Below are 72,089 nucleotides of genomic sequence, written 5' to 3' on the forward strand. Positions count from 1 at the left end.
CAAAGAGCCATCCGTGTTAAACTTGTGGCGAAAAATCCACTTCCCCGTAACAATGTTGACACCTGCAGGCTTAGGCACCAAAGACCAAGTAGAGTTATTGATTAAAGCATGATACTCCTCTTGCATAGCATGGTGCCAATTAGGGTCCTTAAGGGCTGATTTGTACGTGGGAGGGCCAACCGGAGCGCGGGGAGGGGATCGCCATCCCGTAGGGCGCGAAGTAGCCGGTGAAGGGCGACGCCAGGAGAGGAGCGGCGTGGCCGCGTCCAGTGTTGTCGCCACGCCCACGACCGCGGCCACGGCCACCGCGGTCACCACCATCGCGGTCACCATGGCCACGGCCAGGGTGCGGGTGCGGATGTGGAGGAGCGACCGGGGCGCCAGTAGGGGCGCGATCCGCACGGTCCGGCGGGGCGCGGCCACCCGTGCTGGAGCCGGAACCAGAGGCGCCGCCACTCGGCAGGGCGAACGCGGAGGCGCTCTCTTCAGCCGCGCGATGCTCCTGGGATTCCTCGGCCAGGACGACCCAGAGAGGACGGTGTCGAAGGGCAGGTCCTGATCACAAAGGACGACCCGGATCGTGTCGAGCCGCTTGTCAAGGCCATGGAGGAACTGGGTGGTGAGGTCCACCTCGGTGACGGCGCGGTCGATGTCGGCGAGAGCGTCGGTGAGGAGTTTCATCCGGCGAGCGTACTCGGAGACAGACAGATCGCCCTGCTTGAGGTTGCGGTACTTGCGGTTGAGGATCATGAAGCGAGCGGCGCGATTGGCAAGGAAGTAGTCGCGGATCATGTTCCAGAGGGCGAAAGTGGTCGTGGCGCCGCCGACGTGATCACACATGGTGTCCGAGAGGGTGGCGTAGATCCACAGAACGACGTGGGCATCGAGCTCGAGGTAAGTGGCGGAAGCATTGGGTGGCGGCGGGTGTTCGACGAGGTAGGGGACGCCGTAGCGGACGAGAACCATGAGGAAGAAGGTTTTCCATTTGTGATAATTGTGATCGACGGGGTTGATGAGGAACTTGATGTGGTTTGTGATGTGATCCAGGAAGATGGGATTGCGGGGAGCGGGAGGGACGGCGGTGGTGAACAGGGGGCAAACCGGGTGCCCGCGGCGGGGGAGGAGCCGTTGATGAGAGAGGGGGAAGTGCCGAAGACGAACGGCGGGGAGGAAGCAGTGGAGGAGGCCGCAACAGGCGCCGTCGAGGAGGATGAGAGATTGCCGGGGGAGGTGGCAGAGCTCGTAGCGGCGGCGGTGGAGGGAGAGGAGGCCATGGTGCGCCTGGTTGGTAACTGATACCAAGTTGGAGAGATGATTTCTATTCACTGAACCATCGAGTTACAAATGTACAGATACATATATCCCCTCAGGGAGAGAGCAAGCGCTCCTGAAAATGTGGCACGCCGGCCACGAGCCTTGCTAGATCCTATTATCTAGGGGTGGACTCGGTTTACAGTACTCAACGTTACAATTACACAAGTACATGTTCAACATAAAGGTTGGCCAAAACATATGCAAAAAGCACACGTCAAGCATTTGAGATGGCAAAATTAAATGGCGTTACAACTCTAGACGGCACCAAAGTTTAACATGTAAAAGTTAACTGTGTAGTGTGCGTAGCATAATTTACTCCTGATTTTACTCGACTTTAAAATATGTCATTCAATGTTAAGGCAATAATCCAAGTGACTGCAAGTTTATGGGCTCAACAGACTGAAAAATTCAACTTTTAAGGACTACTATGTGATATAAAATATAAAGGTTTTCGACAAAGTTAATCACTGTATGCATGTAACCATTCAGCTACGATAAGGTACTATGCCTACTGATGGCTAACCAACTAATTAGTTGCAAGTACCTGAAAAGCGTTCCATAGATTTGAGAATGACATTTTAGTTGTCAATTGCCAACAGAATTTTAAGGGCAAATCTGTCTGGTGGTAGTGGCACCCACTTCTTATGCACACCAGCCAGATTACTTGCTTTTCTCATTTGTTATTGCCTGTTTACCAGCGACACTTCGATGCCTACCGTGCGACAGCGACACGGCAAGACCTTATTAGGCCTAGGCTCAACAACAGACGACTTTTGCCTCATTGGCTAACCTAAAGTTGGACTTTGATGCTCGCTGCGTTGCTAGCTAACAAAATTACTCTTGTTGGCAGTACATACTGACTGTGAAGTGGCAATATGTAAGGAGTTTACACTGGCTGCCGACCCTTTCTGACTGTTCACAAGCAGGAAACGATGTGTCGGCATTGCCGTCGACCCTGCATATTGTTGCTTCAGTCTTCTTTGTTGAGCCAGCATGCATCTTTTCTTTCGCTGGGTATATAAGAGACTACTTGTTTGGGTCTTGAGATTTTGCTTGGATCTTAGATTGCATTTCTTCCATGTGAGAGAGGAATCAGGGCGCTTTGCTACTTGTTTATTTACATCACACAGTCGTTGGCACGTGAAGCTAAAAATCTCACATCAGTTTTTCATTGTCTGAACCTCAGCTTGTTGTCCGAAAGAAAACAAAGTTACTCTCCGAATTGGGAATCTCTGCTTTTTTTAAGAATATATTTGGGAATCTCTGCTAGTCCTTTTGTTTTTAGCAAGTGAGCATTCTGCTTTTATAGAAGAAAATCTCGGCAAGTCTAAGGCACTATTTGTTTTTTTGAGCGACGTCTAAGGCACTAATTAGTTTTTCATTTTCGTGGGATTGGTGGGTGCACTAACAGCCCAGTTCATCCTAGCAAACAGGGGATCGATATCTCTGGGCCGTGACCTTGTTGATGGGCTTCTAGGCAGGCCCCAAACAGTAGGAAGCACAGGCACAGAGCCAGGTTGCCGCGCATCTGTCCGGCTCGGCGAAGGACGAACGCAGCTTTGAGCTTTGACGCGTTGGTGGAATAATCCCATATCGCTGCCCACCTGAGCGGAGGCGGTTCAGGGACCAATAAAACGGGACAGTGGGTCATGGTTTAAATCATACCTTTCTTGGCCTCTTGGCTAAGATCAAGTGTAGTATTTGTTCTTATCAGTTTAATATTTGATACATGGATATACGGATTCATGAGATATCAAGTTAATTTTTTATGAGGAGGGCTCGTTATAGTGGCTTGCTACTGAGCCCTAAGCGTCACCTGGGTGTTGCACTATAGCCTTTGATTGACGCACCCCAACCAAACCAAGTCAAATAAATTGTTTCCTTAACAAAATCAAAACCAATTTTCCTTTTTAAGGCTAAAACCAAATTATTTTTACATAACTTTGTAGTTGTCTTCCCACATAGAAAAATCATATGCTCATTACTGTATTCATCATGAGGGGCTCAGATTGGCTGACGTTATGTCACCTGACCAATGAGCTAGCAAACCCAAGTCAGCCGAGACAAGGTCAATGAAATCTCAAGCCCATCATGTGGTAGTTTGCCAGCTAATATTAGTCTACCGCCATTAAAGAAGATTCAACGCATTCAAAAATTTGAAATAACTAGACAAACACTGAGAGCCGACATTTTGGTAAATGTATCAATTATATCCCAAGAAATAGTGGGGTTGTTATTTGATACGAGTAGTTTCTAGCATATACCTTGTAGGACCAAAACAGATGTTGATTGAAAGGAGAAAAAGTATAGGGAACTGGTATTAACTACTCCCTCCGTCCTGTAATGTAAGACGTTTTTTTGTCACTATACTAGTGTTGAAAAACGACTTACATTATGAGACGGAGGGAGTATTTGATTGAAGGATTCAATTGATGCGCACAAATATTTAATAAATCACGTGAGAAAAGGCTTCATCAATCCACAAACAACCAAAGCCGCAAAAAGATAAATAAAAAAAATCCACAAACAACCAGATACCTTACAACAACATCATTCTGTACATAACATCTTCTGGGTTGAACATGCCTGATTCATCAACAACCCGAAAATTCATAAAGGTTGGCCAGCAATCAGAAAAAAAGTTAACGTCAAGCATTTGAGATCACATAATCAAACGATCTTAATTTTGCGATCATGTAGTATGTCCGACTTTGAGATGCATGCAACATTCATCATCGTAACAACGATAGAACTTTAGACAATGTCGAAGTTTAACATGTAAAAGATACTTGTGTAGTGCGTGTAGCATAATTTACTCCTGATTTACTTTTACTTTAAAACTTTCTTTCAACGTTAAGACATTAATCCAAGTGACTACAAGTTTATGGGTTCAACAGACTAAAAAGTACGGCTTGTCGTGTATAGGTTTTTAAAAAGGTTAATTACTTTTCATCTTTAACCATCCAGCTAGTTTTTTTTTGCATCCAAGTGGCGCTGTCACTTTTCAGGCCAAGTCCCACTCCCCCAGGTTTGCTACAGCTGCTTTAGAATTTCAGAGTCAAGCAGGTCACTATGCTCTCTTGAAAGGGCTTCATCGGACTGGACCCATCACTCAGCTGGTCTTACAATTGCTGTGTTTTTGACATCCTTCTTGTAATCTAGGGAAGCAAAAGTACCCCTATTTTCGACCATGGCAAGATTAGGCAGAAACTGATGGCAGTTGAGGGAGGGGAAGGATTTGGGGATGTCATATTTATCTCGATTTGCATGTTCGGCTTATTTGATCCGTTCAAACTTCCGTGATTTCATGGCACTTTTGCCATGGTGGCTGAAGGTTCTACAGGAACATATAGGGGGGGGGGGACCAGATCCAAGTGGAGGTGAAACGAAGGGGGGATTCCTGGTCGGCAAAAAGGTAATGAAGAGTGAGGGAAAGTGTGGGTTTTGGGGGGGTTGGCTGACAGTGTGGGGCTGAGGAGACCTAACGGGTCTCTTCCTGCTTTCCGCGCACACGAGAGGGGTCTGGTTGCTAACTCGACTCGTTCGCCATCGGCGTTGAGAGCAACTTTAGCAGACCCCGTAAAACGCTGACCCGCATAAGGCTTTTGCAGTTCGCGGAAAAGGGTATATGCGGGCTGGCGCGGGCGAGGTCAGACTCAGACCCCGCAAAATGGACCCTAAAAAAGGATATTCGGTGAATATGCTCTTTTACGGGTCGGTTACGCGGGGTCTGCTCGGGCGCCGCCGCATTGACCCGCAAACCAAAGACGCCCAATTATCGAATTTGACATCGATTCCAACAAATAAGTTCAAATTCAAACAATAGAACACAGTTCACACGCAAATAAAAGCTTAGTTTTGTAGGACAAACACAGAAGGGGGTCTTGCAAAAGTGACGACCACGTCCGGCATCATCTTGGTCGATCTTCACTCCGCGCCACCGAGTCCATCGAGGTCATAGCAACCACCGAGTCGACCTCCGGCACTTGTTCCAACTCCGGCACCGAAATCATTGGCTGGTGCACTGAACACATCGGTGATGTTGGTTCCAAACCCCGTTGAGAAAACATCTCCGGCACTGTAACACACACTGGCCGACGCAAGCATTCTCCTCTTCAAGATATCTCTTTGCCATATCATGCCATTCTTTGGTGAGGTCGTACATGTCATTGCGGTTCAATGTCATAATCTTGTTCTCTTCGGCAAGCAACTTGGACATGGCTTTGTTTTCAGCGGCACGTGCTCTTCTCTCCTCAATGGCTGCTTTGTGCAGCCCCTCGTCCTTGAGCAATTGCCATTTTTCTTGCTTCTCCCATGCCTTCTTCTCAGCCAACTCTTTCTTTATCTCCAACGTCTTCGCTAACATCAACTCATTTGATTGCACCATGGCATCAATCTTGTCCCGCAAGCTCGATGCTTCGTGCTCTCTCTTCATCTTCTCCTTAGTCTTCTTTTCACCATCGGGCTTGTTCAAGTTTCTTGGGCCATCATCATCCTCATCTTCATCCATGTTCGTAAGTGAACCTCTCTTCAGTGGGGATTTTTTGTCAATCAACTTTCACTTCTCGCACTCTTTGAACAAGTCCCAACAACGCTCTAGTTTTAAGAATTTGCCTTCCGAAGCTTCCATGTCTTTGTATCTTTGTTGGGCAATTTTGTCCTACACAATCAAAACAATGTCAAATTATGCAATCACTTTAAATGCTACAAATGATTTGCATCACTTGGAACGTGAACTCACATAGTCGGATTCCACTGTTCCACTCGGGGGGGGAGGGGGGGCGCATTGCGAACTTGTTCCAAGCAAGTAGCCCAACGGCTAGAAATCGGCTTGATCACGTCCCAACGACCTTGGAGTGACCGAAAGGTAAGTGGAGTCCTATTGGGATATTTGGCCATGATGCGGAAGTATTGATTTTCGATCCTTTGCTAATACCTCTTGGCGGTTTGAGACATACTCGTGCAAGCATCAAGAGACACCGCACTCCAAGCCTTGATCAAGATTTGATCTTCCAAGATCGTGTAGTTCTTCAATCTCTGGCTTTTTTGCTTGCGCTTGCTCATACGCCCCTCATCTATCTGCTCCAATTCTTCTTCACCACCATGATCATCCACGCCACCCTCCGTTTCATTGTAATCGAATGCAGCGAACGGGGCTTGATCGATGTCAATGGCATTGGTGTCCAACAAGTTCACGAACTCGTCAGTGGCATTATTCGAACCACCTCTATAGTGAGCGACAACAAGTCATGAGCTACCGCAATGGCGAAAAGCAAAGAAAATTGAAGGGACCGAAGAGGCATACCTTCCGGCCATTTCGTCAAACACCTCGCTAGCGGTGGAAGCAGCGCCGTTGAACGTCATCGCCGGGGAACCACTTGCCGGGGCGGACGGAGTGGATGAAGGAGCCGACCTCTTTGTAGCCGGAATCATCTTCCGCTTTACGCCCGAGACCTTGCCGACCTTCTCCGCTGTCGGCCGGGTTTGCGCAGCGGCGTTGGCGCCCGGAGCGCGGGCCTTCCCGGCGGGGCCAGCTGGATTCCCACCCTGCACGACCACGTTGCCCTGCCGCTTGCGGGCAGGCGCAGTGGTGCCTTGGGAGACCGCGGGGCCAGCATGGCCGGCGACGAGATCCGCCGGAGGGGATTGAGCGTGCACGACCTTGACGGTGACGGGGGACGGAGGGAGTCATCCATGGCAGCGAAGAACCGTTGGGGAAGATGCACCGGAGCGGGCGGTGGCGGGGGGAATGGTGGCGGAGGGGTGGGGGAGCGGGAACAGCCGCGCGGAAATTTCCCTCGCGCCAAATCTCGCTGCAGATAGGGGCCGAGCTCGGGTCGGCCTCCCATCCCGTGAATCTAAAGGTTGAGGGAGATCTTTGCCGCACCAGCAAAAAAATTTACAGGTCGAACGCGTTTGCGGTGTCTGATCGGGCAGGATTTTTTCCGCGCCGACCCGTATTTTGACGGTTATTTTGCGAGTCGCGGCTATATACAGGGTCTGCTAGAGATGCTCTGAGCGAAAGCGAATGAAATCGTTCACTGGGAATGACCACCCAGCGCGAATGGTCACTCGCTAAAAAATCCGGCCACAGTTGACGGTCACTGAATATTCACGTCTTAAATTTGAATATACGTGGTGAACGTCTGGCCCAAGTTTTTTTTTTTGAACATGTCTGGCCCAAGTTTGTCGACATGCGTTTCGTGTTGGCGCTCCAAAACCCAGTTGGCCAAATACGTATGTACTCCCCGCTGGGTTGTCGAGCACTTCACACACCTCCCTCTCCTATAAAGAAACCAGTATGTTTTTTTATTCAAACAAAAAAGGGTCATATATTTTAAGCGAAATATGTGATTTCGGAACCATTTTGACTGCCTTCTTTGCTTGGACGATCCATTTGAATCAAGGTCAATATTAGGTATATTAAAAAAAACATTTGATGTTTTTTGGAACTTAACTCGAAACTTGAGTGTAACATTTACATGCTTTTTAGTTTGTCGGTGAGAAATATCCGCCTTTCGCTCAGATGTGCGTCCCGCATGCACATGCTTCCAGTACATAGAGTTCCGGAGTGCTGAATGTTGGGTAACAGTTGTATCAGTTGTACAAATGTCTCTAAATTGCAAAGTTAGCCATGCGCAAAGCAACAACACTACTGCACTTGACTCTTTCTCATTCAAGTTAGAGAACGGGTCTTGAAAATCAGCTAGATATGCAACTCTAGATCTTCACCGTCGAGCAAGATAAGGCGGAGCTGGCCATCCGGCCCAATCATCTCATTCACATGGTTGATCCCACAACCACTCACATACGATACGGCAACAGTTTTTGGGTCAACATCAACTGCATCCCTTGCCCTAACCCTTCTTCCATTATCTAGTGCACACTTCAACAACTTCTTCCAAGATCTCATGAACATCCAAAGTATGACAGCAATACCAGTAGCTGTGCAACGAAAATCCATCAACCTACCAAATGTGCTATGCAGCAGCACAAGTATTCTTGTGACCACGCACATGATAATCACCTCACAGACTTTCCTTTTTGTGCTTGATGCTAGGTCAGCTAGCACGTGAATATGTTCAGCCGAACGGTGTACTCTCCACCAGGCATCTTGAAACTCGTTACGAGACACCTTGATAGTCATTTCTTCGCAAGCATCTGCCAGAACAAAAGAAGGCATGTATCTTGTTTGGCCTTTGAAGTGAGACCACCTGCTCCATGGGCTTTCGGGAACGAAGCAACGAGAGGCGAAGAGCATGTACATGTTCTGATCACAGAACAACAGGTCGACGAGAGTCCCATGCATGTCGGGGTTGACGAGCCTCACTATGTGATAGCTCCATCCGCCTGTCAGATGCATCGACGGTGTCATGGGACAGCCTTATTTGTACGCGCGCAGCTGGGCATATGAGAAACTCCCATAACTACTTTCGGTGTAGAAGCACCTTGAGCCCTTCCAGCCACATTCCACCGATAATGTCCACACATATGCGCGTGCATGGCTGTGGAAACCCGGAATGAGCTTGGGCAGCTAGCGGTGCAAATCGGGTACAACTTGCAGCGCGGCGGGGAGGCAACAAATATGCCATACCTGTTTGGCTGGGAGGAGCTCAAGCGCCCTGAAGCTGTGCGGATGTATCTCTGATGACCGAAAGCCTCCCAGAGTCCCAATGATGAATGATCATCCGCATGCACCGGGGGGTGGGGGAGTGTTCAGAACACCCGCACGCAGTGATCATCTTTCGTTTGTTGAAACCCAATTGGATAAACCGAGTTGGTCCATAGGCCACGCAAATTGAATAATGACTCCGGGCCCCAAATATTATATGGTAGTAATAACAACTATACATGTATTTATTAAGTCCAAACGAGCATTGTGTAGGTGAAAATTTAGAATACTAAATTTGGAGGAGCAAATCTCCGCCACAGACCAGTACTGTGTACGTAGCATATAGAAACAAACCAATTTTGTAGTTGAAAGTGATTCAATCAGCCTGTTAGTCTCTCTTCGATAGACATCCTGCAAATTATACCGAAATATATACTAGCTAGATTTCTATATTTAAATTAATGCAAAACCTTTTGTTTAATAAACTTACAAGAGCTCTAGTATCCACTGAATGAAACCAACCAGCGAGAATGACAAATAAACAAATTATATGTATGCCAAATTGAATCGACGACATCTTATAGTCGTTGCTAATCCATGTTATCACAATAACAAGTATATAGAGCATTCAAGTCTTGTCATGTTATTACCGAACCTAGCTTGCAACATACATGTAAATGGTTCAATTTATACTCTAGAATATTCTTTAAATTTGATAACTAATATAAAATAGAAATTATTATTAAGATATTAGTTAGTCATTACGTTTTAGAGATATCTACAGTGATATTTAATGATACTAAAATATACATGAACACATACACATAGACACAAATATATTTATACACTCTATAATTTAAGCAATCATCAATAATTTTTTTAAAAATATTGGAGAGATAATTTTTTCGGTGATTTTTGTTACTGATGATAACAGAAGAACACTATAATTAATGTTTAACAAGAATGCTATGTCATTAAGTGTGATAATAAAATTAAAATCATACTCATTAGTACCGTAATGTGATAGAAATAAGTTTAAAAAGGTATAAAAAGTTTTGTATAAAAACAATAATGATAATGTAAAACCACAGGAGATTGGTTATGAGACATATTGATATTTTTTTACTTAAGGATCAAAAACTCAAATTTCATTCATTATGAACAAAACTGATAATGTAACAATATTGCTGTGGTTGACATGAAACTTACTCCCGCAGCTTCTTTCGATGTAAAGGCACTTTCAGTCCTTGGAGCCCCGCCGTCACATCCCATTCAATTATCGGGATACACATAAATGTCACGTTAGGGCATCTCTAAAAACGAGCCACAAGCTAGCCGCATATGTCCAGTTGCATTTTGGTCAAAATTTAATGAAATTAAACATATTTGATGCATATTTAAACAACCCGGACGATATTCGTTCACACTTGGATCATTTTTACATAAAACCGAATGATTTTCAACATATTTAACTAGACCGGACTCTAAACCTATCCTAATTCACCGCCGGCGCGCATTCCCCATGCAGTAAGGGTGCAAGCGGGGCGGGTTGCGGTCGTCCCGCAGTCCCGCGATCTGACCCGCACGCGACATGTGGGCTACACAGCTGACCATGATGCAGGATGTGCGGGTTAAGCGGGCAGCCGCCAGCCCACATAATATTTGTTTTGTCTTGCTAATACACATGCTTAGTCGTCGTTCTCATCGGCCGGCCAGGCGGCCTGCGCCACCCACACCTCGCTGCCCTCTTCGTCCTCGCACAACCGAGAAATGAGCCTCGAGCGGTGGCTGACTAGTACGACCCATGCCATGAACTCGCACAGTGCGTCGGCCAGCGCGTCATCGGTCTGCATGTCCAGGCAGTTCATGGGCTCGTACAACTCCAGCAGCAGCATCGTGCAGTTCCTCAGTACCATGGAGACGAGCACCACGCGCATCTTCTGTTGACGCTCAAAAGTGGCACAATCGTAAAAGTTGATTTAAGCTATGTCAAGATTAATTCAAACTTATGATTGGAAGTCACCATGGGATTTCTTTCTTCGAGAAGATCAAGATGGATATGAAGGTGGTCTAAAACGGAGCTCGGATGCAAAAGTTATGACAAGTTCGGAGATGCTCATGTTGACATCAGATTAAAGAATGGCTTAAAACCCAATTAAGATGGCCTCAAATGGAAAAAGTTTCAACATAAAAGTTGTGCGTCTCGTCGAAACGGTTGATTTTGATATAAAAATTGTCCCAATCTGAATTCTTATGCAAAAGTTAGAGCCATCGGAATGCAGCCCTGTTAGGAGGCAAAATATGGTGCGCCCCACCAGACACCTTGTCTGATGGGCTTGTCTTCGTCTGTGTCGGCTCCAGCGAACGGACGTACGGCTAGTGCGGGGGGTAGCGGAGACGGCGGCGTGCCCACTGTAGCGCGACGACGGGAGCTTCATGATCCCCTTTCGGGCTCGGCCGGGCCGTGGGGCCTAGTGTGCTCCTTTTGTTGCGTCCGGTCGTTGACCGCCGACGGCGGTGGAGGTTGTCCCCTCCCGCGTGCTTGCTGATTCTGCTGCTCCTCGTTCCCAGTTGTTCCCTCTCGGATCCGTCGGTCCCGCTTCGCTTCCCATAGTGAGACGGCAGTGATGATTCCAAGACCGTGGGGCGCATGGTGGTGGGCGGCAAGTTTGGTAGAGTGCAACGGATCGGACGGGGTTGAGGTTGGTTAGCGGACGGGAGAAATCCCTGTCGGCTTGGCCGGCACCGACGCGGTGACGCCCGCGGGCGCCACTGTTCCTTCCTGAAGGGCGCCGGGTATTCCCTTCCCCACGCCCCTCCGCGTACCGGGGGAAACCCTAGGACCATTCCGGGCAGCAGCGTCGGAATCGTCGCATTCCTTCTTGAAGGTGTTGCTTGGTATGTGTCGGTCCGAAGTGCTAGGAGCGTGGTGGAAATCCTCCGGTAGGCGCCGCGGTTGCGGGTCATCAACGTTTTCATCGATCCGACTCTGTTGTCATTTGTTTCTTTTTTTTCTCTTTTATTTCTTTTGGGTGTGCTTGTGATGTCTACCCCAGTAGTGGATTCGCAGTTGTATTGGGTGGTTGCTATATCTATATACCGGGGCGAAAGCTTATTTCGGCAATCCAAAGCACTTAGGGAAGGTGCTTAACGAAATAAACCAGCGCTTCTTTAAGGATCGATACTTATTTGTAGAGAGTAGACGCTTAATTAGGCGTCTCTCATGTAGAAATAAGCACTACCGATGCTTTAAAAAATCTGGTTTATTTTTTTAAACATGACCAAGCACCTAGCATTGTACAAGGCCTGAAAAAGTTAATCACTGTATGTACTATGATGAATCCAATCTTTTTGATATTCGTATGTGCCTTGCTGCACCTTTTTGCATCCAAGTGGCACTGTCACTTTTGAGTGCCAAGTCTACTCTACTACTGCTGCTATGCTCTCTTGAAAGGGTTCACCTGGTCTTGCCAATGTGCTCCATTTTGACACACCGAACTGACATGTTAGTTGTCCTGAACTTGATGTTGGTAATCTTAGAGCAGAATCTGTGCGCTGTTTGGTGCGAGTGGTAGGAAGACTGTGAATCGAGGTTTGTTGCAATTCAATAACCTGTACTTTTTTGCTTAAGAAAATGGCCGGCTACATAAAGTACTGTGCCTACTGATGGCTAACACCTGATTAGTTGCAAGTACCTGGAAGGCTTTCCATAGATTTGAGAATGACCTTTTAGTTCTCAACTGCCAACACAATTTTAAGGGCAAATCTGTCCACATCAGCTCAGATTTGAGAATGACCTTCAACACCAGAAGGTAGTGGTACCCATTCTTGTCCACATCAGCTCAGATTGCTTGCTTTTCTCATTTGTTATCACTCGTTTACCAGGGACACTTCGATGTCTACCGTGCGTGTGCGTGGTGACAGCGACACGGCAACACCCTGTGAGACGTAGGCTCAACAACGGACGACTTTTGCCTCATTGGCTAACCAAAAGTTGGACTTTGGTGCTCGCTGCGTTGCTAGCTAACAAACTTACTCTTGGTGGCAGTGCATACTCATTGTGAAGTGGGCAGTATGTAAAGGGTGTGGACATTGGTTGCCGACCCTTTCTTAGTGTTCACAAGCAGGAAACGATATGTCGGCATTGCCATCGACGCTGCATATTGTTGCTTCAGTCCCCTTTGTCTAGTCAGCGTGCATCTTTTCTTTCACTGCTTGGATCTTCAGGTCAGGGTGCCTTTGTACTTGTTTACAGCACACAGAGTCGTTGGCACGTGAAGCTACGAATCTCACATCAGTTTTTATATCGTCTGAACCTCAGCTTGTTGTCTGAAAGAAAACAAAGTTACTCTGTTTTTGGGATCTCTGCTAATCCTTTTCTTTTTAGGACTTCTATAACTACCAAACGTTCGGATTTTAGCAATAGGCAAGAACGATCCTTCACTCTAATTATATACATGCATGCATTAGAATGACTAATTTTCCTTTCACGTGCACTCCTCTCTCTAATTACATGCATATATGCACTAAAGGACGAAAACCTGATGTCATTCTAGATTCTTTTTTTTTCAAACTTCAAAATGTTTTATAGCTCAAACCGTCGCTCCGATTGAAAATCCGTTTTCACATAAGAAAATCGTCACGACGAGATCTTCGAAACAAGATCCCATGTTGGTATGTTTTGGCAATATTTTTTTCAGGTCCAAAGTTACCACGCCTGGACTACGTAAACTATCACCACTGCGGTATGTAACTTATCATAGTGTTTGCACTGAAGTTATCACAGGGATGTTTCGACTACTTTATCCATGCGCCGAAGTTATCATCGGGTCTACGGTTCATACTGAGTCATACATACCTTATTTACACATAAGTACCGGCTATATTTTTCAACAATTGTCCCCTCCTCACCTTCGGTCAAAGTTCTTATTTTAAACACAATACAAACGCGGGCGCTCATACATACACACATATACTAACCCCTATAAACGCACACACGGACACACTACCCCTATGAGCATCCGAGAGACTAGGCCAACACTTCATCTTGAGATTGACAAAATTCATCACAGATGCCTTTGTAGTTAACGCGTTGTTTTGTACATAACAGGTCTGCGGTGTGTATATTGTCTTGTTATTTACACCCAAGTTATCAGGGGTATGTTTTTCAATAATTTTTTCCCTCGGGTCAAAGTTACCATGGTGATTGTACCTAGGTTAGAAGGTCCATGGTACGGAAGTTACCACACTACTTACATAGAAATTATCGGAGTATGCTTCAACAATTTTCTCTTTGGGTCAAAGTTAAACACAATGTTTGTACATAAGCTACCAGGTCCGCAGTGCGTATATTACCATCATATACATAGAAATTACCGTTGATATGTTTTCAAATAAAAAAATCCTGGGTCAAAAGTTACCGCGGCGTTTCTAGGTAAGTTATGAGGGATGTTGTGCATAAATTACCATGCTCTTTAAAAAGAAATTATTGGGTTATGTTTCATACTTTTCCCCTTGGGTCAAAGTTACCATGCTAAGGGTATGTAAGTTATCATGTCAGCGTGTGAAAATTACCATGATAATTGCACAGAAGTTATCGTTGTATGTTTCAACAAACTCCCCCCCCCCCCCCCTCCCCCGTCAAAGTTACCAGACCCGAGGTACATAAGTTATCAGATTTGCGGTGTGTAAATTACCATGCTATTCACACAAAAGTTACCGAGGCATATTTCATCAACTTTTCCTAATGAATAAAAGATTATCGCGGTGTTGGCACGTAAGTTATCAGGTATGCGATTCCTAAACTACCATGCTATTAGGTAAAAATTGTTGCGCACCTCTCGGATCTTATATTTTAACAACAAAAAACCTGGGTCAAAAAAATTGTTGCGGTGTTTGTATGTAAATTACCAGGTTTGTGGTGTGTAAATTATCATATACTATCCAACGTATATTTCAAAACAATTTTTTCCTCAGGTTTACACACAAAGCAATGACTAGAGTTCGAATTCTACAAGAAGAGAAACATTCATTTCTCTATAATTACTCATCGAGAGGTACAAACACAATGCATCCATCCTTGAAATAACTTGGTCCATGGGTCTGCCCCCTCGTCAAAAACATTGTTGTTTTTCCTCGCTATCAAACAGAGTACAAAAGTCAGCTAACCTGAATTAGAAACACAATAGCAGGCTTAGCCTGGGTGGTAGTGCACCTGCTCCTCAACCTGCAGGTCTGGGGTTCAACTCCAAGTGGGCGCATTATTTTTTTCTCCGCGAAATCTCCCAGCGTGTCAGAAGCAGATCGTGCAGTAGTGCGCGCGCGAGAAGTGGTCGTTCGGATCTAAACACAAAATCCGAACGTTCGGAAATTACATATGTCGTTCTTTTTAACAAGCGAGCCTCTGTTTTTTGAGGAGAAAATCTCGGCAAGTATAAGGCACGAACAATTTTTGTTTTTCGTCGGATTGGTTTTTTTTTTTTGAGACACTCGTCGGATTGGTGGGTGGCTGGGTGCACTAACAGCCCAGTTCATCCTAGCCGAAACAAAACTGTGGATCGATGTCTCTGGGCTCTGACCTTGTTGATGAGCTTCTAGGCAGGCCCCAATCAGTAGGAAGCACAGGCACAGAGGCACCTAAAATAGGCACAGATTCTCAAAAAAACAAAACTAAAAAAGGCACAGGCAGGTTATCCCGCGCATCTGTCCGGCTCGGCGAAGGAACGAACGCAGCTTTGAGTTTTGACGCGTTGGTGGAATAATCCCATATCGCTGCCCACCTGAGTGGAGGCGGTTTAGGGACCAATAAAACAGGACATCTGGTCACGGTTCACACCATACCTTTCTCGGCCTCTTGGCTAAGATCAAGTGTAGTATCTGTTCTTATCAGTTTAATATCTGATACATGAATCTACGGATTCATGAGATATTAAGTTATTTTTTTGTGGGGAGGGCTCGTTACAGTGGCTTGCTATTGAGCCCTGAGCGTCGTCTGGGTGTTGCACTATAGCCCTGGACTGATGCACCCCAACCAAACCAAAATCAAACAAATTATTTTCTTAACAGAACCAAAACTAAAATTTCTTTTTTTAGGCTAAAACCAAATTATTTTTACATAACTTTGTAATTGTCTTCCCACCTAGAAAAGTCATGTTCATTACTCACCGAAAAAGAAAACAAGGTAGCACGTATTCATCACGAGGGGCTCAGGCCACACACGGCAACCTCTCTTCCACGCGCTCCTCCCTCCCAACCCTAGCCGCCCCACCTCCTCACCCCCCCCCTCCCCTCTTCCCTTCCTTGCCGCCGCCCGGGCGCCAAGGATGGTGGCGGCGGGGCCTCGGTTGCCCTGCCTCTGCATGGGGAACCCCGGATCTGGAGCGGCGGCTCCATTGGCAAGGCACGGCCGGCTAGCAGCCGTGCGGGCGATGGATCTGGCGTCCCGGCCGCGCGGGTGGCGGGATCCGGTGGTCGTTGGCGGCCGGCGGCGGCTTCTGCGGTGGCCGGTGCGCGTGATCTGGCGCCTCCCTTCCTCCCATGTTCGGCTTGCGGGCCAGCCTGGTCGGGCCGCGCTTCCTTGGGTCGCCTGCTCTATACAGGAGGCGCTGCTGGTGGGGGTGATCTAGTTCGGGCGAAATCCCTGGTCGGCCATGGCCGGCTGCGTCGACGGCGACGCTTGAGGGCGTCGTTCCCCTTCTTGGAGGCGTCGGTATGGACTGATCCCCTCACTTCCCCTTCCCCTAGGTCTCCCGGGCGAAAACCCTAACTTTGTTTGGCGGCGACGGCGCTCACGGCGCCGTTCCCTTCTTGAAGGCGCCACTTTGGAAACTTTGGGGCTGGGTGGCGCTTGTGGGTGGTGGACGACGGCGGTGGTGCGGCCCTATCCTAACATGGATCTGCGTCTGTTGCTTGGAGATGGACTCGCGTAGGTGGAGGTCGTCGTTTGGCGTCATGGTGGCGTCGATGGCGGAGGCACCTGCCAAGGTTGGCACCTCAATCTGCTCTGAAGATGGACCGGTGGAAGATGGCGGCGACGACACATGTGAGTGCGTCGGACCGGTTTGTGCCCCGGACCCGGTATGTGGCTCGGTCAGGGCCTCCGGCTTTAGATGTTAGGCTTAGATGAGATGTCTGGGTATTTGGCCCAGCTTGCACCCCTTCAACATATGAATTGGAGTAGCGGCAGATGTTGTCAAGATGGCGGATTCAGGCATATTGTTGTACTACTTTGTAAGGTCCTCGAGAATTATCAATAAAATGACCGCATGCATCTCCCAGATGCAGAGGCCGGGGGTCATCCTCCTTTTCTAAAAAAAAAATCACGAGAGGCTGAGATTGGCTGACGGGCTGAGACAGTCAGCGAAATCTCAAGAGTTTGCCAGCTAATATTAGTCTACCCCAGTAAAAATGGTTCAAGGCATTCAAACAGAATAAGTTGTACTAAATCAGCGCCACTTATTTTGGGACGGAGGGAGTGTTTCTAGCATATATCATGTAGGACCAAAACATTTGTTGATTGAAAGGAGAAAAAACATAGAGAACTGGTCTTAACTATTTGATTGAAGGATTCAATAGATGTCCATAAATATTTTATAAATCACCTGGGAAAAGTCGTCATCAATCCACAAACAACCAGATACCTCACAACAACATCATTTTGTACATAACATCTTCTGGGTTGGACATGCCTGATTCACCTACAACCTGAAAATTCATAAAGGTTGGCCAAAAAATTCAGAAAAAAGCAAACGCCGAGCATTTGAGATCACATAATCAAACGACGTGAATTTTGTGATCATGTAGTATGCCTGGCTTTGAGGTGCACGCAACATTCATCACCGTAACAATGATATAACTTTAGACAATGCTGAAGCTTAACATATAAAAGATAATTTACCCCTGATTTACTTTTACTTTTAAATTTTCTTTCAATGTTAAGGCATTAATCCAAGTGACCCCAAATTTATGGGTTCAACAGACTAAAAAGTACAGCTTGTCCTGTATAGGTTTTGAAAAAGGTTAATTACTTTTCGTCTTTAACCATTCAGCTAGTTTTCTTTTGCTCCTTATTGCATCCAAGTGGCGCTGTCACTTTTCAGGCCAAGTCCCACTCTCCCGGGTTTGTTACAGCTGCTTTAGAATTTCAGAGTCAAGCAGGTCACTATGCTCTCTTGAAAGGGCTTCATCGGACTGGACCCATCACTCAGCTGGTCTTGCAATTTTTGACATCCTTCTTCTAATCTAGGGGAGCAAAAGTACCCCTGTTTTCGACCATGACAAGATTAGGCAGAAACTGATGGCAGTTGAGGGAGGGAAAGTATTTGGGGGTGTCATATTTATCTCGATTTGCATGCTCTGCTGATTTGATCCGTTCAAACTTCGTGATTTCGTGGCACTTTTGTCATGGTGGTTGAAGGTTCTACAGGAACATATAGGGGGGACCAGATCTAGGTGGAGGTGAAACGAAAAGGGGGGATTCGGATTCCTGGTAGGCAAAAAGGTAACGAAGAGTGAGGGAAAGTGTGGGTTTTGGGGGTTGGCTGACAGTGTGGGGCCAAGCAGACCTAACGGGTATCTTCCTGCTTTCCGAACACGAGAGGGGTCTGCAAAAATGCTACATGTACGGGCCTTCACAGGCTCTTACAGACTCCTTTCAAACACAATAACCATCCCCCTCCCCCCCCCCCCCCCACATTTTCATGGGGTGGGCCCACATCCTCTCCTTACATCCAATCAAAAACTGCCACATCAAATCAATCCTGTAAACTCCTGTAAAAACTTGTATGTGTAGCATTGCTGGAGGGGTCCGGTTGCTAACTCGACTCATTCGCCATCGGGGCTGAGCGGAAGCGAATGAAATCGTTCACTGGGAATGACCACCCAGCGCGAACGGTCATTCGCTGGAAAATCCGGCCACAGTTGACGATCACTGAATATTCGCGTCCTAAATTTGAATATACGTGGTGAACGTCTGGCCCAAGGTTGTCGACATGCGTTTCGTGTTGGCGCTCCAAAACCCAGTGGGCCAAATACTTATGTACGCCCCGCTGGGCTGTCGAGTACTTCACACCATCCCTCTCCTATAAAGAAATCTGTATTTTTTTATTCAAACAAAAAGGGGGCCATATATTTTAAATGAATTGTGTGATTTCGGAACCATTTTGACTGCCTTCTTTGCTTGGATGATCTATTTGAATCAAGGTCAATATTAGGTATATTAAAAAAACACTTTATGCTTTTTGGAACTCGAAACTTGAGTGTAACATTTACATGTTTGTAGTTTGTCGGTGAGAAATATCCGCCTTTCACTCAGATGTGCGCCCCGCGTGCACATGCTCCCAGTAACATCAAGTTCCGAGTCAAGTTTTAAAAAGATAAAAAGTAATATGTTTTTACATACACAGTGAACATTGATCTTATTTTGAAGATCTCATCAAGACAAAAATGACAGCCAAAACGGATCTTAAATCAAACTTTTGGGTAAAAAATATGGAAAACGCTTACTATCAACCGGCGGATTGCAGCGGCCGCGTCCGCCACCATCCCTGGATGACACGCGTCAAATGAGGGTCTACATACCATGCTTCATGCAACATGGGTTATGCTTCTGAAACATATGTGGTGTTGCAATGGTCTACGACGGGTTTATGTTTTACAACAAAACTCGTGAAAATTTTCTGCAACAAGACCTAAGTTGAAATTTTTTTTGCAACAAAACCTCAGTTGCAAAAATATTTTTGCAACAAAATAGTTGTTGCAAAAAAATTCTACAACAAGAGTTGTGTTGCAGAAATAATTCTGCAACAAGACCTATGTTGCAATGGTGGAGGCGCGCTCGGCCGGTCGATGCGGCAGATCTGACGGCTCGTGGCCCGGCTAATCTTTTAAACCGCAATTCCAATTTTAACATGTTATATATGAATGAAAGTCGATTAGAAAAATGTGTAAAATATGAATATGATGCTATTTGTACCCGTTAACCATTTTTAAATGTTGTTTGGGGACAGATTCAAATGCTTTCAAAAATATTCATATATTTTAAATACTAACTTCAATTTTAACATGTTATATTTGAAAACTGATTGAAAAATATGTAGAATATGAATATGATGTCGTTTCACATGTTATTAATTTTTAAAATGTTTTTTAGAATGCACCATTAATCGGTAGTGCACGATCCGTCTTTCTTTTGTATTGGTGCAGATTCAAATTGAAAATGAACACCTCAACAAAAACAAATTGGAGACGAAAGAAACCATCTATAACCATGCATGTCCGTCGGCGAGAGCGGGAAGAAGGATAAACAGCAAGACTGATAGGATGCCATGTTAAAATAAAGAACGTGGACCTATTGGAGTCTTGAGTCATGGTTATTGTGTTAGGGACATGTGGGTTTTTTTCCTCCCATTGCAATGCACGGGCTCTTTTGCAAGTAGAAACAATCCAATTAGATAGGTAAAAGTGATTCAGTCAGCCTCCTAGTCCCTCTCTGATAGACGTCCTGCAAGCTATACTAAAATCTGTACTAAATAGATTTCTATATTTAAATTAATACAAAACCTTTTGTTTAAGAAACTCATAGGAGCTCTAGCATCCACTAAATGAAACCAACCAGCGGGAATGACAAATAAAAAAATTGTATGTATGCAAAGTTGAATCAATGACATTTTATAGTCGTTGGTAATCCATGTTATTACAATACGAGAGAGCATTCAAGTCTTATCAAATTATTGTGAACCTAGCTTGACACTTGTAAGAGCATCTCCAACAGACGCGCTTAATAAGCCACGCGCTGGAAGAAAAGCCTATTTGGCGCGCGAGAGACAAAAATAGTGCTCCAGCAGAAGCTGTAAAATAGAGCGCGCACAAAAACGAAGTTGTAACTTTAGCGCACGCGGGCTGCGGGGCTCCAAATTTGGGGCTCCGGTTTGTGCGCACGGGCTGCTGCATGTGGGGCCGCCGGGTTAGGCGCCGTGTTTTTGTGCGTTTTGATAAACCTCCTGCATGCAAAAACACTATTTCGGCGCTGGAAAACTTTTTAGCGTGCCGCGCTACCGCGCGTCTGTTGGAGATGCTCTAAATGGTTCAATTTGTACTCTAGAAGATTCTATAAATATGCTAACTAATATTAGACTAGCAATCATTATTGAGATATTACTTAGGTATTACACTTTAGAGCTCTCTACCATGATATTTAATGACACTAACAAATACATGAACACATGCACATAGACACAAATATATACAGATACACCATAATTTTCGTGGACGCACCCAAGAAAAACCCGTGCCTGTCCCTGCACACCACTGCTACCGCACCAACCGGCCTGGTCCTCATAATTGCAGCATCAACGTTAATCTTGCATGTTCCGTCTTGTGGTGGTATCCACCTGTCTGGGCGTGGCCGCACCACCCCGGGTTGCCCCTGTGGTTTCGGTAGAGCCTGGAGGTCGCTAATAAAAGCTGTAACAAAGGCGTTTGTTGCGTATGGCGTTTGGTGCACCCCTTCGTGGATCAATTTCCTCCGAGAACTCCAGATTGCCCACAACGTGACTCCAAGTCTAGTAAAATCTGCATGTGATAATGTGCTTTTCAGAGAAAACAGCCATGTGATACGTCTCCAACGTATCTATAATTTATGAAGTATTCATGCTATTATATTATCCATCTTGGATGTTTTATGGGCTTTACTATGCATTTTTATATTATTTTTGGGACTAACCATTAACCCAGAGCCCAGTGCTAGTTCCTGTTTTTTCCCTTGTTTCAGTGTTTCAAAGAAAAGGAATATCAAACGGAGTCGAAACGGAATGAAACCTTCTGGAGAAGTTATTTTTGGAAAGAAAGCAACCCGGGAGACTTGGAGTCCACGTCAAGAAAGCAACGAGGAAGGCACGAGGCAGGGGGCGCGCCCACCCCCCCTGGGCGCGCCCTCCACCCTCGTGGGCCCCTCGTGGCCCCCCTGACGTATTTCTTCCGCCTATATATATCCATATACCCTAAAACCTTCGGGGAACAGAATAAATCGGGAGTTCCGCCGCCGCAAGCCTCTGTAGCCACCAAAAACCAATCGGGACCCTGTTCCGGCACCCTGCCGGAGGGGGAAACCCTCACCGGTGGCCATCTTCATCATCCCGGCGCTCTCCATGACGAGGAGGGAGTAGTTCACCCTCGGGGTTGAGGGTATGTACTAGTAGCTATGTGTTTGATCTCTCTCTCTCTCTCTCTCTCTCTCTCGTATTCTTGTGGTGATACGATCTTGATGTATCGCGAGCTTTGCTATTATAGTTGGATCTTATGATGTTTCTCCCCCTCTACTCTCTTGTAATGGATTGAGTTTTCCCTTTGAAGTTATCTTATCGGATTGAGTCTTTAATGATTTGAGAACACTTGATGTATGTCTTGCCGTGCGTATCTGTGGTGACAATGGGATATCACGTGATTCACTTGATGTATGTTTTGGTGATCAACTTGCGGGTTCCGCCCATGAACCTATGCATAGGGGTTGGCACACGTTTTTATCTTGACTCTCCGGTAGAAACTTTGGGGCACTTTTTGAGGTTCTATGTGTTGGTTGAATAGATGAATCTGAGATTGTGTGATGCATATCGTATAATCATACCCACGGATACTTGAGGTGACATTGGAGTATCTAGGTGACATTAGGGTTTTAGTTGATGTGTGTCTTAAGGTGTTATTTTACGACGAACTCTAGGGCTGTTTGTGACACTTATAGGAATAGCCCAATGGATTGATCGGAAAGAATAACTTTGAGGTGGTTTCGTACCCTACCATAATCTCTTCGTTTGTTCTCCGCTATTAGTGACTTTGGAGTGACTCTTTGTTGCATGTTGAGGGCTAGTTATATGATCCCATTATGTTATTATTGTTGAGAGAACTTGCACTAGTGAAAGTATGAACCCTAGGCCTTGTTTCCTAGCATTGCAATACCGTTTACGCTCACTTTTATCATTAGTTACTTTACTGTTTTTATAATTTTAGATTACAAAAACCTATATCTACCATCCATATTGCACTTGTATCACCATCTCTTCACCGAACTAGTGCACCTATACAATTTACCATTGTATTGGGTGTGTTGGGGACACAAGAGACTCTTTGTTATTTGGTTGCAGAGTTGTTTGAGAGAGACCATCTTCATCCTACGCCTCCCACGGATTGATAAACCTTAGGTCATCCACTTGAGGAAAATTTGCTACTGTCCTACAAACCTCTACACGCGGAGGCCCAACAACGTCTACACACTAGTAGAAAACAGGGCATTGGTTCGGCCCTCGTAATACCATTAATCCTGGTTCGCTCATGAACCGGGACCAAAGGAGGCAACTGTCCCGGTTCATGAGCCCAGGGGACCGGCCGGGCCACGTGGGCCATTGGTCCCGGTTCGTCTGGACCTTTTGGTCCCGGTTCCACGCACGAACCGAGACCAATGCGCCTCGCCCCTGGCCCATGACCATTAGTCCCGGTTTGTGCCACAAACCGGGACTAAAGGGTTGGTCCTCGTTGCGGTCAGAGTTCAGTCCCACCTCGCCAACCGAAGGGCGCTCACACCGTTTATAAGCCCGTCCCTCTCTGCCTTGTTGAGCTCCTCTCAAAGTGAAAATAGATGCCCTTATACAGGGAATTTGACCTAAATTCAGAGTAAATTTCTTTGAAATTCATAGAAATTTATTATGAATTTAGGTTGAATTCTCTCTATAGGCGCATCTATGCTCATTTTTTTATGTTGGGGTTGGCGATCTTTACAGACTTTTTGTGTGTTGAATATGCACCATTCAAAATCAGTCTCTGCTTTGAATGGTTCATTTTGAACACACAAAAAGTCTGGAGTTCAAATAAGTTCAAGAAAATGAAATCCCTTTGTAACAGATGAGTTTTCGTCCGAAACCCTGATACTTCGAAAGAGATTGTCCATTTTGTTCACGAAGTGCATCCAGCTTTTGCCGTAACCCTCTCAACTTTTTTAGCACATGCTATGTGGGTGAAATGATGATACCATGGCAACTTTCAACCTTTTCAGAGCTCATTTGTAGGGCTTTTCAATTTCAGGGTCATTTAGCTCAAAACAATCCGTCACTGCATGAAAAATAACAAATGAAGTCAGAAAGGGTTGAAAATTGATGATGTGGCTTTGAATGGTGCATTTTGAACACACAAAAAGTCTGGAGTTCAAATAAGTTCAAGAAAATGAAATCCCTTTGTAACAGATGAGTTTTCCTCCGAAACCCTGATACTTCGAAAGAGATTGTCCATTTTGTTCACGAAGTGCATCCAGCTTTTGCCGGGACCCTCTCAACTTTTTAGCACATGCTATGTGGGTGAAATGATGATACCATGCCAACTTTCAACCTTTTCAGAGTTCATTTGTAGGGTTTTTCAATTTCAGGTTTATTTGAAATGCTTTTCAATTTTAGGGTCTTATAGCTCAAAATAATTAGTAAATGCATGAAAAATAACAAATGAAGTCAGAAAGGAATGAAAAATGATGATGTGGCTTTGAATGGTGCATTTTGAACACACAAAAAGTCAGGAGTTCAAATAAGTTTTAAAAAATGAAATCCCTTTGTAACAGACGAGTTTCCGTATGAAATCCTGATACTTTAAAAGAGATTGTCCGTTTTGTACACGAAGTGCATCCAGTTTTTGCCGGGACCCTCTCAACTTTCTTGCACATGCTATGTGGATGAAATGATGATACCATGCCAACTTTCAACCTTTTCAGAGTTCATTTGAAATGCTTTTCAATTTTAGGGTCTTATAGCTCAAAATAATCAGTAAATGCATAAAAAATGGTGCATGAAAAATAACAAATAAAATAAATAAGTAATTAGAAACAAAATAATACAAAATTTATTAAAATATATAAGTAGAAACAAAATAAAATAAACTTTAATAAAATTTATGAAACTAAAATTAACAAAGTATTTTCTGTTCAAAACATTATAAGAAACCTTTAGTATTATTGAAACTAAAATTATATAAAATTGATGCAACTAAAATTATCGAAGTATTTTCTGTTCAAAATCATTAAAAGCAAAAAGAATTTTCATAAAGAACTTTTTTTGTTAGAAACTTTAATAGCAAAAAGAATTATCATAAAGTAAAATAAATAAGTAATTAGAAACAAAATAAAATAAAATAAATAAGTTTTTTGTGGTAAGTAGAAACAAAACAAAATAAATAAAGCAAAAAAGAAAACAAAAAACAGGCAAAAAATAAAAAAATATGCCACCTACTGGGCCACCACGGCGTGAATACGACTAGAAACCCATCGATGGCCCAGGATTCAGGCCCGCAGAAGGCCCAGTAAGCCCATCAGGCATAGCAGTGACAATTAGGCCCGTAAGCCTGCAATGGAGAGGAGGTCGAGAGGGGTGCGGGAGTGGGGCTTATAAACCACTGCGCGCCCCTCTCAACTAGCGAGGTGGGACTAAACTTTCGACGCGGGCGCAACAGCACAAGGCCTTTGGTCCCGGTTGGTGGCACCAACCGAGACTAAAGGTGTGCATTGGTACCGGTTCGTGGCACTAACCGGTACCAATGCCCCCCCTTTAGTCCCGGTGGGTGACACCAACCGGGACCAAGGCCTTTGGTCCCGGTTGGTGGCACCAACCGGGACTAAAGGTCGCATTCGTCCCGGTTGCTGTCACGAACCGGGACCAATGCTTCGTCTATATAACTAGCACTTATGAAAATTTTCATTCAGTTCGTCTTCCCCGCCCCGACGACGCCGCCAGGCTGCCCTCTGCGCCTCGCCGTCGCCGTCGTCGCCCCTGCCTCCGACGCCGTCCCGCGCCGCCCAGACGCCGTCGCCGCCCCGCGCCCCCTGCCTCCTCGCCGCCCGTCGTCGCGCCCCTCACCTCCGCCCCCTGCCTCCTCGTCGCCCGTGGCCGCGCCCCTCACCGTCGCCCCCGTGCCCTGTCTCCTTGTCGATCGCCGCCCCCTTAGTGAGCTCATATGAATTTTCCTAATTTAGATGTGTAGTTAATTTAGATGTGTAGTTTAGATGTGTAGTTAATTAAGTTGTTGTAATTTGTTCATAAATGAATATGCAAAAGTTAGAATTTTTTTTCTGTTCATAGATTTTTTGTGATATTATTGTTGAATATGCAAATGTTTGTGTGTTCATATATATGCAAAGAATATGTCAATTTTTTCATAGAATTTTTATAATTTTTTTCTGTTGTAATTTTGTTCATAGAATTTTTATCTTGTTCATAGAATTTTTATGATTTTTTTCTGTTGTAATTTTGTTCATAGAATAAGAAGAGAAAGTGTTTAATAGAATTAGTTAGAAAAATAATAGAACTAGTTAAACTAGTTTATTTTTAGTAAGTACTACTTTATTCTATTTATAGTAAGTGCTTAGTAGTTGAACTAGTTGATTTAATAAAACTAGTTTATTTTACTATAGAAGTAGTTTATTATTAGCAAGAAAATTAATAGAACTAGTTTATTTTTTTAGTTAAAGCAATTATTCCCGCATCGACGTCGACGATGCCAATCCCGCATCCTCGTCATCGACTCGGCGAAGGAGGCCGGCTTGATCAGAGGGGCCATGTCCGGGACTGGGCTCCGCCGGGCTGGTTTTGGGAGGTGCTACCTTCCGGGGGGCATAGGTTGGTGAGGAGCCAGCCCGTCACTGACCCGATCCTTGTTTGGTGGCGGTCGCGTGGGCCAGTGATGGTGCCGAGGCTTCCGGACACCGCAGAGGTGGTACGTCACCATGTCAGCGAGGAGGACGAGCACGTCCGTTGCTACATGGTTGCGTTGGAGTGCAGGTTCGACAATACCTGGCAGGTTCTTCAGGGATCTCACTGGAGCTATGATCCTGTGATGGTTCCTTCTCTTTGGGTATCCACCGCCCGTGCCGATACCCGTCGGGCGCTACGGTTCTAGCTGTACTAGGGATGCTATATGTCTGATAGTATTCGAGGTGTATTAGTGATAATATTCGACGATGTACGGACGCATGAAGATGATGTAGTTTTGCTTATAATTGAATGCATCCTAATTTGAATACTACTTTATTTTGTGATTTGATTTTGCTTATTGAATGCTCAAATTGGAGAACTACTCCTACTTTGAATGCTAAAATTGAAGAGCACTATGCAAGGCGTATGCATATGATTAGTTGATAGCTTATAGGGTTTTTGTTTTCGCAGAAATCTAGGAGCCCCCCTCCATCATCCCCGCCGTCGTCCTCATCACCGACCCCCTCCGACCTCGAGGTGAGACCAGCCACGAACCGGTTTTAGAAAGATAATTAAACGATATTTCGGGTTGACTTTAAGTCTATTGAGTCTCCACCATATATGAGAGGACAAAGAATCCCGACTGTTGTTGTGGGGGTAGCTTCTCCTTCGTTCCCGTGTGCTAGACAATTTGGTGTAATGCACTCGGGAACGAAAGGAAGGAGCTACCATCACCGACGGTCGCAAATGTTGTAGAGAAATCAGTGAGGGAGAGTTCCACCATATATATATATGAGAGGACGAAGAATCCCGACTGTTGTCGTGGGGGTCGCTTCTCCTTAATTCCCGTGTGCTAGACATTTTGGTGTAATGCACTCGGGGATGAAAGGAGGAGCGACCATCACCAACGGTCGAATGTATACACCACGTGAGCTGAGAGTTTTCAAGAAAAGACTCGACAAACCGATAGTCAACCTGTGATGAATAATAATGATCTAACTGAGGTATTTTAGTACATATATTTAATTGTAGACGTTTAATATTTGAATTATGAACATAGGAAATGTCGTACTCAGACGACGAAAGTCTCCCGGGGGAGTGCGACTGGTGCCACGACGACCGAGGTCTGTGCGATAGGCCTCACCTGGACGAAGATCGGCGCTTCAGTATTAAGCTGGAGGAGACCTTCGATGTTGAAACGGTACGCAACAACGACAAGTGTTATTTTTTCGTAATTAAGCATGACTTCAACTATTTCAACGTGTACTTTTCATCTTTTACAATTCGACTAGCTTATCCCATGCCATGCAAGACGCTACGTCTTGGAGAGGATGGGTTTTGAAGACCATGAAAGTATGGAAACAAAGAAAATTCATCTAAAGACCCATCATGATATAGCTTTTGAAGTAAATCTGTATAATTCTGAGAGCGTAACCCATTTTGGTTGCAAAAATTGAGAAGCATTTTGCAAGATGTATGGTTTTGACGAGGGTATGCTTGTCACCATGGATCTTGGTGATCCTGACATCGAGCAAGACAATATGGACATTTGGATCCTTGTTGATACGCCTCCAATTCTATCGCTATGTGAGTTTCTCAAACATAGTTATTAGCTCATTTATATTGTTCATTTCAAAATAGTTGACAGCTTATTTTCATTGATAGCTTATTTTGATTGTTCAAACAATGTGCGGAACATGGTAGACAGAACCTACTACACCGATGGCTCTGAGTTAACTTATAAGGAGAAAACTCATCTGGTCGGATTTTGTACTGATCTTGAGAATTACAATATCTATTGTAAAACTCCTCCACATTATGGTCAATACGTGCCACTAGTGCACGTGTTGAACTATGGTAACTACTATGGAGATACGCTGGTAAGATTTCTTACTATTACGACATCCGTGCATCTTTTGCATACTTCTAAAACTAGTACATCATTGCTAACTATGAAGTTATTACTATGTTTTTCAACAGATAATCCCAGAGGATTGTGTGCCTCATTTGATGTATCAGAATGGTAGCCTTGATGTTTTGAACATACAACCAGGTCATCCTACGAATCTCAACTATCCATACCGGATTTCTAAAAGAAGTGGAGACATGAAAATCAAAGAATGGAAAAAATGTATGGACAGTCGCAAGGAGGTTCTTGGAAGCAAAAGGAAGCGAAGCGCAAAAATTGGAGACAGGATGATCTCCATTCTCCATAATGGAGAGTTGGGGTCTATATTGTTTTATGCTATTTTACCTTAAAGAGGGTATTTAGGTCCTACCTAATACTGATGATCATGTGCTAAGAACAATTAAGCAGGGTTGGTTCGATGACTATGAGGATGATGACCGTATGACTTGTTATTAATAACGAGTAGAAGTTGTATGATGATGATTAGTAGGACTTGTTATTATCATGATGCATGATGCGGGCATGAAGAGTTATTATATATTAGTGGGTGAAATGAACATGGATTGGAATGAAGTGAAGGCAACAAGCATGTGGTGCATGTCGAAAGTAGTACTAATCCAAACTTGATCAAGTTAGGATTAATATTACTTTTGACATGCACCACATGTTGCCTTCACTTTAATCTAAGCCATGTTTAGGCATAGCAGTAGCGTTGGTAAATCAAGCACGGAAATAAGAGAGGACAGTTCTCTCTGTTAGCTAGCTTACACACTCTAAATTACCCCCTAAACCCTCCCCCCTTTCAAAAAAACAAAAACCCAGCCACTGAAATGCTGACGCGTGGATGCCTTTTGGTCCCGGTTGGTGTCACCAACCGGGACCAAAGGCCCTCCTGCCTGGGCTGGCCGTAGCGGCCACGTGGAGGCCCATCTGTCCCGGTTCGTGTAAGAACCGGGACTAAAGGGCTAGGGCATTAGTAACGACCCTTTAGTTCCGGTTCAACAACCGGGACAAAAGGCCCTTACCAACCAGGACAGATGACCCTTTTTCTACTAGTGACAAGAAGAAGGTTGTGTAGTAGACATCACCATGCTTTCGCGCTTGCATTGTCACATGTGCTCATCTGCTCAACAAGAAGATCATGTGCCAAAGACCAGACGGTCCTCGACATGGCGCATTCAAGCAACGCATGCTTCCAGGAGTCCGTCGCCCCGCACATCTGGCAAGCTGGAGAGGTTGCCATGTTGCGGTGGTGTAGGATATCATATGTGGGTATAGACTCCCTCGCCAATCGCCACAAAAACACTCGAATCTTGTTCGGAACTTGTGTCTGCCAGAGAGATGACCAACTGCTAGCTTCCTCGGTGCAAGAGGTACCCTCGGTGCCGAATAACCAGTTCTCGCGGTTAAGCTTGGTGTTCTGTATCATACGGTATGCTGATCTGACAGTAAAATTACCTCTCTTTTCTCTGCTCCAAGCCCAGAAATCTTCCACTCTCCTCGTGCACAGAGGAATCTTTAATATGGCCTCGGCATCTATAGGAATGAATACAGAACGGACCAACTCCGCTTTCCAAGTGGACGTTGTCGAGTCTATGAGTTCATGCACTCGGGTGGGGGGGGGGGGGTGGGAACAATAGATGTAATTGGCCTTGGGAATCTTGCCTCGGGATCCAGTTGTGTTCCCAGATCAGTGTGTTCTCTCCTGTCCCAATTCTTCTAATGATTCCTTGCTTCATTATGTCCCTCCCATCAATGATAGCCCGCCAAATCTGTGAGTGCGCTCCCAACTCAGCCTCCAACAAGCCTGTTTCAGGGAAATATGCAGCTTTCTCCATGCTTGCCTAGCCAATAATGCTAGGTTAAAGATCTCAAGGTCGCGGAAACCCAAACCTCCCAAATACTTTGGCCTCGTCATGATATCCCATGACACCCACGCTGGTTTCCGCTTGCCCTGCTTGCTGCCCCACCAGAACTGTCTTATGATGGATGTGATGTTGTCACACAAACCTCTCGGCAGCCTAAAGCACGCCATAGAGTAAACCGGGATTGCCTGAGGATAGTAATTTTTCCATCCATCCCTTGACCTTCTCCCACACCCGGTCTCGAAGGTACTTGAATGTACCGTTCTTCGAGTGACCCACGTCAGTAGGCATTCCCAGATATTTTTCGCTTAAAGATTCCCTATGAACTTGAACAGCAGCTTTCACACTATCACGGGTGGTCTGAGGGCAACCTTTACTGAAGAAAACAGTGGACTTGTCATTATTAACTCTTTGGCCAGAAGCAGCACAATAAGCATCCAATAGGTTTGACACCGCATTCGCCCCCCTCTACAGTTGCTTTGAAAAATAGCAGGCTATCATCTGCAAACAGAAGGTGGTTTACAGTCGGGGCTGTTGGCGCCACCTTAATTCGTTCTAGCACCGATGACTGAGAACTGGATTTTAAAAGGCACGAAAGGCCCTTCGTTGCAATCAGAAACAAGTAAGGGGAAATAGGGTCTCCCTGTCGAATACCTCTCGACGGCTTGAACTGTTCTAATTTCTCTCCATTGAAAAGAACGGAGAAAAACACTGAAGATACCATGTTCATCACTGTGTCAACCCATGGTTGTGCAAAACCCAACTTGGACATTATAGCCCTCATATATGGCCACTCCAGACGGTCATATGCTTTCATCATATCGAGCTTTAGAGCACATGTACTGTTAGCTTTTGCTCTGGACCTCTTCATAAAATGCAAGCACTCATAAGCACAAATGATGTTATCTGTTATTAACCTGCCCGGGACAAAAGCGGACTGTTCCTCAGAGATAATTTCAGGAAGTATTTGCTTAAGCCTGTTCGCCACAACCTTTGAAGCAATCTTGTATAGAACGTTGCATAAACTTATGGAGAGCTCCTCTTCGACGCTCGTTAGCGTCAAACAGAGGAGGTTTCGCTGAAGGTTTCTCGCAAGCGGACCGGCCCATTCCTAGGAGTCGAGCTCTCGACCTCACTCTGGATTACAGCGTAGCCAACCACTGCATCAAGGGACTGGGCATGTCTTTAATAACGGCGCTAAGTGCTATGTGCACCGGTAGATTGATTTTTAATCTTCCTTAAAAAATGAATAATGTTTTTTTGAAAACAAATTCAAAACTAGAACAAAATTTTAAAACGTATTTTTAAAAAAGTGAAAATTGTGAAAACATCAATACAATTATGAATCCAAACATTTATCAATTCTTTTATGTAGGATAAACAAATTTTAGTTATATACTGAACTTTTTGTAATATACGCTGAACAACTTTTAACTACACATTGAACATTTTTGTGATAAACACCGAACAATATTTAAAACACATTGAACTTTTTTGTGATATACGCTGAACAACTTTTAAATATACATTGAACATTTTGTGTAATATACGCTGAACAATTTGAACTACACATTGAACATTTTTGTGATATACGCTAAACAAAATGTAAATACATGCTGAATAATTTTGTGATATACGATGAACAATTTTTTGAATTGTGAACAAATTTTTAAAAAGTGAACCAAATTTGAAACTGTGAACAATTTTTGAAATCATGAACAAAATGAAAACATTTTCGAAAACAAAGGATAAAATAAAAACGAAAAAGGATAAAGGAAAGGAAAGGAAAAAAAGGAAAAAAAAAATAGAAGCAGAAACAGAAAAAAAAACACAACAAAAAAGAAAAAGGAAAACAGAGAAAACCAGAAAGCCGGCGAATAGGAAAAAAAGAAAAAAATCGGTTGAGGGATCCTTCTAGAAGGTTCCCAAAACCAGTTTGCCTGCTTTGACGCTGGAATTGGGCCGGCCCGTTTTGCGGTGCTCTGTCGAGCGCTTCAGCGGAAGCGCAGCATCTGGACGCTCGCGAGCGTCAAATAGGAAACGCCAAACTTATGGTACGTATTAGTTTACTTCAGATTGATTGCTGGAATAAAAGGCCCATCCACGCCTGTGGACCGGTACCTCCACGTTACTAGGCTTCTCGGCCCAGGCTCGCGCGTCCCTCTGGTTTGGTCGAACGGACGCAGCCTTCGACTCGTGGGTGGAATAGTCCCGCATCGCTCTCGCACACGGGCAGAGGCGGTTCACAGATCAATAAGACCAGGGGCAGGGGCAACATCCAAAGCATACCTTTCTCGGCCTCTTGGCTAAGATCAAGTGTAGTATCTGTTCTTGTTAATTTAATATCTGATACGTGGATCTTTGGATTCACCCTATGATATTAATTTAATTTTTTATATGGGGGAGGGCCCACCACAGCAGCTAGCTGCTGGGCCCCCCAAGCGTCGCCATGGTCTTGCACTATAGCCTTGGACTGACGCACCCCAACCAAACCAGAAATCAAAAAGATTTATGTACTTGTGACTGAGAATTGTAGTCGTCATTGGATTAATTTGGACACACTTCGATCATGTTTGGCTGAGTTGATTACAAGGTTGCATGTTTTGTCAACAATATATGCACGCAACTGGTAGATCATACATTTGTTCCCCATAAATAAAGAATATGTTTATTCCCACATAAAAAAGATCAAATCTTGTTGCTCATCCAAAAGAAAAAGAGACCATTATTGTTCATCATGCGGTGGTCTGGCAGCTACTACTACTAGTCTACCACAAACAAGTCTGAGCTAGTTGTTTCAGTGCACCAGTTCTTTCCCGAAGAGCCCCGCGATGGCACGCCCAGGGTCTGCTTGCTTCACCAAGGATTCGCCTACCAAAACCTACATCATCAACAGGAACGTTTATGTAAATCAATCACAATTTAAGCCGTTCAAACAATCAAAGCAACTAGACAGGCAAAGAAAGACGTCCTTTCGGTAAATGTATCATTTATATCCCAAGAAATATTACAGCTATTTGAGTGATCTAAACGCTCTTATATTTCTTCACGGAGGGAGTAGTTTCCATTTTATAGGCCAAAGAAAAAACTGGTGCTCATTGAAGGGGAAAAGCATAGGCTTGGAAAAAGTGGCAGACATATATGCAAACAGCAGAGTCAGATAGGGAACAAAAGCTAACTGATATTTGACTATTGATGAGTGATTCGATCTATGTGCACAAATTTTTTTTATCACGCAGGAAAATTTTCATCTATCCAAAAGCAAACGGATAACTTACAGCAGAAACTCCAGCATTCTGTACATAAGCAACATCATCTGGGTTGAACAGCCCTGATTCGCCAACAACCTGAAAACATAAAAGTAGGGAAAAAAGATCAGCAAAAAAGCTAAGGACAAGCATTTGAGATAATGAAATTAAATGGCCCTTGCCAGTTCATGGAATTTGCGATCAAAGTCAAAAAATGAAGTGGATATATGTCTGACTTTGACGTGCATGCAACATTCAGCATCTCGCAACAATGATAGAACTTCAGATAATACCAAACTTCAACATGTAAAAAAAAATTGTGTAGAGTTCCATGTGTGTAAAATAGTTTGTTCCTGGTTTACTTTTACTCTAAATTTTGTTTTTCAAATATGTTAAGATATTAATCCAAGTGACTTCAAGTTTATGGGTTCAACAGACTGAAAAGTACGTCTTTTAAGAACTTTCATGCCGTATGCCAGTTAATTACTGTATGTCTGTAACAATTCAGCCATGCCTTCCAATTAGAGCACAAATATTAAGGCACTAACTAATGTTTTTCTTCAGTCAAAACACATGCATGCATATAGACTAGAAAAGAAGCCACGCATTAGCATGGGACAGTACCAATATTCCTTTCTCCCTGATGGCATCGCCATGTTTCTCCAGCAATGTCTTCGTGTTCGAAGTATCCACTATAAATGTCTCTGCATCATAAATATTTTTTTTATATAATAAGAAAAACGATCCATTCACCAGATAAGGGAAAATTCTTGGCTCGGAGAAATGCAAATGTGATGTGTCAAAGTTTCTAGCATATGTTACTCAATTACTAGACAAAGTGAGCACCAGAAGAAGCTTATACCAAGACTACGGTTGTTGATGCCAATAAGCTGAACACCATTTATCGCGAGGACACGCTCCATCTCTCTTTCATCATGAACCTGAAATAAAAACAAAAGCTTAGTTTTATGAAACTATAAAGATCAAATCACATGCAAGGTGTACCTTCAAGTACAATTTCATAATAATTACTCTTATTTGAGAAACTGGAAGATATGTCAAACCTCAATAAGAGCTGTCAATCCCAACTCCTTGCATATCCGAAGAAAGTATTTTATGTCGAGATCAGTTAGCACGGCGGCAATTAACAGAACTGCATCAGCACCCATCGCACGGGCATAATAGATCTGCCATTTATCAACGACGAACTCTTTGCACAGAAGGGGGCACTGCATTTACAACAAATGTAACTGTATGTTGAGAACAAATGCTGACCCAGAAAAATCCTCTTCACATTTAACGAACATATATATCTATTTGTCATTACCTTCACTCCTGCTTTGCGCACCTTCTGAAGATTCTCAAAACTTCCCTGTAGAATTAAATACATTTAGCTTGCCCAGTAAATACAACATCTACCATCCTCAGAAACAGATACAATTCTAAACAACGAACCTGGAAGTACTTCTCATCAGTCAAGATGCTCAAGCACGCAGCTCCATGCTTTTCATAAGCTTGAGCAATTTGAACCTACAACATTTTTTAGCATTAGTTATTTCACTAATAATCTTTGAAATCACTAGAGCTGATGGCAACTATGAATGAAACCAGAACTCACAGGATCAAAGTTCTCCCTGAGTACACCCTTACTTGGTGATGCCTTCTTGACCTCCGCGATCAACGCTGGCACCCCATTACGCTTGTGGGCTGCTGCCAACGCACCATAGAAGTCTCTTGTAGGAGGAGCCTTCCCTGCAGACTCAATCACCTCCTCCAGAGGATTCCTGGCAAGCCCCTGTAAAGATCAATAGCATCCATCATATATATGACACCATACCCCCTAACATTAGTAGAAACATACACAGGCATATGTTACACAGATTGCAGAACACCCTGTTGCCATTATAAGTAATAGCACTATCATGTAACTTAATTGGTTTTCCTAGTATTAAAGTGGATGATCGAAAGGAGCCTCCAATCAGTAACCCACAGGATGTATAAAATCCAGATTGCACATACATGTGCATGTTATAAGCGGAACACTGTCAGTGGTTTCAGTTATGGGTTCATCACAAAATAAGCGAAATTCATGTTGTGTTCGAGACAAAATACATGTCTATGGATTTCGACCAAGTGTTGCTCTGAAATCTGACAGTGGATATACATATTTTAAATTATGAAATGATCATCATTGTAGTTAAGCAAGACCAAATCGAAATATAAGTACTATGACAGGCAAGCAATAAGAACTTTCCTAAACCGCAGAGCAACCTTAAGTGGTGACACAAATGTATGCACTGTACCATACCTGGGCCACTTCGATCTCCTTGTCCCAGATGATCTTCTCGAGGATGTTGCGGGGGGCGCCCATCTCGGCCTCGACCTCCGCCATGGAGGCGGCGGGGCGGCAGTGGCGGCGGATGCGGATCCCCTGGCAGGCCGCGATGTCGTTGACGGACTTGCCGCTCTCCCACTGCCCCAGCTCCACCGCGTTGAGCATCTCGTCCCGCTCCAGCGCCTCCACGGTGTCCTGAGAAGAGAAGATCGAATCCTGTTAGTACTACTTCGAGAGACAGCAGATCGAGCCGACAGATTAAAAAAAAAGAAGAACAGAGAAGCAGGAGAGCAGAGCAGGCCGCGGTACCCTGGGGCCGCAGCGGAGGGGGCGGGCGCGGGCGGCGGCGGCGGCGAGCGCGACGAGGCCCCGCGACGGCGGAGGGGAGCGGGCGGCGGGGGAGCGGGAGGGGGAGGCCCTGAGCGCAGGCGGGGCGAGGAGGGCCTGCATCGCGCGCGAACAGCAGAGGCGGCGGGGGTAGGTGGGGGCTGGCGGGAGTTGGTGGGGGTTGGTCGCCTCGCCGATGCTGGGTTGCTTCGTCGCAGGGGACGGACTCCGGCTTTATAGCGCGGCGGTGGGTGGCGGCGGGGCGTGGGGCAGCAACGGTCCGGGGCGGGCGTCTCCGACGGCGACGGGCTCAAACCGCTATAGTACCTCACCTGCAACTGAAGTACTCCCTCCGTTTCTAAATGTAAATTTTTTTAAAGATTCCACTATGAGCAATATACAGATGTATATAGACATATTTTAGAGCGTAGATTTACTCATTTTACTTTGTATGTAGTATGCATTAAAATATCTAAGAAGACTTATATTTAAAAACGGAGGTAGTGGTAGTACAGCACTATTTCCACGTGCCTAGTCGAGCCCACGCGGGACGCGAGCCCGCCGTCCTCTTCACGAGCTCGTGTCGCGACCTTGTTTCTTTTCGTTCTCCTTTTCGGCAAAAAAAGATTCGATTTAAACCACCGTTTTGTTCCATCTATTCCCATGCTCTCTCCACGATTCGCTCCCATGCAACCATTGTCATCTTTTTTGGGCTTTTGTGTTCTCCCGGTTGCTCCAGCATCCCCTTTTTTTTCACATCAAGGTGTAATTTTCATATCCCTAGGCCCGATTGGTTCGGCGTTTTCGAGACCAAAACCTCTGTATTAGTCAGAGATGTAAAACTATCTGGCCGGATCCTGAAATCGCGCTTGTTTTGATGGCGTTAGTGCGTTACATCCGAAAGTTTTTACAAACCAAGCGACGCGTGCATTCTCATCCACCGGTTTTATACTTGTACGGTACTAACGAATCTGTAAACTATTACACCTGTAAAACACAAAACGAGTTTCCAAGTAGGCCCTACAAAGAAAAGGTATACTCCCTCTGTAAAGAAATATAAGAGCGGTTAGATCACTATACCACTTCTTTACAGGGGGAGTAATTTACATGATCCTATCACTATCGTGGTAGCCTTTATCCACACCATACCACTGTCTTTACTTCAGCATGTGACATTTCCCATTGTCTTTTCTTTTTTTGAGAGGGGACATTTCCCATTTTCAGTGATGATCAACAAAAAAAGTCATAAAATGATAAATTCCTCCATGAAATCAATATTTGAGAGGAGTTGCTACTTTTGATTGTAAATGGTTCATTCATCATCCCAAAATTAGGAGAAAATAATCCGCAATATTTGAGAGGAAGGATCTAAAAAACCAAGACCATTTGTGTCAAAGTTGATTCGGACTTGTCAGTTGAGCAAGCACAACATAAAAAATGTTTGTGCGTGTGTGTTAGGACTTGCGTATTGCCTGACCAACTTTGTGGAAAGTGCTTGATGCTTCATTGGTGCATCAGAAGACCAATTTATCTACTACCCTTAAAGCAGGAAGGGTGTAGAATCAAAACCATCTCGTCCATCGAGCCATGCTGATCGGATGGTCTAAACCGTTCCAATGTTTAGAACAAAACGTATTTTAACGCTCTAATTACCCATCACAACCACATGTTATAAACATGTTTTAACTAAATGTCATCTCGTGAAATTTGTCACGCAATTAATATACTGCCAATTATCATCACGGAATTAATATTTTACCTTATATCAACATGCAATTCATATCGTACCAAATACCAACTTGTAATTAATATCGTACCTGATATCAGTGTGCATTGCATATACACGATTGCTAGTAGCAGAAAGTTGTAAAAAAGATTTCTTTTTTCTTTTTTAGGGAATGTAAAAAAGGACTTATATGCTAGGCTAGGTTTAATTGGACTTGGATGGTGGGATGCCCATGAGACCATGACACAAGAGACAACAGAGTCTGAACTAGACAAGCATCATCTACAGTCCATTCACTTGTTTCCTATTTATGTGCCCGGAATAGATAGTATGTCTATATATCGCTTGTCGCGAGTTGCACACCCCGTTCGCCTACATTATTCCTGCTATGGGACAGGCTGGGCATGGCTATGAGATTCAAACTTGTCCCTGTGAGCAGCATAGACACGCAATGTGCAATTTTTTCCTTTTATTGTTTTTCATTTTCTTCTTTGTCACGTCCCGTATTAAGAAAGTGTTCATTATGTAAATTAAAAACATTCAGCGTGTAACACTACAATATTTATTATGTACTAGAAATAGTTGTGGTGAATTAAAAATGTCCATCATGTACTTCAAAAAATTTCATTGTGTTTTTTAAAAACAGTTCACGGTGTCGTTACAAAAATGTTCGATCTCTATTTGAATTTTTTAACATGTGTTTAAAATTGTTCATCGTGTATTTAAAAAAAATTGTTGTGCATTTAATAAATATTCAACATGTACTTAAATTTTTTCAACGTGCATCTGCATTTGTTTAGCGTGTTTTTAGAAAATGTTAACGTCCATATAACAATTGTTTAAAAACAGTCAACACACATTTAAAAATGTTCAATATATATTATAAAATGTTCAATGTGTATTATAAAAATGATTAGTGTGTATTCGATTTTTTTTAAGATGTATTGAAAAACCTCAACATGCAGTTTGAAAAATGAAAACAGAAAAATGACAATACAATGAGAAAAAATGGTCATGTGATTCTGAAAAAATGTTCATGACATATAATAAAATATATGTACAATAAAACCGAGCAGATTATAATAATCATGTATTTTATACTGAAAAAACACAGAAAAGTAGACGGCCAACTACAACAACAGCTAAAACGGGCCAGCCCACAAATCCCAACTCTGTAGGCCAGGATACCATAGGTCTCGTAGTAAGCGAGGTTTAGCCTAGCATGGCAGAGCCGAATCCTATTCCACGCGTAACGGGCAAACGTGCACCCATGAAGAGAGCGCCCTGCTATATGAGCTCGCACATTCCCTGATTCCCTCCCAATCAATCTCGGGGAGGGTGCCGCATACCGACTTTTCATATATTTTCTGCCTTTTTCTTTCATTTTTTTGTTTTATTATCTTCTTATTTTCTTTTTTCTTTTTAATTTTTAGAATCATGAATATTTAATAAATTTAAAAAATGATATGTGGGAACACTTTTGAAATTATTAATTGTTTTTTGAAATTTGGAAACTTTTTTCAAATTCTTAAACCATTTTTAAATTCAAGATTTTCTATTTTTCTGAAATTTGAAACATTTTCTGAAATCAATAAATTTTTTAAAATTCATGAAGATTTACTAAAAATCAGGATTTTTTAAATTTTTGAACATTTTATTTAATTTATAATATTTATAAAATATGGGAACATTTTTTGAATTCATGACATCTTTTGAAAATCATGAACATTTTAAAACCCGGGAACGATTTCCAAATTCATGAACATTTTAAAACCCATGAGCTCGACTGTGTGGTCATGGCACTCGGCGTAGTACTCGCAGAATGAGGGAGAGGGAGGATGAGCAGAGAGAGGAGGGAGAGGGAGAGGAAGTGCGGTGCGAGGTGGTGCTCACAGGCGGCGTCATGAGGCGAGTCAGCGGCAGCGGAGTAGAGGAGATCCTCGGTGGCGGCAGACGGGCAACCTGTCCAGCTAGCCTTTCTCTCTCTGTGAGAACAACGAGAAAGGAGGAAGAAGAATTCAGATTTCTACCAACAAACGTGCATCATATCAATCTATTGGAGTTGCACTTCTCTTCTTCGAAGCAACAAAAACTGCTAGTAGAGCAAGTACAATGGTGGGCTTATAGTTTGCTTACATGACAATTTTACCTATCCTTGTGGATAACATTTCCGAAAATAATGGGATTGCTACAATACTCAGCAAGTTTCCGTGTCGCTTTATAAAGAAGAAACTTTCCGTGTGGTTCAATTTTCCCTTTGTCGTCGGGTGCCAAAGTGCCAAATCCAAACTCGTCTCGATCCTTTGCGCTTTGGCTTATCCTCGAAAATCCGCCGCAGAGCACACGGAATCCACACGGGCGCGGGGCCTCTCTAATCCTAATCCTAATCCCAACATGTCATGTCACGCTTGTGGACAGTATGCAATCCCGTGGGAGGGAGGTTTCTACGGAACAGCGGAGGCGATAGCGCGCATGTTTGACGGCCTGTTCAGTCCACACGGTGGATGGCGACGGCACATGATTCCACCAACCAAGGGTAAACCTCGTTTCATCATCCAAAAGAAAATGAAGTCATCTTGCATTGAGAAAATTGTTTGATTGCTTCCTATATGCATACATGATGCTACTGGTGCACTGGTATTAGTACAGCGCGACGATTTGCACGGCCGTATAAACTGCTTTTACAGAGCTGATTCAGTCTCACTCGGAGAAGAAGAAATATCAGAGAGACAAAAGCTACAGAAGCAGCAAAGGACTTCAGGCGATGGCGACGGCTCGGGACGCCGGCGCCGGCGAGAGAGGCAGGCGCGAGCTGAAGTTCGGGTACCTTAAGGCCGCGTTCTCTGCCTCCGCCCCGTCGTCGCTGCCGCTGCCGCCCTCGTCGAAGTTGAGCGCGTAGCTGAGCGGGTCGTACCTGAACTCCCCCGCGGCCGCCGCCCGCCGCCTCCACCTGGTCCTGCCGCCGCTTTGCGGCCTTTCGTCGCCGCTGCCCGGCGAGCCGAAGCAGCCGCACACGGTGGTCCGCAGCTTGTGGCGCAGCGACGGCGGCGACGTGGAGTCCACCGCGTCCATGGCGTCTTCCTTGGTGCTAGTGTGCTTCAGCTGGTAGCAGCTAGAGATGGATGTGGGTTGTCAGAGTTCTGGGGTGTGTGACAGTGTGCTCGATCTGCTGCTGGAGAAGAAGGCGGAGGTGGGCGGGACTAAATAGGAGGGGCGGAAAAGGACGGATAAGGACAGGGCCGGCGACGGCGTGAAGGGCAAGAGACGCGCACACGGGGAAGCAAGCAAAGCTATCGCCGTAGCGCACGCGTGCGGTTAGACGTGAGGGTGTTCTGGGGATTTCGCAGGTCTCGGGGCTCCGGAGCCGTTGGGACGGGAGGGAGGAGGGCGATGGCAACGGTCGGTCGTTTGTGCAAGCTGTGAGAGAAACGGTAACAGTGGTAGCTTAGCTGCTTCAGTGCACTTACAGTTACAGGCTTTGATCGTTGCCTTTCAAGTGTCAAACAGTTGGCACTTTTTTTCTCTTTTGGAATTGGAGATCAACATCTGATGCTCACGCGGACGTACCCTATGCCTCCTCCATTTAAGTACTACGTTCGCATCATACAGAAAAAGAGCATGATAAAAATCATTGACACGGCCGAATCGATGGATGCGAACGCCGACCGAATAGGATGCCAAACCTCCCGGCGGGGTCAAAGGTTTCGTACTCACGAACGGACAGGATCAAGGCGAGGATCCACGGCGACAGCGGCGCTGCTCGAGTGAGCGCTCGGTCAAAACGTGCACCTCGCCCAAGAAGAAATATCCTGCCTCCGTCTCCGTGCACCGTTGGTTTGGCCTGCAGTCTGCAGAAGCGACCAACACAACACGCACGAGACATCCTTTCGTGTTCCACACGCACAATGCACATCTCATACAGTAGTAGTAGAGTACTAGAGTAGGATAGGGCTAGCTTCAGGCTTGAGCACGTGAATGTTTGAGCTTGCTTGGTGGTGCCATCCACTCATTTCGATCAGAGGGGACTCAACTGATCTAATCAGTCCGGCGATGGTGTTGTGCCCATTTAGAGCCGGACTTTGACAAATCCGGCCGAGCAACTCCAACGAGCCGACCCAAACGGACGGCGCATTTGTTCGCCTTTTGTCCGTTTGGGTCGGCCGCCCGCCCGGCGTCCGTCCAGTTTTGCATTTGGGTCGGCAGTGCGCCCAACGCGCCGACCCATTTCATCTCCGTATTCAACTTTTAATTAAAAAAGGCCCGCGACCGATCATGCCAGCGGTCATGTCTCATGCCGGCACCATGCCAGCGCCGGCATACCTTGCCGGCTTAAGAAAATATCACCACAGTTCATGCTGGCGCACTCGCCAGCCGGCCGGCACACATGCCAGCACACAAAAAGGGGTGGGACTTGAGTTCGACCACGCCATCGCGGCTCCCGTGGTCATGCCGGCACACCTGCCGGCATACAAAAAAGACGGCGCTCGCCGCCATAGATCACGCGTCGTCGAACTTGAGCATGTCGGCCTGCATCTTCTCAAACCACGGCCTCTTCCTTGGCGACACGGTGTTGAGACCCACCTTCATGATCTTCACCCCGGTCATCATGCTCGCGAGAGCCACTTTTTTCGCCTTGGTCTTGGCGTGCTTCTCCGCCTCTAGCTCGAACATCTTGGCTTGCTTCTCGGCGTCCAGCTCAAGCCTCCTCCTTTGGATCTCCATGAAAGCATCCATTTGCTCCGCCTTGAAACGCCGGCGCTCCTCCTCCCTTAAGTCCTTCTTATTCATCATGCCGTCCACGCTTGCGATCAAGGCGTTGGTGGCCGCATCTCGCTTGTCCTCCTTCTTGGAGTTGGTCTTCCCCCGCGGCCGTGCCGGCTCGCCCTCCCCAACATCCTCCACGGCTTTCTTCCCCCCCACGCGACTTGAGTGCGGCATATTGCACCTTGAACTTCTCCTCGTCCTTGATGACCCGATAGCAATGGGAAAGGTTGAAGCACTTGCCATTGTGTTGAACCTTGAATGCCTCCAAAGCTTGAAATGCCTACAAAATGTTTCCATGCAAGCATATGGGCAAGTAATATGCAAATGAACACGCAAACGATGAACTTGATGACACAAAAGAGGGCGGCTTGCTAGCATACCATGTCTTGCATGCCGATGCCGCTCACGGGGCGGGCCTTGACGCTCTCAAGAGTGGTGCAAAACTTGTTGCACTCTTGTTGGATCACCCTCCACCGCTTAAAAATGAAGACCCACCCGCGCGTGCTCACAAATTGGTAAGGCGGAAACTTCTTGCGCTCATGAAACTCTCAATGGACACGAATCCAAAAGGTTGAATGCTTTTGCTTGGCGCCCGTCTTGGGGTCTTGTCCAATGTCTCGCCAACACTCGCAAAGAAGCTTGTCCTCGGCCACCGTGTACGCCTTCGTGCGCTTGCTCTTGCGCTTCGGCTTAGAACTGGCGGCTTGGTTGGCGAGCTCGTCCTCGAACAAGGGCTCCACACTTCGATGTCGCACTCGTCCTCTTCCTCTAGCCCGTAGTCGTACGGGAACTCGTGGTCGAGTGGGAAGCCGTCCAGGTCGATGCCGACCTGATCACGCATGAAGGCTGCCTGATCGGGATCATAGCCAGCGGCCGGCGTGAACGCCCCGCGGCCGTCCTGGCTCTGTGTCTCGTCGGGATCGTAGCCAGCGGCCGGCGCACCGCCCTCGAAGATGAGGTTCTTCATGTAGTCCTCATCAACGGCGGACGACATTTCCTCGAACAGGTTGCGGGCGTCCGGGAGCACGCCGGCCGGCGTCTGCAGCGCGCGTTTCCTCGCGCCACCGGATGACGAGCCACCGGCCACCGGCCACCGGGGTGGCGTTGAGGTCGATGGGCGCAGGCGTGGGCGTGGAAGGTGCGACGACGCTCACGTCGGGCGAGCACTCCCCGGAGAGGCGGGAGGCCTGCGGGTAGACGTGGAAGCCGGGGATCGGGTTGCAAGCCAATGCCCGGGGCGAGTTGGGCAGCACCATCCGAGGAAACGCCGACGAGCCGGTGCTGGCCGCGGCGACGGCGGCTTGGACGAGGCCGTGCTGGCTAGGGTTTAACCCTAGCATGTAGAGCGCCTCCCTCGTTGCCGCCGCGACGCGGGCGTTGGTGACCTCCTGCTGCACGGCGACGATGATGGCGGCCTCCACGGCGGCCTCATCCCTCGCGTCCGCGGCGTGCCTCCGGCCCTTCCTCTTGGCCGACTCCCTTGCCCGCTGTTCGGGCGTCAGCGCCTTCTTTGGCTTGGTCGCGGTGGCGGTCTTGCGCGGGGCACGAGGCTTGCCTTTCCCGGAGGGGGTGGCGGCGCTGGACGAGGCGAGGGAGGCGAGGCCGCAGGCGGCGTCGAGGTCGATGGCGTCCTCCATGGCGGGGTGTGGGGCGGGAGCGCGCGCGGGCGGGAGTGTTTTTGGAAAAAATGAGGGGAAATGGCGGTGGCTGCCACCGACCAGCTCACCGTCTCGTGTCCGCGCTGACGCAAATCCGGCTCAAAATTGGACCTGGAATGGGTCGCCATGCGGACGCCAAGCGGACACGCGTCCGTTTGGGTCGGCGCGTTGGGCCGCCTTTTCTGTCCGCGCTGACCCAAACGGACAGCGGTGGACGAAATGGGTCGCCCCATTGGAATTGCTCTTAAACGTCTGCGGACGCGATCGGACGTGTTCGTGGAAAGTAACCGGTCACGTTTCAAATTAGCTACTCTGCATCCGAGTCTATCATATTTTAACCTCTATATCCATACAAAGCATGCAACAACAAAATAATCCTACATACTACCCTAGCTAATCTTCGTCGTCGAAGATGTCCATGACGTCGGTGCCGGGCACCGGGTGGACGGGCGCGTAGGAGAGCTCCGGCTCCTACTCCTCCTGCTAGACCTCATGCATGTAGGCGAACACTACCTCCTCCGAATCCACTGCATCCGAAAGTAGCCCCGCGGCGATCCGGGCTTCGCGCCTTGCCCGGATCTGCGCAAGGAGCTGCAGCCGGCGCTCCGACGTTAGAAATGGGTGACCTCTTATCTGGCGGCGTGGGGCCATGGCTACTAGTGGTGGCAGACGGGGAGAGGAAAGTGGCGCCAGCGGCGAACGGATAGAGGAAAATATGGAGGTAGGGTTTCGGTGTCGGTAGTCGGCTTAAATAGCCGGGCTAGGCACTACACATCCCGCTGGTGCAGCACCACACGACGACATTGGTCCGACGGAGGAGACGAGCTTAGGACCGCTGAGTTTCTGGGCGATTCCGCGTGGGACCCCGACGTCAATCCGAAGTGGCGGACACTCCCGGGTGCCCCCATATTTGGGTCGGATATGAGGGGTGCCGATCAGTACGCACGATTGAGGCCCATTTTAGGCGCCCGACTGGGTCGTAATTTCGTGAGCGGCCAGTGACCAGGCGGCCCACCCAGGCGTTTGAGGAGGGTTTAGGGTGCCCGGCTGTAGATGCTCTTAATCAATCACTCCATGCTCTTGAAAGGTCGGAGGCTCGGAGAATATATTAAACTCGGCTTTTTTTTATCGCCAACAGAAGTTTATAATCGTCACAAACTGAGAAGGGTGATTTGAACACTCCCATTACATAGCTTGGGACAGCCTGGGCTACAGATTTTATCATGACCTATATGGTCGTCTGCGAGAGTGTTCAAATGTTGTGTCCAAGTTCAGCCTGGGCTACAGATTTTATCATGACCTATCTAGTCGCCTGCAAGAGCGTTAAAATGTTGTGTCCAAGTCATGCGACTGAATAGTGGACTTATTGCTCAGCGGCTGTCCGTGTCAAAACCGGTGGATCTTGGGTAGGGGGTCCCAAGCTGTGGATCTTGGATCAATGGGGAACAAAGGATGAAGGAGACGATGTTTACCCAGGTTCGAGCCCTCTCAAAGAGGTAAAATCCTACGTCCTGCTTGATTGTATTGAAGTGTATAGGATGGTTACAGAGTCGATCTACCACGAGATCAGATGAACTAAACCCTAGGTAAGTAGGATGATAGTTGTTCTTCTAGCCTCTACGGGCTAAACCCTCTGGTTTATATAGACACAAGGGGTACTAGGGTTACACATGGTAGGTTAGAAGGAAGGAATAAACATGCCGATTCTCTTATCTTGACTTGGAGGACACACCAAGGCTTCAAAGATCTCCTTTCCGGACACGGAGCCACGGTATAGCACGACCTTCTAGTAGTCACGGAGCGGCCCACCTGTCCCGGCCCATAAGAGATAGGCCGACAGCCCGAGGACCCCCTAGTCCGGGACTCCCTCAGCAACTCCCCCCCCCCAAAGAAAAGCTTTGGTTTCTCCGACTCCCGCCGATGTCGTCGTCGTCGTTCCGTCTCATCTCCGGGAGGGCTCTGTTTTTAGATGTTCTTTCGAGTTTTGTTAGGATTTATGTCCTGCTCAGGAAGACGAGACGGCGGCTGCTACCTGAAGATGGAATAAACTTCTCCCCGCCTAGCCCCCGTCGCGGTGGTGTGTCTAGCATCGTCGGTGGGCGTGTGGAGGTGTGTCTCCGACGAATCTGTCCTTGATGAATTTTTACCATCGAAATGAGGAAGTTCAACACGCGGAGCAACGAGAAATTGATCAGAACTCTCTCTATGAAAAGATCCAAATGGGGAGATTTTTTTTGGGGTAACTTGGCTCACACGCACCTCTGTCCAGAGGAGGAATATAAGCATATACCTTCCCTCGTTAATCCTTATCGAATCCAGTGGTGGTGGCGGCAGCCTCTGCGTCTGCAGCGGCAGGCGAAACTAGAAGGGATCGGCTCGCTCCAGCCGGACCTCCTCGAGCTTCAGCATCAACGTCGACGTGGATCTTTTTTCGTTAATACACAAAGCTTACATATCATTTATTGATAGGTAGAAAGCAATACAATGTCAGGTATTACACCTAGGGGCATACACGACAAGACGGCGTTAAGTGCAATACATGAGTAGGAAAAAAAATGGGGCTACTCAACCCATGTGACGGAAAATCAACCTATACCAACAATGTTGTGTAGCCCGTTGGCTCCGGCACGAGCCCGTAGTTGCACCTCCTGCCGGATGTTCTCGGTTAGGCGGCTGACGGAGGGGCGTAGCCCATCAAAGACGCAACCATTTATATGCTTCAAGAGCTCCCAGGTCGTGAGCAAGACTAGGGAGTTGAAGCCTTCGCGGGCACTCGTAGGGAGATCAACATAAACATCGATGTGGATCTGGCTGATGTCGACACTGAGATCGTCATGAACTCCTTCTAGCTTGGCAAAGAGGCGACGATTTAGCAGAACTTTCGTCCAACATCTTGTGGACTTCCCTGATGGTCGCCGTGCACTGATCCTCAAGCTTGGGATCGATGTCATCATCGAAGCCATTCCGAAGCAGATCACAGATGCGCCTCCCTTTTGTTGTCAACTCCTTGATCGCGAGCAAACCTTGTGGCGGGTGTAGTGGCTGTGGCCCGGCAGTGCCAGGACGTGTCTCTAAATACCAGATTGTTAGCACTACTAGTTAAGCTACGGGATCATAGCCATGGTGCATTGAATTCAAGATAGGGTTTGCATTTCAGAGGAATTCCACCCAACCTCCCTCACCTATGTTCTAAGATTACAAGCCGACTGAATGGCCTTTCTTCTCCGCCAAGTTCTCCTCTCTACGGCTAGCTAGTACCCATTCGCAGCCTACAAGCCGGGCTGGTGGACTAACGGCCCTCTTGGGCCGGGCCACCAGCCCATTTTCTTTGTTTGAATCCTTGTTTGCGGTTGGAGACCGGACAATCCAATCCCGAGATTCTCAAAAAGGAAAAAAGAAAAGAAAAAAAGACAGTGTAATGCCCGTGGAAGGGTGGTTTCTACAAAACAAGCGGAGATGATACCGCGCATGTTCAGCGACCGGCCGAAGTCAACTTGGGGTGAATACGAAATATGAGTGGAGGCCGAGGCAGGTCGTATAGTCTCGTTTGAATGCTACCGCGATTTGCCCCTATTTTTCTGAAAGGGAACTGCAGAGGAAGATTTTTCTTAAAGCGAAAGCTTCACCCGTGAGCCGTGACAAACTGCACGACCTGGTTCTTCTTCAGATTCGTTTGGTGTGTGTGCTTGGTTCGATATTTTTGACTGTTCACTACTCGCTGATCATTTGCAGCACCCTTTTACCCACGTACTGTTTGCACATCGTTGGATACGCACAGCCCACATGGTGGATGGCGACGGGAGATGATTCCACCCACCCACACCACCAAGCCAAGGTGAAACTTCCTTCACAGTTCATCCAAAAGAAATTCCCGACGGACCATTAAAAATGGACCACATTCCACAGACCAATTCTTCATCTCCGTGCACACTGAGAATGGATGGAACATTAAAAATGGACTAATTGATTCTTATACTATTAACTATTTGTCTAAGTACATGATGCTAGTGCCACTCCTCGGTGGAATCTTTATGCCCAAAACCCTGATTCGAGCATCAAAAACAGGGGTTCTGGAGCCAGTTTCTCAAATCGTAAGTAGATCCAATCCAGGGCAGTTGATAAGTACGGTTCTCCGGTCGAATGCAAATAAGCCAGAGCCTGGGGAGGAATTCTACAAATAGCAAGGCAGTATTGACTATCTTCCAGTCCCAAACCTCGTGTGGGACTAATCGTTTTCATTTACCATCTCATGGAAAACTCTTTTCGTTCCGTTTAGCCCTATCGGGTATTTTAGTGATGCGTACATTTCCCCGGCCGTATGAACTGCTTTTATACAGACGTAGTGATTCAGTCTCGCTCAGAGAAGAAGGAAAACCAGAGAGACGGAAGCTACAAAAAGCTAAAAAGGACGATCGCTACTACTACGATTCAGTACTTCAGGCGATGGCGACGGCTCGGGAGGCCGGCACCGGCGAGGGACGCAGGCGCGAGCTGAAGTTTCTGTGCCGGAAGGCGGCGTCCTCCGCATCGGCGTCGCCGTCGTTGCTGCCGCCGTCGTCGAAGTTGAGCGCGTAGCTGAGCGGGTTGTACTGTACGTGAACTCCCCCGCGGCCGCCACGCGTCGCCTCCACCTGGTCCTGCCGCCGCCAGTGTGTGGCCTCTCCGCGTCGCTGCTCAGCGACGACGGTGAGCCGAAGCAGCCGCAGACGGTGGTCCGCAGCTTGTGGCGCAGCGAGGGCGGCGAGTAGGGCGAGGAGGAGGAGGACTCCACCGCGTCCATGGAGACTGCGCTCATCCATCCAGCGCTCATTCAGCATCCAACGGCCATCAATGATCAAAGTGAAAAAAACCAACACTTAGCAGTTTTTTGCTTGGAGACGCCCACACTAGTAGTTCTCTGTACACCGCTCTCACACTACTTCCGCATGCATACGTGTCGAGAATATGTCCGCATGCGGTACGAGAATCCGTCGAGTATCCACCCACGCCTACTTATGTATACAGAGAGGCATGTATTGATTCTTGATGCACTGTCATGGCCTGGTCTATTTTTGGATCAAGATCATTTTTCACTTCTCTAATGGGTGTCATACAGCTCGACCGCTCTGTGACCACCGCGGAGACGGCCGTGCAGACATCGCCGCTGTCTTGACGGCGAGCTCACCAAGATCGACGAGGAGTGGTCGCTTAGCTACTGTTTCACCAACAGCGGCCGCGGCAAGGCCGCTCTCAGGGCTCCGAAGGCCATGTCGGTAGTGGCCGCGACAGGCACACCACACAATGCAGTAAGGGAGGAGCGGCTCCTCCGCGAACGGCAAGCAGCCGTCGGACAAGGCTGTCGCGGCCCTCCGGCACTGTACCGCACTGGAGGGACCATGATGACAACGACGACGACACCGACGGAGACGGCGGTGCGGCGGGGCAGGGCGGTCATGCGTACGACCGACACAATGTCAGTCGCCGCTCCGCGTTCGCTAAGAGCAATGTGGCGCTGAACTGGGTCCGCTATGACCCAGACCTCGCCGCCGCATGGGCGCTCGACCGCTCCGAGACCATTGCGGAGATGTCCGTCCAGGCGCCGCCACTGCCTTGACGGTGAGGAGTGCTCGCTTAGCAACTGCTTCGCCAATGCCGGTCGTGGCAAGGCCGCCACCAGGGCTCCGAAGGCCATGTCGGCAGTGGCCGCGGCAGGCACACCGCACGACGCAGCAAGAGCGGGGCGGCTCCTCCACGATGATGACGACGGCACCGATGGAATGGCGGTGCGCAGGGCAGGGCGGTCATGCGTATGAGGTGGTCGTCAGATATAGGATTTAGGGTTTTTAGTTAAACGGTCGAAATATCGACCTGTTTATGTAAATTATATTCGAACTTGAATGAAATCCGCCGAATTGATCGAATTTCATGAGGTTGGTTTGAATTGTTGGTCGGATGTATGCGGCTAGCGTTGGATGCCGGCCTCTAGCATCCGTGTCGGCGGACTGATCTCACCTGTCCATGGACGGATGCGGAAGAATTTTTACGGGTTGCCGATGGAGATGCCCTAAATGCATGGCTGTTTCTTTTTAATGAGTGCATAGCTGTTGTTGTTGCCAGTACAAAGAACTAGTACGTACTAGTATCCGCGGGAAAAAAAAAAGAACTAGTACTAGTGCAGGCTACTAGGCGTTTGCATGCAATGGTCACTGGTGGCCGTTGGATGCTGAATGAGCGCTGGATGGGTGGCCGCATGTTACCGCGTGACTGCATAGAGGCATGTCACCTGATCCCTGTCCCTGGCTTGAGCTTGTAGGAGGTGGAGATGTGGGGAGAAGAGATTTGCTGTGTGAGTGAGGAGGTGGGGATTGGCAATTGTTGGAATGGATGGAGAAGGAAGGCCGGGTGAGGCGGGACTAAATGGAGGGAAGGGAAGAGGACGGATAATAACAGGGGGCGGCGACGGCGTGAATGGCGGGAGACGCGCACACAGACGGGGGGAAGCAAACTACCAAAGCCGCTGTCGCCGTAGCGCACGCGTGCGGTTAGACGGACGAAACGAGAGGGTGGTTCGGGGATTTCGCTTTCGCAGGTCCGGAGACGTTACTTGGACGGGACTAGTGAGCTGGACGATGGCAACGGTGGGTCGGGATGCTGACCAGTAGCAACGGTAACCATAGTGGTAGCTTAGCTGGCCGCTAATCTCAGACCTTCTTTATGTTGTACACACATCATTACAGGCTTTTCTTTTGTTAAGTAATCATGATCGGCTGTTGTCGTTGGCACTACATCACGTCAAGCGTTAATCCGATACCCCTTTTTTCTTTCTCTTTGGAGATCAACATCTGATGCTCACGCATTTTTACGTTCTCATCACACACAAGAGAAAAGAGCATGCATGATAGAAAGCACACGGCGGCCGAATCACGAATGGGATGCCAAACCTCCCGGCCGGGTGAAAGGTTTCGTATCGTACTGCCCACGCTGACGGACAGGATTGAGGTAACTCTGCTCGGTCAAAGCATGCAGCTCGCCGTCTCCATGCAACCGCCGTCGGTTTGGTTCCCCTACCTTGCCCTCAACGCGCAACACCAACACAAGACGCAGGAGAGATGAGAGACATCCCGGGCGTGTTCCACGCGCACAATGCACATCTCATACAGTACAGAGCTTCAGTAGGGTAGCGCTAGGTTCAGGGTTGAGCACGTGAAAGGCACTGCTACTTTCAGCTCGCGGACGTACGTACGTGGTGGCACCATCCATTCATTTCGATCTGATCTGATCAGTCCGGCCATAGTGCTGTGCCCGTTTAATAAATCAATCAATCACTCGATGCTCTTGCAAAGTCGAAGCAATACAATTTATTAACCTCAGCCACACCTTATTCCCGACCCGTGCTCTCGAGTACTACTAGACTAGTACTAGCTAGTGGTATGCCCAGTTGCCCATGATCTATCTATCGGGATAAGGTCATAAGGACCGATTCGTCACACCATTTATCAACAAAACAAAGCGTCCCTCCCTTCCTTTGAGAGACAATCTAGGAGTATATATATTGTAAATAAAATTAACCAGCAGTCCACGGCAAAACCACACGCGATGGGCATTGCACCCATCCACCCATCACATACTTTGTTTAATTCCTCCACCTTGGACCTTGGTGCATATCTAATGGCAGTAGTTAACTTATTACGCTTTCTCCGTGCCTCACCAACGGGCCACGTCAACACCATTCACTGATGCACGTATAATAATAACCTAAAATCTAAAAAGCGGCCGGCCACTATCTAACAAAACGGGCGACTGATTCCTCGCCGTTCGATCGCGCCAGCGATCGCGCCCAGATCCGCCAGGTGCCACCTGGTCTGGATTGGCCGCGCGCCGCGGTCGTGGGCGGTTGTCCATATCCGGACGTGGGCAGGCCCACCTGTAAGTGCTAGAGGAGGGGAGTAGTGGGGGTCGTGGGCGGCGGTTTTCGAAATCCGTGCCTGAAATTCCTCGCCGCAGCGTGCTCTCTCCCCATTATGTCTTCGTCTTCCTCCTCGCGCATCCTCTCCACCGAACGGGGCGTCGCGGCGGAGTGCTCAGATCGGCGGCGGCCTGCGGGTGGTTCTCCTCGCGGGGGAATCGCTGGTGCTCCTCGTCGTCGGAGGTATGCTCGCGCCTCCACTTCTACATGCTTCTCCTCCCTCTCTCTCTATCTCGGGGAGCGCGGATGGTGCCGAAATCTGAGGGGAATGCTCTCTAGGGTTCGGGAACGGCGCGAACTACCCCCGCTTATCCTCGATTTTGGTCACGTTGAGTTCCCTTCTCCTCTCTGGTAGCACGCGCCCAACGGTGGTCGGGATCTACAAGGAGGCGTAGTTCACGGCACGGGGTGGCTGGCCAGGGTCAACGTGTAGTTGGCCAGGGTACGCGATAGTCGTTAGGTAGAAGGGATGCATGTCCACGGCGCCCGTTGCGCGGTTTTAGGGCGATTTGGCTATTTAGTTCATGTTCTGTTCAATTTTGCAGTGGTTTGAGATCTGTTCATTATTCTTAGTCATTCTGCAAGTTGTATTAGATGTGCGCAATGTTTGTGTGCAATGCATTGGCTGATTTTGTAGTTGGTGTTCAGAGATTTAAGTGGTTAGTTGCACAAAATTCTCCTCAGTTGGCTGCGTCCATATAGTACTTGACTGTCCATATGCTCTGCAGTTGCAGCAGTTGTCTTGGTCAGTTGGCTCACTGTTTGCACTAGTTGGTTGTCTATATGGTGTTCAGTTGCACAAGTTGCCTGCTCAGTTGGCTGCATCACTTTTACTAGTTGGCTGTTTATATGTTATACACTTGCGCTAGTTGCTCTACTTAGTTGGCTTTGTTGTTTCCCCCTCTGCTGTGTGCATCCAGGGACTCTTATTTGTGTAATTTAGCACCAATGCTTGCCAGTTTTCCAATATAGTCTACCCAATCTACCAACCTTGTGGTGGCTGTGGTGGTTCATGTGTTTTCTCCTGCTTTGTGCAACTAGGGCCCCTTGATTGTGCAAATTAGTACCAATGCTTGCCAATTTTCCAATTTAATATTCTCAATCTGCAAGTCTTTGTTGTGGATGTGGTTGTTTTCATGTGTTTCCTCTCATGTGTGCAACTAGGGACGCTTATTTTTTGCAAATTAGCACTAATGGTTGCTAATTTTTCAATATAGTATACCCAATTGTTTTGCTGGATTTTTTGCTTTGCATTTTTTGCTTGTTCCAGTTTGCACAAGTTATCATACTGAGTTTGTTGCCTTTAGTTAACTATTTTCTGCCTAGTTATTACTTGCCACAGTTGGCAAGTAATAACTAGGCAGAAAATAGTTAGTTGGCTTATATGCTGTCCAGTTTGCACAAGGTTTACTGCCCAGTTGGCTGCATCATTGTAGTAGTTGGTTGTCCACATGTTTTTTGGTTTTTTGCAATATGTGTCCTGCTTATGTGTAGATGTCTGCAGATCAAAGCAACCTTCTATGATTTCTCTAGTTTGTTTCCGCATCTTCTAACTATGTTTTCTTTTGTTGTATTTCCTCCCGCAGGGCAAAAATGGTTATAATAGGAGGAGATGCGGATGGCAATGAAGAAGATGTATTTTTTTCACTTTTTTCTGTGTTTTTGAGTTGTTTTCAATTTATGCATGTATGCTAATGTCCTTTTTTTTTCATGTTTTCTTTTGGTTGCTTAATCAGCGTTCTGGAAGTCAGTCGCTTCGCTGGAACTCGAAGCGTCCTGCTAATCGCCAGCCACGACCTGCACGGAGTGTTGAGCAGGGAGAGGATGTTGAGGTAAGTGGCATGCTGATGACACAAGCCCATTTTTCGGTTTTGTTTGGGTCATATAACATTTTTTTGTTTTTTCCCATGCTCATGTTTTTTATTTTTTCTTAGGATGCTGATGAGTTCCGTGTTGTAAAGCGGACTAGACGTGCAACACTTGGAAAGGGAGCTGAGTCATCTTCAAGGGTAAGTAAATTCTCGAATATAAGTGTTTCTCGCTTTTTAGACGCTGATGAAATTATACAGCAGTTCGCACCACTATTTTTGTTTTTAGTTTGTCAATAACAACCTTGTAGTTGACATCTCTAGTCATCTTGATCTAAATACAGTTGACATCAGTTGGCATTAGTTGGCATCTTGTAGTTGACAAGTTGGCATCTTTTATAGTTGACATCATTGGTCAATTTTTTGTGCAGGCAGCAGTTGCTGGAGGAGCTGTCGCATCTTCCGCAGCAGATGCTGAGGTATGTGGTTTTTTTATGTGTTTATGAGCTATTGAACAGTTCCTTACAAACCTTTTTTTAGTTGCTGTTATCTTGTTGCAATATAATTTCTTATTGTTGCACATCCGCTAGAACTTTTTGTAGTTGCCAGGTCTCGTATATTTTCTTAGTTTTTTTTGAAGGTTGCACACTGGGAGTCTTGCAGTTGTCCTCATGAGCTTTATTAGTTGCACAAATACATCATATTAGTTGGCATGATCCATTTTATGAATATATAGCTTATTCCAATACTGATCCAAATGATGATTGCTAGTTTTTTTTCATTCTTGTTTTTTCTCTTGTGTTTAATGTTTTCCTTAATGTTTTTATCTTCTCATCAATAGGCCAGCGGTGAAGGAGTTGAGGTGGCTGCAGGGGAAGATGTGGAGCGACCATCACAAACGGGCAGGATAAGGGCATCACCAGTGCGGTTTGCAAATTTCAATGCCTCTCTAACCCCACTACAGAAGTCAGAGCTAGTTTCGAGGTTGTTCGGGGGGCTATTGAACTTATCAGACACACTTCCAGCGGACCTCACTAAGTTCCTGGTGCAGTCCTACCAGCCACAGACCTCTGAAATGGTTTTCCCAGGAAGGGGAAGGATCCGTGTCGATGCTGACAGTGTTCAGAGGGTATTTGATCTCCCAAACAGGGGTCAAAAAGTCAGATATTTAGTTGACAAGGATGCCACTAGGAGATTCAGACAGGCTTTCAACATAACTGGAAATTCTCATCCCCAGATCACTACATGGCTCAAGATGATTCAGGATATGGCTGGAAGAACGGATGACACATTCTTTATGGCCTGGCTTGCGGTTGCCTTCAGCACTTTTAGCACCAACGACGGCCTTGAAGCTCAGCCCAAAGTGTTACGGACTTGTGCTAGATCATCAAATGCTCAAGAACACAAACATCTACCTCTTTGTAGCAGAACACATTAATGAAGCTTTCCGGAACATGGACCAGGAGAAGCAAACTGTCTGCTGCTGCTTGTATCACTTGATGGTTAGTGAAAGCGACCACTTCCATCTGTTCTTGTTCTTTTGTGCAGTTATAGTTTGCTGAAATACTCATAATAATAACTGAACTTGGCTTTTCTTTTGTTGGGTCTGGTGCAGATACTATACCTTGATGCTCTCATACATGACATCCCAGTAAGCAACTGCGTGATACGATCGAATGCATGGGATAGTACTCTAATTGCCAAGGTGATCAAGAAGGATACTATCTCTCCTGGTGTGATCAAGAAGGATACTATCTTTCCTGGTGTGTTCGGCAAATTACAAGTGAGTTCTCTTTGTTTTTTTCCAACAGTGTCTTCTTTTTATGTTCTTTTGATGTCTGGTCACTTTTTTGGAAATTGCACAAAAAACTGTCATCAGTTGGCACAACAATGCATGTAGTTGCACAACTTGTAGCTTTAAGTTTGGCATCTTCACACATGTTCATTTTAAATTGGCACACCATCTTTTTTAAGTTGCACAGTTTTACTAATCTTGTTGCACAGATGTGTGGCATCAGTTGGTAGAAACTTTTTTTAGGTGCCATGTGGGTTGCACAGTTTTTGTGTCTTTGTTTAGTTGCATATATGTATAGTCGAATTGTCTACCCCAGTATCTTGTTGTAGTTGCACAGGTTATAATATTTGGTTTCGTTCAACACACAAATCTGTTTTGATAACCTTGTTCTTTTCTTTTTCTCTTTTTTTTACATCAGCTTAAAGAGGAGTATAGAGGCACGGAGCAGACACCACTGTTTGATGGAATTTTACAAGCTGAAGCATTCGTGACATCCAAGTTACCAATAACCTACAATCCGCAGGTTAGTGTTTTGCATACAGAAATTTGTACCACTTACCAACATTTTCTTTTGGCTGGGATGTATGTTCAGTTGGACATGTATAACTTTTGTAGTTGCGAGAATACATGATTCAGTTGGCTGTGATGTATGTTCAGTTGCACATATAAGCTTCTGTAGTTACACATGTTCTTTTGGACAGTCAAAGTGTTCGTTTGCAACCATTGACATCAACTTGGCAGAATGCATATTTTTATTTTGTGCCACAGTGCATGTGTAGTTGGCTAGAATCATGTTTTTAGTTGGCCAGAAAGTGTGTCTTAGTCGGTCTTTGCTTATCACATCACGGTCAGTTACAGACTTTTTACTTTTTAATTTTTTTTCTAACTGAATCAGTACTGAATCTTTTTTTTGTGTTGATGCAAAAAAGGCAAAGATTGCGAAAGTGGTCAATGACCTGTGCAAGGCTGTAACTGAACAGGTTGGTACCTTCATTGAAGCAGTTGCCAAGATCGATGACGAGGAACCGGATATTGATCCTTACGTACAACAGCCATCAATGCGAACCGGGCCGTCACGCCGTGCTCCAAAAAGAAAGAGATGGGGGTGAACTATACAAGAAGAAGAAGAGTTTGTTGAGGATGAGTCAGAAGAAGATGAGGAAATGGAAGCAGCGATAGATGTTGACGATGACGAGGACACAGATGCGGATGAATCAGAGGAGGAGGACAAGGAGGAGGATGACAATGAAGAAGATGCAGAGGAGGAGGAGGAGGAGGAGGAGGAGGACAAAGAAGAAGAGGACAAAGGAGAGGAGGAGGACAAGGAAGAAGAAGGTGAGGCCAAAGAGGGGGATGGGGACAAAGGTGCATCAGTTGATGGCAGTGAGAGGGGAGAAGACAAAGGCGCAGCAGTTGATGGCAGTGAGAGGGGAAGAAGACGACGATGAAGAAGACGAGGATGGTTATGGTGATGATAAAGGGGGATCCAATGGAGGCATCGACAGCTGCGATGATGATGATGATGACAACGCCCCTGGTTCTGGTGGTACAGGCGGCAACACATCCAGGAGGACTAGCACTTCTGCCACCCCTGCCAGCAGCAGCAATTCATTGAGTAGCAGGAGCACACTACAGATGTTGATTGACAAAACTTGCTGGAAAGACAAGGATTTGCCGAAGTCAAAGAAAAATGACGAAGCAGAGTCTCAGGGCAGCATTGATATGTTCAAGCTCTGCAACTTGAAGCCAGCTTTGCCAACCACCTTTCCCGTGCCAGATTTTACCGACCAAGATATGTGTGAGAAGATCAACTTTGCCATTGACAAGAGCCTGTTCTTATCAAGTGATGCTGAAAAGAATCAAATTGACATGGAGGAAGCAGGAAAGGGTCTTGACTGGGTTCATTCAATGAAAAAATACAAGGAATATTTGAAGCAGCTTCCAGACCTAAGCTCCAACAAGAGCAAGGCAGCATCCATGGCAAACCCTCACGTGGTCCAGAAGCGTAAAGCAATTTCAATGAAGAAGAATCTGCAGTTGCCTCAAACCAAGGAGAAGATGGTGAGTGCAGATGCTGAAGTAAATATGGTCAAGGAAGCTGTGCTTCAAACTGATATGCCAACTGTAGTGAGCAGAGAGCCAACCACCATCACAGGAGTTCAACAGATCAAGGGGAAGAATCCCCTTTCAACAGTCCCACCAAAACCACCTAAGCAGCAAAAGATTGTCAAGTTTGCCAGGGGCACAAAGGGGGAACATGCCACAAAAGGTTTGGGGTTCAGAGACGAGAGAGAATTGCGTGCCGCAGCCATTGATGCAGGGGTGCCAAGTTCTGCTAGATTGCTGCCAACTCAGACTGGAAAGATGCCAACTACAGATACCAGTGTGCCAACTGATGTGTCAGTTAGCAGCGTGGTCACAGTCAAAACCACCACAGCTGCTCAGGAAGGCACCACTACAACTGTAAGCCCCAAGGTGCCTACTCATAGAGATGCTTCAATGCCAAACACAAAAGGAGGTGATCCTACTACCAAAGTGCCGTCCCCAAGAGCTAGCACATAGTAGCCAAGCAAGCCTGCATCACCAAGAGCTGACTTTCAGCAACCATTAACACAAGAGGAGGTGTTCAACATTATAAGTAGGTGCAAGCCTCCAATGTTGGGAATCGTAGCATAATTTTAAAATTTTCCTACGTTCACCAAGATGCATCTATGGAGTCTACTAGCAACGAGGGGAAGGGAGTGCATCTACATACCCTTGTAGATCGCGAGCAGAAGCGTTCCAATGAACGTGGATGACGGAGTCGTACTCGCCGTGATCCAAATCACCGATGACCGAGTGCCGAACGGACGGCACCTCCGCGTTCAACACACGTACGATGCAGCGACGTCTCCTCCTTCTTGATCCAGCAAGGGGGAAGGAGAGGTTGATGGAGATCCAGCAGCACGACGGCGTGGTGGTGGATGTAGCGGGTCTCCGGCAGGGCTTCGCCGAGCTTCTGCGAGAGAGAGAGAGAGAGAGAGACAGAGAGAGAGAGGTGTTGCAGGGGAGGAGGGAGGCGCCCAAGGCTGTAGGTTGCTGCCCTCCCTCCCCCCTTTATATAGGCCCCTGGGGGGGCGCCGGCCCTGGGAGATGGGATCTCCAAGGGGGGGCGGCGGCCAAAGGGGGGAAGGGGTTGCCTTGCCCCCCAAGGCAAGGGGGAAGCTCCCCCCTAGGGTTCCCAACCCTAGGCGCATGGGGGGAGGCCCAAGGGGGGCGCCCCAGCCCACTAAGGGCTGGTTCCCTTCCACTTTCAGCCCACGGGGCCCTCCGGGATAGGTGGCCCCACCCGGTGGACCCCCGGGACCCTTCCGGTGGTCCCGGTACAATACCGGTAACCCCCGAAACTTTCCCCGTGGCCGAAACTTGACTTCCTATATATAATTCTTCACCTCCGGACTATTCCGGAACCTCTCGTGACGTCCGGGATCTCATCCGGGACTCCAAACAACTTTCGGGTTTCCGCATACACATATCTCTACAACCCTAGCGTCACCGAACCTTAAGTGTGTAGACCCTACGGGTTCGGGAGACATGCAGACATGACCGAGACGCCTCTCCGGTCAATAACCAACAGCGGGATCTGGATACCCATGTTGGCTCCCACATGTTCCACGATGATCTCATCGGATGAACCACGGTGTCGAGGATTCAATCAAACCCGTATGCAATTCCCTTTGTCAATCGGTATGTTACTTGCCCGAGATTCGATCGTCGGTATCCCAATACCTTGTTCAATCTCATTACCGGAAAGTCTCTTTACTCGTACCGCAATGCATGATCCCGTGACTAACGCCTTAGTCACATTGAGCTCATTATGATGATGCATTACCGAGTGGGCCCAGAGATACCTCTCCGTCACACAGAGTGACAAATCCCAGTCTCGATCCGTGCCAACCCAACAGACACTTTCGGAGATACCCGTAGTGCACCTTTATAGTCACCCAGTTACGTTGTGACGTTTGGCACACCCAAAGCACTCCTACGGTATCCGGGAGTTGCACGATCTCATGGTCTAAGGAAAAGATACTTGACATTGGAAAAGCTCTAGCAAACGAAACTACACGATCTTTTATGCTATGCTTAGGATTGGGTCTTGTCCATCACATCATTCTCCTAATGATGTGATCCCGTTATCAATGACATCCAATGTCCATAGTCAGGAAACCATGACTATCTGTTGATCAACGAGCTAGTCAACTAGAGGCTTACTAGGGACACGTTGTGGTCTATGCATTCACACATGTATTACGATTTCCGGACAATACAATTATAGCATGAATAATAGACGATTATCATGAACAAAGAAATATAATAATAACCATTTATTATTGCCTCTAGGGCATATTTCCAACAGTCTCCCACTTGCACTAGAGTCAATAATCTAGTTACATTGTGATGAATCGAACACCCATTGCGTCCTGGTGTTGATCATGTTTTGCCCTAGGGAGAGGTTTAGTCAACGGATCTGCTACATTCAGGTCCGTATGCACTTTACAAATATCTATGTCTCCATTTTGAACTCTTTCATGAATGGAGTTGAAGCGACGCTTGATATGCCTGGTCTTCCTGTGAAACCTGGGCTCCTTCGCAAGGGCAATAGCTCCAGTGTTGTCACAGAAGAGAGTCATCGGGCCTGACGCATTGGGAATCACCCCTAGGTCGGTAATGAACTCCTTCATCCAGACTGCTTCCTGTGCTGCCTCCAAGGCTGCCATGTACTCCGCTTCACATGTAGATCCCGCCACGACGCTTTGCTTGCAACTGCACCAGCTTACTGCTCCTCCATTCAAAATATACACGTATCCGGTTTGTGACTTCAAGTCATGCAGATCTGTGTCGAAGCTAGCGTCGACGTAACCCTTTACGACGAGCTCTTCGTCACCTCCATAAACGAGAAACATATCCTTAGTCCTCTTCAGGTACTTCAGGATATTCTTGACCGCTGTCCAGTGTTCCATGCCGGGATTACTTTGGTACCTTCCTACCAAACTTACGGCAAGGTTTACATCAGGTCTGGTACACAGCATGGCATACATAATAGACCCTATGGCCGAGGCATAGGGGATGACACTCATCTTTTCTATATCTTCTGCCGTGGTCGGGCATTGAGCCGTGCTCAATTGCACACCTTGCAATACAGGCAAGAACCCCTTCTTGGACTGATCCATACTGAACTTCTTCAATATCTTGTCAAGGTATGTACTTTGTGAAAGACCAATGAGGCGTCTTGATCTATCTCTATAGATCTTGATGCCTAATATATAAGCAGCTTCTCCAAGGTCCTTCATTGAAAAACACTTATTCAAATAGGCCTTTATACTTTCCAAGAATTCTATATCATTTCCCATCAATAGTATGTCATCCACATATAATATGAGAAATGCTACAGAGCTCCCACTCACTTTCTTGTAAACACAGGCTTCTCCATAAGTCTGTGTAAACCCAAACGCTTTGATCATCTCATCAAAGCGAATGTTCCAACTCCGAGATGCTTGCACCAGCCCATAGATTGAGCGCTGGAGCTTGCATACTTTGTTAGCATTCTTAGGATCGACAAAACCTTCCGGCTGCATCATATACAACTCTTCCTTAAGGAAGCCATTAAGGAATGCCGTTTTGATGTCCATCTGCCATATCTCATAATCATAGTATGCGGCAATTGCTAACATGATTCGGACGGACTTCAGCTTCGCTACGGGTGAGAAAGTCTCATCGTAGTCAACCCCTTGAACTTGTCGATAACCCTTAGCGACAAGTCGAGCTTTGTAGATGGTCACATTACCATCCGCGTCTGTCTTCTTCTTAAAGATCCATTTGTTTTCTATGGCTCGCCGCTCATCGGGCAAGTCAGTCAAAGTCCATACTTTGTTTTCATACATGGATTATATCTCGGATTTCATGGCTTCTAGCCATTTGTCGGAATCCGGGCCCGCCATCGCTTCTTCATAGTTCGAAGGTTCACCGTTGTCTAACAACATGATTTCCAGGACAGGGTTGCCGTACCACTCTGGTGCGGAACGTGTCCTTGTGGACCTACGAAGTTCAGTAACTTGATCCGAAGCTTCTTGATCATCATCATTGGCTTCCTCTCTAGTCAGTGCAGGCACCACAGGAACATTTTCCTGCGCTGCGCTACTTTCCGCTTCGGAAGGGGTGACTATCACCTCATCAAGTTCCACTTTCCTCCCACTCAATTCTTTTGAGAGAAACTCCTTCTCCAGAAAGGACCCGTTCTTTGCAACGAAGATCTTGCCTTCGGATCTGAGGTAGAAGGTATACCCAATAGTTTCCTTAGGGTATCCTATGAAGACGCATTTTTCCGACTTGGGTTCGAGCTTTTCAGGTTGAAGTTTCTTGACATAAGCATCGCATCCCCAAACTTTTAGAAACGACAGCTTAGGTTTCTTCCCAAACCATAATTCATACGGTGTCGTCTCAACGGATTTCGACGGAGCCCTATTTAAAGTGAATGCGGCAGTCTCTAAAGCATAACCCCAAAATGAGAGCGGTAAATCGGTAAGAGACATCATAGATCGCACCATATCCAATAGAGTGCGATTACGACGTTCGGACACACCATTTCTCTGAGGTGTTCCAGGCGGCGTGAGTTGTGAAACTATTCCATATTTCCTTAAGTGTGCACCAAACTCGTGACTTAAATATTCTCCACCACGATCTGATCGTAAGAATTTTATTTTTCTGTCACGTTGATTCTCAACTTCACTCTGAAATTCCTTGAAATTTTCAAAGGTTTCAGACTTGTGTTTCATTAGGTAGACATACCCATATCTACTTAAATCATCAGTGAGAGTGAGAACATAATGATATCCTCCGCGAGCCTCAACACTCATTGGACCACACACATCGGTATGTATGATTTCCAATAAGTTGGTTGCTCGCTCCATTGTTCCGGAGAATGGAGTCTTGGTCATCTTACCCATGAGGCATGGTTCGCACGTGTCAAATGATTCGTAATCAAGAGACTCTAAAAGTCCATCTGTATGGAGCTTCTTCATGCGCTTGACACCAATGTGACCAAGGCGGCAGTGCCACAAGTATGTGGGACTATCGTTATCAACTTTACATCTTTTGGTATTCATACTATGAACATGTGTAACATCACGTTCGAGATTCATCAAAAATAAACCATTGACCAGCGGGGCATGACCATAAAACATATCTCTCAAATAAATAGAACAACCATTATTCTCGGATTTAAATGAGTAGCCATCTCGAATTAAACGAGATCCAGATACAATGTTCATGCTCAAAGCTGGCACTAAATAACAATTATTGAGGTTTAAAACTAATCCCGTGGGTAGATGCAGAGGTAGCGTGCCGACGGCGATCACATCGACCTTGGAACCATTCCCAACGCGCATCGTCACCTCGTCCTTCGCCAGTCTCCGTTTATTCCGTAGTTCCTGTTTTGAGTTACAAATATGAGCAACCGCACCGGTATCAAATACTCAGGAGCTACTACGAGTACTGGTAAGGTACACATCAATAACTTGTATATCACATATACCTTTGGTGTTGCCGGCCTTCTTCTTGTCCGCTAAGTATTTGGGGCAGTTTCGCTTCCAGTGACCACTTCCCTTGCAATAAAAGCACTCAGTCTCGGGCTTGGGTCCATTCTTTGACTTCTTCCCAGTAACTGGTTTACCGGGCGCGGCAACTCCCTTGCCGTCCTTCTTGAAGTTCTTCTTACCCTTGCCCTTCTTGAACTTAGTGGTTTTATTCACCATCAACACTTGATGTTCTTTTCTGATCTCCCCTTCCGCTGATTTCAGCATTGAATATACCTCAGGAATGGTCTTTTCCATCCCCTGCATATTGTAGTTCATCACAAAGCTCTTGAAGCTTGGTGGAAGCGACTTGAGGATTCTGTCAATGACCGCATCATCCGGGAGATTAACTCCCAGCTGAGACAAGCGGTTATGCAACCCAGACATTCTGAGTATGTGCTCACTAACAGAACTGTTCTCCTCCATTTTACAACTGAAGAACTTGTCGGAGATATCATATCTCTCGACTCGGGCATGAGCTTGAAAAACCAATTTCAGCTCCTCGAACATCTCATATGCTCCATGTTTCTCAAAACGCTTTTGGAGACCCGGTTCTAAGCTGTAAAGAATGCCGCACTGAACGAGGGAGTAATCATCAGCACGCTGCTGCCAAGCGTTCATAACGTCTTGGTTCTCAGGGATTGGTGCATCACCTAGCGGTGCTTCTAAGACATAATCTTTCTTGGCTACTATGAGGATGAGCCTCAGGTTCCGGACCCAGTCCGTATAGTTGCTGCCATCATCTTTCAGCTTGGTTTTCTCTAGGAACGCGTTGAAATTGAGGACAACGTTGGCCATTTGATCTACAATACATAGTGTAAAGATTTTAGACTAAGTTCATGATAATTAAGTTCATCTAATCAAATTATTTAATGAACTCCCACTCAGATAGACATCCCTCTAGTCATCTAAGTGATACATGATCCGAGTTTAACTATGCCGTGTCCGATCATCACGTGAGACGGACTAGTCAAGATCGGTGAACATCTCCATGTTGATCGTATCTTCTATACGACTCATGCTCGACCTTTCGGTCCTCTGTGTTCCGAGGCCATGTCTGTACATGTTAGGCTCGTCAAGTCAACCTAAGTGTATTGCGTGTGTTCCGAGGCCATGTCTGTACATGCTAGGCTCGTCAACACCCGTTGTATTCGAACGTTAGAATCTATCACACCCGATCATCACGTGGTGCTTCGAAACAACGAACCTTCGCAACGGTGCACAGTTAGGGGGAACACTTTTCTTGAAATTATCATAAGGGATCATCTTACTTACTACCGTCGTTCTAAGCAAATAAGATGCAAAAACATGATAAACATCACATGCAATCAAATAGTGACATGATATGGCCAATATCATTATGCTCCTTTGATCTCCATCTTCGGGGCACCATGATCATCATCGTCACCGGCATGACACCATGATCTCCATCATTGTGTCTTCATGAAGTCGTCACGCCAACGATTACTTCTACTTCTATGGCTAACGCGTTTAGCAACAAAGTAAAGTAATTTACATGGCGTTATTCAATGACACGCAGGTCATACAAAATAATAAAGACAACTCCTATGGCTCCTGCCGGTTGTCATACTCATCGACATGCAAGTCGTGATTCCTATTACAAGAATATGATCAATCTCATACATCACATATATCATTCATCACATCTTCTGGCCATATCACATCACATAGCACTTGCTGCAAAAACAAGTTAGACGTCCTCTAATTGTTGTTGCACGTTTTTACGTGGTTTGTAGGTTTCTAGCAAGAACGTTTTCTTACCTACGTATGACCACAACGTGATTTGCCAATTTCTATTTACCCTTCATAAGGACCCTTTTCATCGAATTCGTTCCGACTAAAGTAGGAGAGACAGACACCCGCTAGCCGCCTTATGCAACTAGTGCATGTCAGTCGGTGGAACCTGTCTCACGTAAGTGTACGTGTAAGGTCGGTCCGGGCCGCTTCATCCTACAATGCCGCCAAAACAATAAAAGACTAGTAGCGGCAAGAAGAATTGGCAAACTCAACGCCCACAACTGCTTTGTGTTCTACTCGTGCATAGTAACTACGCATAGGCCTGGCTCATGATGCCACTGTTGGGAATCGTAGCATAATTTTAAAATTTTCCTACGTTCACCAAGATGCATCTATGGAGTCTACTAGCAACGAGGGGAAGGGAGTGCATCTACATACCCTTGTAGATCGCGAGCGGAAGCGTTCCAATGAACGTGGATGACGGAGTCGTACTCGCCGTGATCCAAATCACCGATGACCGAGTGCCGAACGGACGGCACCTCCGCGTTCAACACACGTACGGTGCAGCGACGTCTCCTCCTTCTTGATCCAGCAAGGGGGAAGGAGAGGTTGATGGAGATCCAGCAGCACGACGGCGTGGTGGTGGATGTAACGGGTCTCCGGCAGGGCTTCGCCGAGCTTCTGCGAGAGAGAGAGAGGTGTTGCAGGGGAGGAGGGAGGCGCCCAAGGCTGTAGGTTGCTGCCCTCCCTCCCCCCTTTATATAGGCCCCTGGGGGGGGGCGGCGGCCCTGGGAGATGGGATCTCCAAGGGGGGGCGGCGGCCAAAGGGGGGAAGGGGTTGCCTTGCCCCCCAAGGCAAGGGGGAAGCTCCCCCCTAGGGTTCCCAACCCTAGGCGCATGGGGGGAGGCCCAAGGGGGGCGCCCCAGCCCACTAAGGGCTGGTTCCCTTCCACTTTCAGCCCACGGGGCCCTCCGGGATAGGTGGCCCCACCCGGTGGACCCCCGGGACCCTTCCGGTGGTCCCGGTACAATACCGGTAACCCCCAAAACTTTCCCGGTGGCCGAAACTTGACTTCCTATATATAATTCTTCACCTCCGGACTATTCTGGAACCTCTCGTGACGTCCGGGATCTCATCCGGGACTCCGAACAACTTTCGGGTTTCCGCATACACATATCTCTACAACCCTAGCGTCACCGAACCTTAAGTGTGTAGACCCTACGGGTTCGGGAGACATGCAGACATGACCGAGACGCCTCTCCGGTCAATAACCAACAGCGGGATCTGGATACCCATGTTGGCTCCCACATGTTCCACGATGATCTCATCGGATGAACCACGGTGTCGAGGATTCAATCAATCCCGTATGCAATTCCCTTTGTCAATCGGTATGTTACTTGCCCGAGATTCGATCGTCGGTATCCCAATACCTTGTTCAATCTCGTTACCGGCAAGTCTCTTTACTACCGCAATGCATGATCCCGTGACTAACGCCTTAGTCACATAGAGCTCATTATGATGATGCATTACCGAGTGGGCCCAGAGATACCTCTCCGTCACACAGAGTGACAAATCCCAATCTCGATCCGTGCCAACCCAACAGACACTTTCGGAGATACCCGTAGTGCACCTTTATAGTCACCCAGTTACGTTGTGACGTTTGGCACACCCAAAGCACTCCTACGGTATCCGGGAGTTGCACGATCTCATGGTCTAAGGAAAAGATACTTGACATTGGAAAAGCTCTAGCACACGAAACTACACGATCTTTTATGCTATGCTTAGGATTGGGTCTTGTCCATCACATCATTCTCCTAATGATGTGATCCCGTTATCAATGACATCCAATGTCCATAGTCAGGAAACCATGACTATCTGTTGATCAACGAGCTAGTCAACTAGAGGCTTACTAGGGACACGTTGTGGTCTATGCATTCACACATGTATTACGATTTCCGGACAATACAATTATAGCATGAATAATAGACGATTATCATGAACAAAGAAATATAATAATAACCATTTATTATTGCCTCTAGGGCATATTTCCAACATCCAAGGCCGCCAACTACAACACTATTGCGAACCAAGTCAGTGAACGATGCACCCGTGTTTGTGCCGCAAGGAGATGCCATGGTCCTTGAACCCATACGAAGATCAAAGTCTTATCATGGTGACGGGTTCTATGATGCACCATCTTTTGACCTCGGCATAGATGGTGATGCTCCAGCACCTGCTCCAGCAGCAGAAACAGCGGAAGCCGGTGTGATTTGCATTGATGAGTGTGAGTTGGACCCAGCAGCTGCGAATGAAGGATGTGCTGCTGCTGATGCTGGCAAGGCAATAGCTCAAGAGCTAGATGTTCGATCACCAGAGAATTGCCACACCCCGATATGCGTAGAACCAGAAGTTGGCACGAGCAGTTCTTCGGGACCACCTCCTGCACGAAGACAGAGGAGGGTAATAAGGCCCGCAGCATCTCAAAGGTCTCCATTCATTGACTACAACAAGAACAAGACGTTCAACTCCAATGAGGCAGTGAACAAGCTTTACGCTGCCATCTTGTTTTGGGTCAGGCATCACCCAGGAGCAAATGATGAAGCTACCAGGTAAACTAACTCCCCACAGCCTACATACATATCTTTTTCAGTTGCACAGGACCAGCCACTTAGTTGCACAGAAAGCATAGCATGTTGCACAGAACAGGGATTTTAGTTGCACACTGTTCTGTTTCAATTTCATGCACTTTTTTTTGCTGCTGTGACCCTTCGAACTAACTTTTCTTTTTATTTCTTTCAAAAAAAATTCAGCCCTGAGATAATCAGGTTTGGTGCTTTCTACATTTCTTTAAAGGAGTTAGTTGATTTGATGAAGCCGGTTCAATGGCTGTCAAAAATTATTATTGAGACTGGAATCTTACACATCATGGATAACTTACCAGAAGGGTCAAAGAAGGTTGTTATGCCACGGAGGTTTTCTGTAAATTTTTCCAAAACCTTCTTTACCCTCATCTTTGTTCTGTAGCACTTTTTTGTTGACCAATTGAGGGAGGCCTTTCATCTACTAAGGAGTTTGAGGCATGCTTTATAATCTCTGCAGATGAATTTACAGCAAGGGATTCACAACGTGAATGAGATAAACAAGAAGTTTGATTACAAGAACCGTCTCGACAAGAAAGACTTGGTGAGTGCTATGCCCACATGATCCATCTCTTTTAGTTGGCACCCACAGCATGTTTAGTTGCACATGACAAATCTGTTAGTTGGCACATACTTGTTGCAACCTGTTTTTAACTTGACCAAGTCTTTTACTGTTTCTCTTAGCTACAGCCTGTATCTTTGTCTGAAATCGTTCATGCTTGCAGGTCATGCTGCCAGTGCTCGAGTGCGCTGATGTAACCGATAAGGAGGGAGGGAGGCATTATTGGGTCTTCAATGTCAACTTGAGGGACGGACGCTTCGAAGTTCTTGACTCAAACAGGACGCTGGACAATATTGAGCTGATGACCACCGCCTCTACCATCGCGGGGGCAGTACGCCAGCTATGGAGGAGGCATTGCCCAAAGTTCAGCATCGAGCACTTCCAGATTATTGACATTGACGTACTGAAGCAACTCGGCAAGTAAGACATTAAGAATGGCATTCTTCTCAATTTCTCACCATCAATTTGTAGTTTTTACAATTTTTCTACTTGTGCAATCTTTAGTTTTTCAAGACACAGAACTAGTCTGCAATCTGTTTATCATTTTTATGAGTTTCTAATGGATTATCTAGCCAGTTGCAGAGTGGCACATAAGTAGTTGCACACTGGCACATAAGCAGTTGCACAGTGGCACATAAGCAGTTGCACAGTAGCACATAAGCAGTTGCACAGAGTGTATTATCTTTATTGGTTTTAATTTTATGTCACAAATTTTCTTTTTTGCCCATCGCAGTAATGAGTGTGGGCTGTTCGCACTGCTTAACGCCACCGAGTGGAATGGTAGCCAACTGCCCAACTACGAACCCAAGGAAGTACTCAACATCAGGAAGAACCTGGCATATGATTGGGTCACCAGCGTGCACAACACCGCCCCATGGAGGAAGTTGCTGAGATACGACAAGGACTAGGTCAGTACTCTTTTTCTTTCTCTGCTCCATGGAGGAAGTTGCTGGTTTGCACAATTTTTAAGCAGATTTTGTAGTTGCACACTAGTAGTAATTCCGTTTGCAACTCAATATCATCACCTTTGTTGATACATTAGGAGCACTGGACATACATTAGGAGCACTGGACAACAACTAAATATTTAACCAGTTGCCAACAAAGGCACAAATAGCAACCTTTTTTACACAGTGCATGAACTAATTCAAGGAGCATAAATTCGATAAAGAGAAATCATAGATGCTGAATGTGTCCACTTGGTCCCAACATTGCTAAAAAAACATCATTCTTTTCCTTTTTTGTCCCAAAGTTACAAACGATGAAACAGAATCACAGTAGCCTGAGTGGACACACACCAGCAGTGTGCTCTGTAGATTGGCATTGGCTGTATTTTTTCTTCTTCTTTGGGTGTAGCTCCAGCGCCGATTTGTACCGTCAACTCTTTGCCCTACCCTTTGTAGTAGACCTTGGAGGATCCTTGGGCACAAAATCATCAGAAGCTTGTGCAGGGGATGCAGCCTCCAACGGGGCAGTAGGACCATCATGATCACCTGTGTAATAATCATATAAAAAGTTTAGTATTTTTTTGTTGTGCGACCAGCACTGATGTTCTCTCCAACCACACAGCCCATGCTGTGCAACTAACTGGTTGCTGTGTGCAAGTTAAGTTGAAAAAAACACCTGTAGTAGCACGGTCTATCATGGTACTTGGATTGTAATCGCCTATGGGCAGAACAGGAAAAACAAGTTAGATTTTTAGCTTGATCCTCAAACTAACACAACGCACGCAACTAGGAAGCATGTTCTGTGCAACTGGGCACTATGATATGTGCAACTAAAGTCACACACTCTAGTTTTGTTGGGAGTTGGGGAAGGTATTTACCTGGGTGATGAGCCCCCTGAGTCCTGCCTGTAGGTCCATTGGGAGTAGCACGAGGGCACTGCTAGTTGGGCCAGGCGGGGGAGGAGGTCTTTGAGGGTTGGCATCACCTATAGCCAGAACAGGACAAACAAGTTAGTTGTGTTATCTTTGATGCTCGAACTAACACAGCGTGCGCAACTAGGTACCCTGTTCTGTGCAACTGACCACCATGATGTGTGCAATTGGAGTTACAGACCTAGTTTGATGGGGAGTTGGGGCAGGTAATTACCTGGACGATGAGCCCTCTGAGTGCTGCCTGTAGGGCCATTGGGAGGAGCACGCGGGGGAGGAGGTGGCGGAGGATGCCGTGTACAGCCAGGAGGTGGAGGAGGTCCTTGAGGGTTGACATCACCTATATCCAGAACAGGAAAAACAAGTTAGTTGTGTTATCTTGATGCTCGAACTAACACAGCGTGCGCAACTAGGTAGCCTGTTCTGTGCAACTGGGCACCATGATGTGTGCAACTGGGCACAATGATGTGTGCAACTGAAGTTAAACACCTAGTTAGATCAGGAGTTGGGGCAGGTAATTACCTGGATTATGAGCCCCCTGATTGCTGCCTGGAGGTGGAGGAGGTCCTCGAGGGTTGCCATCATCTGATGGCCCCGTGGCAGCAGTCGGTTTTTTCTTTTTCTTGGACTTGTTCAGGTGGCCGATCTCGGTACGTGCTGCGCGCATATGTTTGTATACAATAGCTTGTGCTGGATCAGAACCACTCGCAAACTTTGCTAGTTTCCGAAAATCGTATATCATGTTCCTCTCCCTTATTTGCTTCTTTGATTGAGGAGGCATTTCATCCGGTTGCTCATAACTAGTCCCTGGCGCACTAGGTACAGCAGTAGGTGTCCACCGTCTTAGCAGGTACCTTTCCGGTATGACATCAACTCCAATATGGGTGAACACCTTGAGGATGTGGCAACAGAGGATGCCGTCCTTGTCCATTTTACAACACTCACACAAATAGGAACCCTCCTCCACCCTTGCCTGCACCAAGTAGTTTCGAGAACCATATTTGGCAACAAATTCCTGGTTCGGTCTGAGCTCAAATATATCAGCACCAACTTGGAATGCATTATAACGTCCAATCAGCTCAAACTCTTCTCTGAACTTGCGGTAAAGGTCCCTAGTATAGGTTTTGTAAGCTTGCTTCTCTATTGGGAAGTTGGACCACAGCTCAATCTCAAGGTGTTCTGTCCTGTAATCATTGCAGCCTTCCTTGGCAAGGATGTGGTTCTGGATTTTTTCATATTGCTTGACGAAGTTCATCATTGAGTTGTGTGGGTTCACATATCTTTTTAGGACGGCATTGAACCCCTCACTACGCTGTGTAGACTGTAGGAAGGGGAAGAACCTGTGTTTGAAGTAGCACGGCACCCAAGTTGACCTGTATTCATACAACTTCTCAAAGTGCGTGTTTGTCATAGCCTCGTACTTCATCATTAATCCAGTCCAATTCTGCTCAAACTCGTCTATAGTGAAGCTGAAGTCAACACACTTGTTGAAATCATCAGGGAGTCCTGGATTCCGGCACAGCAGCCAACCAACTTTTTCCTGAGCCTTTTTCATGATGTGCCATCGACAACAGCGATGCACGATGGTTGGAAAGATGCTTTGTATTGACTGCCTCATTGCACC

The 72,089-nt window shown here is 46.4% G+C and overlaps 2 protein-coding genes, 3 non-coding genes and 1 pseudogene across 5 annotated transcripts; 3 read left to right on the forward strand and 3 right to left on the reverse strand.

Annotated features, from left to right (window-relative positions):
* The first annotated feature begins 2,975 nt into the window (after positions 1-2,975).
* Positions 2,976-3,169, forward strand: LOC120970031 (U2 spliceosomal RNA). The gene has a single exon (XR_005764802.1). It is a non-coding gene; the product is annotated as a U2 spliceosomal RNA (small nuclear RNA).
* A 12,593-nt stretch (positions 3,170-15,762) lies between these two features.
* On the forward strand, positions 15,763-15,956 carry LOC120970027 (U2 spliceosomal RNA). Its single transcript, XR_005764798.1, has one exon. It is a non-coding gene; the product is annotated as a U2 spliceosomal RNA (small nuclear RNA).
* Positions 15,957-32,699: 16,743 nt separating this feature from the next.
* On the forward strand, positions 32,700-32,901 carry LOC120970030 (U2 spliceosomal RNA). Its single transcript, XR_005764801.1, has one exon. It is a non-coding gene; the product is annotated as a U2 spliceosomal RNA (small nuclear RNA).
* A 143-nt stretch (positions 32,902-33,044) lies between these two features.
* LOC109784320 (indole-3-glycerol phosphate synthase, chloroplastic) lies at positions 33,045-36,682 on the reverse strand. The gene is made up of 10 exons (XM_020342915.4): positions 36,307-36,682; positions 35,971-36,192; positions 35,281-35,457; positions 35,118-35,192; positions 34,990-35,034; positions 34,727-34,891; positions 34,525-34,603; positions 34,287-34,366; positions 33,693-33,761; positions 33,045-33,295 (listed from the first exon to the last, which is right to left on the reverse strand). The coding sequence occupies exons 1-10, from the start codon at positions 36,445-36,447 to the stop codon at positions 33,212-33,214; spliced, it is 1,137 nt and encodes a 378-aa protein (XP_020198504.1). The 5' UTR covers positions 36,448-36,682; the 3' UTR covers positions 33,045-33,211.
* A 3,914-nt stretch (positions 36,683-40,596) lies between these two features.
* On the reverse strand, positions 40,597-41,252 carry LOC109784322 (uncharacterized). Its single transcript, XM_020342918.4, has one exon. It carries the CDS (start codon positions 41,120-41,122, stop codon positions 40,808-40,810), a length of 315 nt encoding a protein of 104 aa, XP_020198507.1. The 5' UTR covers positions 41,123-41,252; the 3' UTR covers positions 40,597-40,807.
* Positions 41,253-48,830: 7,578 nt separating this feature from the next.
* On the reverse strand, positions 48,831-49,252 carry LOC109784321 (uncharacterized; annotated as a pseudogene).
* Between the last annotated feature and the right edge of the window lie 22,837 nt (positions 49,253-72,089).

Source organism: Aegilops tauschii, chromosome 7 (assembly GCF_002575655.3).
Source record: "Aegilops tauschii subsp. strangulata cultivar AL8/78 chromosome 7, Aet v6.0, whole genome shotgun sequence".
Classification (NCBI taxonomy): domain Eukaryota; kingdom Viridiplantae; phylum Streptophyta; class Magnoliopsida; order Poales; family Poaceae; genus Aegilops; species Aegilops tauschii.

Excerpts from the sequence above, each read along its gene's own strand:
- LOC109784320 (XM_020342915.4), bottom strand. The coding sequence starts at position 36,447 with ATGCAGGCCCTCCTCGCCCCGCCTGCGCTCAGGGCCTCCCCCTCCCGC. Across the intron at positions 35,035-35,117 it reads CTGATGAGAAGTACTTCCAG|GGAAGTTTTGAGAATCTTCA; the intron begins GTTCGTTGTTTA and ends TTAATTCTACAG. Across the intron at positions 34,367-34,524 it reads CATCAACAACCGTAGTCTTG|AGACATTTATAGTGGATACT; the intron begins GTATAAGCTTCT and ends TTTATGATGCAG.
- LOC109784322 (XM_020342918.4), bottom strand. The coding sequence starts at position 41,122 with ATGGACGCGGTGGACTCCACGTCGCCGCCGTCGCTGCGCCACAAGCTG.